Source organism: Henckelia pumila, chromosome 4 (assembly GCF_033568475.1).
Source record: "Henckelia pumila isolate YLH828 chromosome 4, ASM3356847v2, whole genome shotgun sequence".
In the NCBI taxonomy this organism is placed as follows: domain Eukaryota; kingdom Viridiplantae; phylum Streptophyta; class Magnoliopsida; order Lamiales; family Gesneriaceae; genus Henckelia; species Henckelia pumila.
Window position 1 is genome coordinate 224,869,363 of NC_133123.1, and position 72,089 is coordinate 224,941,451.

At 37.0% G+C, this 72,089-nt stretch overlaps 3 protein-coding genes and 1 pseudogene across 6 annotated transcripts; 3 read left to right on the forward strand and 1 right to left on the reverse strand.

The window, feature by feature from the left end:
• Positions 1 to 2,686: 2,686 nt before the first annotated feature.
• On the forward strand, positions 2,687 to 4,210 carry LOC140862821 (uncharacterized). Its single transcript, XM_073265862.1, has 2 exons — positions 2,687 to 3,077; positions 4,182 to 4,210. The coding sequence occupies exons 1-2, from the start codon at positions 2,687 to 2,689 to the stop codon at positions 4,208 to 4,210; spliced, it is 420 nt and encodes a 139-aa protein (XP_073121963.1).
• A 23,307-nt stretch (positions 4,211 to 27,517) lies between these two features.
• On the reverse strand, positions 27,518 to 28,254 carry LOC140865181 (RAF-like serine/threonine-protein kinase PRAF; annotated as a pseudogene).
• A 374-nt stretch (positions 28,255 to 28,628) lies between these two features.
• LOC140865180 (polyadenylation factor subunit 2-like) lies at positions 28,629 to 32,946 on the forward strand. 3 transcript variants are annotated; one of them, XM_073269730.1, is made up of 11 exons: positions 28,629 to 28,767; positions 29,335 to 29,394; positions 29,482 to 29,542; positions 29,993 to 30,096; positions 30,309 to 30,403; positions 31,349 to 31,497; positions 31,617 to 31,695; positions 31,823 to 31,882; positions 32,112 to 32,163; positions 32,427 to 32,492; positions 32,754 to 32,946. In XM_073269730.1, the coding sequence occupies exons 3-6, from the start codon at positions 29,512 to 29,514 to the stop codon at positions 31,371 to 31,373; spliced, it is 255 nt and encodes an 84-aa protein (XP_073125831.1). In that variant the 5' UTR covers positions 28,629 to 28,767; positions 29,335 to 29,394; positions 29,482 to 29,511; the 3' UTR covers positions 31,374 to 31,497; positions 31,617 to 31,695; positions 31,823 to 31,882; positions 32,112 to 32,163; positions 32,427 to 32,492; positions 32,754 to 32,946. The 3 variants fall into 3 exon arrangements, with proteins under 3 accessions (XP_073125831.1, XP_073125832.1, XP_073125833.1); XM_073269731.1 differs by lacking the exon at positions 32,754 to 32,946 and having other exon boundaries at positions 29,331 to 29,394; positions 32,427 to 32,735; XM_073269732.1 differs by lacking the exon at positions 32,754 to 32,946 and having other exon boundaries at positions 32,427 to 32,735.
• Positions 32,947 to 37,522: 4,576 nt separating this feature from the next.
• On the forward strand, positions 37,523 to 39,361 carry LOC140863583 (AT-hook motif nuclear-localized protein 15-like). 2 transcript variants are annotated; one of them, XM_073267112.1, is made up of 2 exons: positions 37,523 to 37,685; positions 37,918 to 39,361. In XM_073267112.1, the coding sequence occupies exon 2, from the start codon at positions 38,197 to 38,199 to the stop codon at positions 39,064 to 39,066; it is 870 nt and encodes a 289-aa protein (XP_073123213.1). In that variant the 5' UTR covers positions 37,523 to 37,685; positions 37,918 to 38,196; the 3' UTR covers positions 39,067 to 39,361. The 2 variants fall into 2 exon arrangements, with proteins under 2 accessions (XP_073123213.1, XP_073123214.1); XM_073267113.1 differs by having other exon boundaries at positions 37,523 to 37,672.
• Positions 39,362 to 72,089: the final 32,728 nt, after the last annotated feature.

Below are 72,089 nucleotides of genomic sequence, written 5' to 3' on the forward strand. Positions count from 1 at the left end.
ACTATTCACTATAAGCGGAGAACCGTATCTTTAAAAATTCAGAACGGAAAACACTTTGTGTTATGTGCTGCATCTAAGAGGAACACACCAGGTATTATATCAGCAGGAAAGGCTGGGAAATTATTGAGTAATGGGTGTACGGGTTTCCTAGCAAGCCTAACTTGTGATCAGGAGACGCAACGACCGAAACTTGAAGAGGTGGAAGTAGTGAAAGAGTTTCCAGAAGTCTTTCCCGATGATGTTGCGGGATTGCCTCTAGTCAGGGAAGTCGAATTTGGGATAAAATTGTTGTCTGGAACTAAGCCAGCTTTTAAGGCACCATACAGATTAGAACCGACTGAGATGAAAGAACTGAAGGATCATTTGCAAGAGTTGATGGATAAGGGGTTCATCAGACCGAATGTATCGCCATGGGGTGCACCGATGTTGTTTGTTAAGAAGAAAGATGGATCAATGAGGTTGTGCATTGACTACAGAGAATTGAATCGAGTTACAGTGAAGAACAGATATCCCTTGCCTAGAATAGACGACTTGTTCGACCAATTGCAAGGGGCAGTGTTGTTCTCAAAAATCGATTTACAGGTTACCACCAACTGAAGGTGAAGGATGAAGACGTGCAGAAGACAACATTCAGGACTCGCTATGGCCACTACGAGTTATTGGTAATGCCATTTGGGTTGACCAATGCACCAGCAGTGTTCATGGATTTGATGAACAAGGTGTTTCAACCTTTCTTAGATCAGTTTGTCATAGTCTTCATAGATGACATATTGATCTACTCTCGTTGTCTAGAGGAGCATCGTCATCACTTGTCTACAGTGTTGCAGATTTTGAAAGAGAAGCAGATTTATGCTAAATTCAATAAGTGTCAATTTTGGCTGGATCAGATTTCATTTTTTGGTCATATAGTTTCAGCTAAGGGAATTGAGGTGGATCCGTCTAAGGTAGAAAAAGTTTGGAATTAGGCTACCTCGAAGAATGCTACGGAGATACAGAGTTTCTTGGGTTTAGCAGGATACTACAGGAGATTTATTCAAGATTTATCCAAGATAGCTCTACCATTGACTTCTCTAACTCGGAAAGGTGTGAAGTTTGTGTGGTCAGAACAGTGTGAGAATAGCTTTGCAGAGTTTAAAGGAAGACTGATGTCAGCGTCAGTGCTAGCAATTCCAGAAGGCACGGGTCATTTTGTGGTTTATATCGATGCTTCTAAGAGTGTATTAGGGGCTGTTTTGATGCAGGATTATAAAGTAATAGCATATGCATCTCGACAGCTGAAGGTATATGAGAAGAACTACCCGACTCACGATCTTGAGTTGGCGGCAGTTGTATTTTCTTAGAAGCTGTGGAGAGACTACTTGTATGGCGAAAGGTGTCAGATTTTCACTGATCACAAAAGCCTAAAGTAATTCTTCACGCAGAAGGATTTTAATATGAGGCAGATATTATGGCTAAAATTGGTTAAGGACTACGACTGTGACATTAGCTACCATCCAGTTAAGGCTAATGTAGTCGCAGATGCACTGAGTCGCAAGTCTACGACATTGAACCAATTGACAGTTCAACAAGAGTTAATTGATGATTTTGAGTGGATGAGTTTGGAGGTATTCGAACCAATGGAGGTATGCACTCTATCAGCCTTAACAGTAGTACCTAGTTTGCATGATAGAATTCAAGCAGGCCAAGCTTCTGATGAACAATTGATGGCATGGAGAAATATAGATGAGGCTAAGGGTGGTGCACTGTATACCGTCAAGGATGGAATTGTTCATCACCGAGGTAGAATGTGGGTACCATCAGTAGACTCACTGAGAATTGAATTGATGAATGAAGCTCATACTGTTCCGTATTCCATTCATCCAGGAAGTGCGAAGATGTATAAGGACCTGCAATCCTTATATTGGTGGTCAGGTGTGAAGAAGGATATTGTAGGATTTGATAGTGAATGTTTGACTTGTCAACAGGTGAAGATTGAGCCCCAGAGGCCGGCAAGACTTCTGAAACTATTGCCAATACCCATATGGAAGTGGGAAGATGTTACGATGAATTTCGTGGTAGGATTGTCAATTTCACCGCGAAGGATGAACTCGACTTGGGTAATATTTGACAGGATGATGAAGTCAGCTCATTTTCTTCCAGTCAGGAATAACTTTTTGATGAATCAGTATGCAGAACTGTACATTCGAGAAATAGTCAGACTGCACGGGGTTCTAGTGAGAATAGTGTCTAACAGTGATCCTAAGTTCACCTCGAATTTTTGGGGAAGTTTACACCGAGTTTTGGGAACGAAGCTAGCTTTCAGCACAGCTTTCCACCCCCAGACAGATGGTCAGTCAGAACGAGTAATTTAGATACTCGAAGACATGTTGAGGGCCTGTATGATCGACTTTGGAGGTAATTGGTAATCGAAATTGCCTTTAGTGGAGTTTAATTATAACAATAGTTATCAAGCGACTATTGGCATGGCCCCATACGAGGCATTATATGGGAGAAGATGTAGGACTCCCCTGCATTGGGATGAAGTGGGAGAGAGAGATGTTTTGGGCCAGATATAGTGACTCAGACGGTAGATGTGATATCCAAGATCAGATATAGAATGTTGACAACACAAACTTGACAAAAGAGTTATTCCGATCAGCGGCGTAGAGATTTGGAGTTCCAAATAGGTGACCATGTTTTCTTGAAGATGTCACCATGGAAGGGTGTTATAAGGTTTGGTAAGAGAGGTAAATTGAGTCCAAGATACATAGGACTTTTTGAGATCCTAGAGAAAGTTGGGGCTCGAGCTTACCGAGTAGCTCTACCACCAAACGTGGAGGGCATACACAATGTCTTCCATATCTCTATGCTAAAGAAGTATGTGGTGAATCCTTCTCATGTTATTCGCCATGAGCCAGTAAAATGGACGCCAGACCTGTCCTACGAAGAGATGGCTGTTCAAATCTTGTACAGACAAGTTCGTAGGTTGAGGAACAGAGAGATCCCGATGGTGAAAGTCCTATGGCGCAATCAATTGGTTGAGAAAGCTACATGGAAAACCGAGCAGGATATGCGAGCACGCTATCCTGAACTATTTGGTAAGTCAAATTTCGAGAACGAAATTCTTTTAAAGAGGGTAGAGTTGTAAGGTCCAAAAGTCCACTAGCTTAATCACGATGAATTAATAAAATTATGTGAGTTATTGCATGATATTTAGAATATTTAATTGTTATGTTTAATTATGTGATTTATTTTAACGCCTGAAAGTTTATGGGATGTGATTTTATTTTTTTTTAAAGTTTTCAAGTTGGTATTAATTTTGGGTCGTAGGGACGAGTCTAGCCTTGGACCGAGTTAAGAAAATATTTTATATGCAATGTATTTTATTATTGAGAGAGTAAAATTTTAAAAGATTTTTAAGTGTAATTAATGGGCCGTATAGAGAGCCCATTAGTCACAAAACAATTAAGCGTTCATAATTTTATTCTGAATTCTCATTTTTGAACGCTCCATTCTCCTCTCAAAGTCTCTCTCGCTCAAACATTACGATTTCAAGGGTTAGTGTTCTTCATTGTCAAGGCTAGATCATCTCTCTGCCTAGGTTAATCCCAATCAAACGATTCAGGCAAGTTTTTACTGTTTTGAAACCCATTCAAGGCTATATCTATTTTGAAGTTGTAACCCTAAGTGGTTTATATGATGATCTATGCATGTTTTGTAAGATTCATGAGTATGATGTATAATCGTGATGCGTGATGCGTTCCTGATATCTTTGGTGTAATTTTATTGATGTTTTCATGGATCTAGAAGAAAGGTTTTAGAATGTTGGTGTGTGTAGGAGTTTTGATTCAAACTCTTGAATAGATGAATTGTTATGGATTCTTTTCTTGTTTTTGAAGTTTTGTGGAGTGCAATTTTATTTGAAAAAGTGTGGGTGTGTATTTTCATCAAAAAGGGTTGGAAAGAGCTTGTAATGGCCATGTTTTCGTCCAGTTCGCGCAGCATCGGATTGCCTAGAAAACCCAGGCAGCGCTTTGCGCCTAGGCGGTATTTTTTTGCCGCCTAGGCGGGAGCTGTGGCGCCTAGGCGGAAATTTCTTACCGCCTAGGCGAAAAATGTTCTGTCCAATTTTTTTATGCTTTCGCATTTGAAGTCCAAAATTAGGTTTTATGACATTTTAAGCTCTTTTATGTGTTTTTAAGACATTATATTGGAGAAAGTTTCGAAATGAATCGTTCGGGACGGACGGAACGAATCACGCGGACCGATTATACTATGTAATGCATGTTTATGTTTCAACCTTCATGGAAACTAATTTTTCATTGAAAATCATGAAATTTAGGAAGTATTTTATGCATGCATGATTATCACATTGGTTTATGCATGCACGACATTGTTTTATGAAAGTTCACAATTATGAAAGAAGGATGATTATGACTATGAAGTATGATACGATGAATGGTATGATGTATAGAAAATGTTTTGATGATTTATGCGTCTTCTGGTGATTGTATGGGATATGCACTTAGGGATGAGCTCCGGAGCAGCTATCCAAACATGGCTCACGGGATGGTTATACGTGGTATGCACTTGGGGATGAGCTCTCGAGCGGCTATCCAAAGAATGAAAGTTTACGGGCATAATGTCATATGCTTGTTGATCAACAGGAAACTATGAATGACTTATTATGACGGTTGCCACACTACTCATACTTTATCACCACAAATATTTTTATGTTATGGCTACATCAAAGTTATGTTTATTGCATGAAAGCTTAAGTTAATGTTTTCTCTTTTAAAGTTTAGAAAGATCCTTTTACGCATTTCCTTGCTGAGTCTTTAGACTCACTATACTTGAATGGTGCAGGTAATGATGATGTTGATGCCTTCATTGATGATTATGTGGACGGACATGAAGAAGAGGCAGATGTCGGTCCAGTGGATGATGCATGAGTGCGAATGCTATTGAATGAAAATTGTTTAAAACATTTTTAGTTGATGAGAGGAAAACAAGTTTTGAATTTTAAGTTTATGGACATGTTTGGCAAAGACTTTTAGATTCTATTTCATTATTTGTGCACTTTTAATACTCTCATTTTAATAAAAAAGATGATGCTTCCGCAAAAGTTTTTATTTTCCCCAAAATTTTAAGTATGTATGTTGAGTAACGCTCCGATGTGAAAATTGGGACGTTACAGTTCAGAAGCTTCGAATTCGCATGTCTTCCACGTGCCAAACTATCATGTTCTGAAACTCCAATCTCCATCTTCGGACGTTCCGATCTCATGCATGCGATTGCATGTCAATACACTAGCGACACGTCCCTAGTGCGCATGGCATAACTCTTCGGAAGTTCTGATCTCTGGTTCAAAAGTTCTAATCTTGCTTTTGAACTCCCTCCCTTGGTCCGATTACTTCGGATATTCCAATCTCTTATGGTTCGGACGTTCCGAACTACCCGATTCAACTTTTACTCTTGGACCATTTTCTGATTCTTGGAGTCGATTTCTTGGTCCGATTACTCGTATTAAAAACCCTTAATCAAATTTAATCATTTAAGCTCGTAAAATGGGATTCGGATTACTACAAAACTTCTCGCTGCATACATATATATTCTCAAAACTAGTGCTTTTATGCATACGGTGCATGCATTCTGTATAAAAAATTTATATATATTAAAACTAAAATTTTAGAAATGTTTTTTTAATAATAATTTTTATTATTTTTATAGTGATATTATTATGGTAAAATTCAAAAATATGGACAAAAAATTAAAATATAATATATTAAGATATGATAGTTGTGGGGACCTCGGGTTGCTAATCTCATCTTAGGGTAATTAATGATTAATTAATAATTAATCAAACAATAAAGGAATATTAAAACCAGGAGCTAAATTTTTTTTTTTTTTTTGAAAAACCATCACCTCGCTCGATCGGACAAACTCACCCGATCGAGCGAGCAAAAAATCCCATTCCTCGGGTGGAAAACCATTTTGGCCTCGTTCGATCGGATGAACTCGCCAGATCGAGCGAGCCCAAAAATGGTATTCTCGGGTTTCAATATTTCCAGGCCGAGCTCGATCGGTGAAGTTCACCCGATCGAACGGGCTCCATTTCCAGAAAATCTGCAGAACAGGTTTTTGCTGTCAAAACTTGGAACATGGCATGATTCATCTTCAAACATGGATTCTAAACATGTTATAAAATCTGGAAACATGCATACATACATGTATTAAGTCCCTAGCATCAAACCATGCGCTTATTACATCAAAATAGTCGTTCAAAAAGCGATAAAAGTCACAACGACATCAATACTTATACATAAACTTCAACCCAAAATAGTTCTATAATGTTTGATGCTTCTAAACATAAAAGTTCAGCTATAACCCAAGTCCACACTTGCTACATCTCTCTCCTAAGATGTCAATGATGTCTTTGACTAGCTTCTGCCCCCTTTGTTGCCATGCACACATACAAAACAAAGCAACATTCGGATAAACTCCGGTGAGAAATCATTCTCAGTATAATCGACATATATAAAACATTAAATAAATCATATCAACTCTATTCATAATCGACTCAACAATAGAGTAAATAACGCATATATTGAATAAGAATTGATTCATTTAACTTCGTTGCCATCAAGATTTGTAAACAATCTTGACATGGATATCCATCTAACATAGCCATTCTTGACTAGAAAATAAGGTCGCCTCCGACCTTGGCAATAGAATCAATTCCATACATATCATATCATAATCATATCGAATTCAAAGATCCATTACCTGAGATAGATCGACAATATCAAATAAAATAAAAGCGATAAACAAGTATGTGATTTTGGCGGGATAACTCGAGAAACTACATTCTCAAGTTTCAAATCCCTGACTCGCGATGTCGTCTTATACCTTCGTATTTTCTCGGTTTTGAACGCTTCATATCTGAAACATAACATCAAAACATTCATATCAAACTTTGTTCAAATCTATCATTTCAAATCAATTCAAAATCATCAATAGATCTTCAATAAAAATCACTTCAACCTCAACTTCTTCTTCTTCGGTTCGAATTCAAGTTCTTGAGTCGTTAGCCTTCAAAACTAGTCTGAAATTGAAGAATAAAAATTCTACAACATCAATAACACGTCAAAAAACATTTCGGCTCAATCATAAGCTATCAAAACGGTCTCAAAACACGAATCAACGGCGTAGCGACTGAAAATCGGTAACCAACGAAATATCAAAATCATTTCTAACCATTCAAAATCATCCGTACATAAAATATCAGCAATATCAACTCAATATCACTTCTAACAGCAGCTATAAACATCAAACATAAGCTGGAATTCATGATTAAGTACGATTAAACTCTTCGATCCGGTTTCGATATCGGAATGTATAAACGTCGAAGAACACATACATAACATCAATTTCTGATATCTACCAGATTTCAATCTTCAAAACATGCCGAAATAATTAGACACTTACACTAGATCGAAGCCCTTGTCGCAAGGATTCCAGAACTATTTTTGGAATCGAAATCGGACGATCGGATCAAACGTTACGGGATTTTGAAACTCGAAAATTCAAAGAAAATGAAGATCTCAGCTTGCTCTGTTCGATTTTTCTGAAATGAAATAAGAGAGTGCACGTATACATGCTGACAACTCAAATAATAATCGGATATGTATTGCATAAATTGCAATGTATTCCCTGAAAACTTCATAAATTTCAATTCAGTCCTCGGCCCTCTATTTAATTCAATTTCAATCCTAAATAATTTAAGAATATTAAAATTTAAATCGAAACTCTAAATATTTCCAAATTAAGTATACTCTGATTAAAATTAAATTAATTTCGGATCAAATCAAATAATCTCGGGCCTTACATTTCTCCCCCACTAAGGCATGAGTTCGTCCTCGAATTCATAAACAATATAGATATGCAGTCTCTATACTCATAAGAATAAAGAATAACTGAAAACTGAATAAGAACTCACATCAGTGGAATAGATAGGGAAATCTCTGCTTCATATCTTCTTCAACTTCCCACGTTGCCTCTTCAACTCCATGCCGATTCCACTGAATCTTCACCAATGGAATGGTCTTGTTTCGGAGTTGTTTTTCCTTCCTATCGAGTATCTGAGTTGGCTGTTCAAAGTAGCTAAGAGTTTCATCCAACTCAGCTTCATCAGGTTTCAAGTATGGCAGCTTCCAAACACTCATCTGCAATGTTCACTGGTATGGCGACCGCCGCATTTAGTACAGTAAACTTCAGACCTATGTCCAACTCTCGACTATTTGGATCCACTTGAACTAGAAGAACTACCACCTGGACATTTAAATTGTTTGCTTTTTCCTTTAAATAAATTTTTCTTACCACTACTGCTACCTCCAACATCAAATCGAGGTGGTGGTGGAATCTGTGGCTGCTCTTGCGGTTGTCTCACTAGCTGTGGCACAAACTGTGCTCTTCGTTGCCTCAATATACCTGCTTCAGCTCCTTTTGCACGATTCAGAGCATCGGCAAAGGTATTTGGTTGTCCAGCATTTACAAGAGTGAAGACATCTGGATTCAAGCCATTTATAAATTGATCGTCTTGAGCTTCATCACTGGCAGCAATATGTGGAGCAAACTTCAATAGGCTAGTGAACTTTGCAACATATTCTTCGATATTTAACTGTCTCTGTTGAAAACTTGAAACCTCTGCTCCTTTGTCCTTTCGATATGAAATAGGAAAGAACCGTTGATAGAAAGCAGTTCGAAATACAAACCAGGTAATAACAGTACCTTGATTTTCAAACGCTATCTTCGTCGCTATCCACCAACTTTTGGCAAGGCCATGTAGTTGATGAATCACCAGTCTCACACGACGATCATCTATATAATCGAGGGATTCAAATAACTGCTCGATATCCTCCAGCCAAATCTCACAATCAACGGAGTTCTCAATGCCTTGTAGTTTTGGTGGATTGAAGGACTGAAATCGTTTATGCAGTTTTTCCACAGGATTTGCATCACCACTCATCGTATCAACAGACGTACTACCCTGTCCGAGTTCAGTTGCTATCACTGGTACCCATGGCACTGTTTGTGCAGCATTAGTCTGCTTTGGCTGATTCATTGCCAATGTCTGTCTAGTGGTCGGTACTTGACGGGGAGGCATATATGATAATCAAACAGATTAGTGCACAATTCGTCAATATATCATATACACAATTATGTCTCAGTCCCTCCTCTGATTAGCACTTTCATGCGTCGTCAAGAGATCGAGTTCTGATTCATACTCAGTCACTTCATGCTTTATTCAGTTCAAGTATTCAACTAGCATGTAATTCTGCAAACTGTACGGCATACTCTTACCATTTAATCACATACTCATACGATAATAAAATCTGAAAAAAGTAAAACATATTCCATGCGAGCATGCAATGAGTAATTAAAGCAATCATAAGGACTCGATCTACCCCGCTCATCTATTCTCAGTCCAAGAAACTTAAGCTTTGATACCACTTGTTGTGGGGAGCTCGGGTTGCTAATCTCAACTTAGGGCAATTAATGATTAATTAACAATTAATCAAACAATAAAGTAATATTAAAACCAGGAGCTAAAAAAAATTTTTTTAAAAAATAACCATCACCTTGCTTGATCGGACAAACTCACACGATCGAGCGAGCTAAAAATCCCATTCCTCGTGTGGAAAACCATTTTGGCCTCGCTCGATCGGATGAACTCGCCCGATCGAGCGAGCCCAAAAATGGTATTCTCGGTTTTCAATATTTCCAGGCCGCGCTCGATCGGTGAAGTTCACCCGATCGAGCGGGCTCCATTTCCAGAAAATCTACAAAACAGGTTTTTGCTGTCAAAACTTGGAACATGGCATGATTCATCATCCATGGATTCTAAACATGTTATAAAATCTGGAAACATGCATACATACATTTATTTTGTCCCTAGCATCAAACCATGTGCTTATTACATCAAACTAGTCGTTCAAAAAGCAATAAAAGTCACAACGACATCAATACTTATACATAAACTTCAACCCAAAATAGTTGTATAATGTTTGATGCTTCTAAACATAAAAGTTCAGCTATAACCCGAGTCCACACTTGCTACATATTTCTCCCAAGCTGTCAATGACTTCTTTGACTAGCTCCTGCCCCCTCTGTTACCATGCACGCATACAAAACAAAGCAACAGCCGGATAAACTCCGGTGAGAAATCATTCTCAGTATAATCGACATATATAAAGCATTAAATAAATCATATCAACTCTTTTCATAATCGACTCAACAATAGAGTAAATAACGCATATATTGAATAAGAATTGATTCATTTAACGTCGTTGCCATCAAGATTCATAAACGATCTTGACATGGATATCCATCTAACGTAGTCATTCTTGACTAGAAAATAAGGTCGCCTTCGACCTTGGAAATAGAATCAATTCCATACATATCATATCATAATCATATCGAATTCAAAGATTTATTACCTGATATGGATCGACAACATCAAATAAAATAAAAGCGATAAACAAGTATGTGATTTTGGCGGGATAACTCGAGAAACTACATTCTCAAGTTTCAAATCCCTGACTCGCGATGTCGTCTTATACCTTCGTATTTTCTCGGTTTTGAACGCTTCAAATATGAAACATAACATCAAAACATTCATATCAAACTTCTTTCAAATCTATCATTTCAAATCAATTCAAAATCATCAATAGATCTTCAATAAAAATCACTTCAACCTCAACTTCTTCTTCTTCAGTTCGAATTCAAGTTCTTGAGTCGTTAGCCTTCAAAACTAGTCTGAAATTGAAGAATAAAAATTCTACAACATCAATAACACATCAAAGAACATTTCGGCTCAATCATAAGCTATCAAAACGGTCTCAAAACACGAATCAACGGCGTAGCAACTGAAAATCGGTAACCGACGAAATATCAAAACCATTTCTAACCATTCAAAATCATCCGGGCATAAATTATCAGCAAGATCAACTCAATATCACTTCTAACAGCAGCTATAAACATCGAACATAAGTTGGAATTCATGATTAAGTACGATTAAGATAAACTCTTCGATCCGGTTTCGATATCGGAATGTATAAATGTCGAAGAACACATACAAAACATCTGTAGTAGCTCGTAACCAATTAAAGAGATTAAGGAACTAATCGCATTTGCTAAACTCGAGTTCGCACGATCCGAAGTGGAGGATCGGAGGCTCCGAACGGGATCGGATGATCCGAAGGCGAGTTCGGACGCTCCGATCGTTCTGCCGACAGACGTCATAGATGACGTCATTGTGCTGACATAAGCAATGATGTATTTTTGGGTTCGGACGACCCGAAGTCAAGATCGGACGGTTCGATCGTGTTCGGAAGGCCCGAAGTGGAGTTCGGACGGCCCAAACTCCGTCTATAAATAGGAGGGCCGAGTTTCACTTTCAGTCGCACCATTCACCTCTTCTCTCTCGATTCCTTGGTCTTCTAGCTTAGATCTAGGGCATTCTAGGCGTCCCGTGGGGAATCCAGAAGTGGCTTAGCGATCTAGGCATCGCAGCGGAGCTGTGGTCTAGTTTTGAGGCAACGACAGCAAAGGGCTAACGATGGACGAATGTAGAGCTTTTGCTTCCTAAAAATGTATAGGAGTATGCAATAGCTTAGTTAAGGCTTTTAGAGCACTATAATGATATTAGTATCATTTGGCAGTGTAGTGCAGATTATAGGCGTGGACCTAGAGCTGATTAGCACTTGCCTAGTATTTGAGGTACGAAATTACTGTTCGAGATATCCTGACTGAGTATGCATGTATTATGTGACTGCATGATTTATATTCCATGATTATATGTTGCATACATTTGCATCTTGTACTATCTACTTTGATATGTCTGTTAGTAGGGTTCTACCCTATCCTGTTAGTGGATGGACTTCCATCGATTTGGGTCCGGCGTATCCACTAGTATTTCGGTATGTGAGCCACCTCCTTAAGCGACGGCACAGCGGGCTACATACCAGGGCCCGGTCTTTCTCCGTTATCTATTCTTGACCTCTAGTCAGTAAGCGGTTCACTTGCATTCATGTATACTCATACTCTCATGCTGAGCATTTTATGCTCACGTCTCGTACTCTATGTTTCTGGACACCCTATTCCATGCGGCAGATTTGCGATTGGATGAGGCGGGTGGATCCAAGAGGGGCTAGGCAGCGGTTGGCCAGCTGGAGCTTCGCCTAGGTTTTTATTCTGTTGTTATTGGGTTGATACAACGTTCGATCTTGTTGTATAACTATTTGGGTACTTACAGATTCCTTGCCTTGGGATTGTAGTATTTTATATTGTTTATGGTTTCCACAGTTTCATTCTTATTTTTGTTTAATTAAGTTAATTGCATGCCTAAGTTCTGTTTAGTAGGTGATCTCGGTAAGGTTCACTACATTTATGGTATCAGAGCATGCATAGTATTCTTGGGATTTAGATTCTCAATAAGATAACCGCGAGGTAAATTTTGTAGATGGCGGATCGCGATGATCAGAGTAGTCACGACAGTATTGGTGGACATTGGGTTGATGCCGACCGGGAGCATCGTCGGGTACGCCATCATCGTCGTCGTGATGAGGATCGTTTCAGTGTGCTTCGATTCTTACAGATGGGTCCTAAGACCTTGGTTGGAGGTGAGTCTTCGGAGGATGCGGAGAACTGGTTAGACCGCATGGAGATGACTTTTCAGACTTTCCACTGTACTGAGGAGCAGAAGATGGAGACACTTGGCTATCTTCTGGATGGGCGAGCCCGTAGGTGGTGGAGGTTTACTTCTTCACCCTTTGTTGGAGTGAGAGGAGTGGCACCTGGGACGAGTTCTGCACAGCTTTTCAGAAGCTGTATTTTCCTCCTGCACTCTGTCAGACGAATGCGGGTGAGTTACTGAGCTTACGGTAGGGAGCTATGTCTATCCACGAGTATCAGCAGAAGTTCTTTGATCTGTTTTCTTATTGCCCGGAGATTGCTGACAACTCCAAGATGAAGTACAATCTGTTCCTTCAGGGCCTTAACCCTAAGATCCATGACCGTGTGGCGGTCAGTGACAACATGTCCTACGAGGGTTTGGTGAGTCGTTGTCACCATGCGGAGGATAGCATCCGGCGGAACAAGTGTTTCTCTCAGCCGAGGCCTGCGAGTTCTTTGGGTCCCCGTGCTCAGTCTTTCAACAAGTCTGGATCTACTTCTTCTTCCTCTGGTTCTGGAGGTGTTGTACGCTTTGGGAAGAAGGACAAGTGCGACCATTGCGGGAATAACCATCCGTCAGACAAGTGCCGTAGAGCTTCTGGAGCTTGTTTCCGATGTGGAGAGTTTGGTCATCTCCGGAGAGATTGTCCACTGTCTGGGGGAGGCGGTTCTGGTTCTGGTTCAGGATCTGGTTCTCAGGCTACCGTTCAGCAGAGGTCACAGGGACAGGCTGCTGGGAGTTCTCATTTGAGGCCGCAGGCTTCCGGTCAAGTGTTTGCCTTGAGGCATGATCAGGCTGTGGAGGAGAATGAGAAGGTCATCGCAGGTACATTTTTGCTTTATGGTATACCTGCTCTTGTACTTATTGACACTGGTGCATCTCATTCCTTCATTTCTGCACGATTTGTTAAGAGGCATAAGTTACTATGCATTGCACTAGACGTAGTAGTTTCTATTTTTACTCCGACGGGTCAATCTGCTTTGGCTAAGCGTCTAGTGATGAGTTGCCCTTTAGAGTTCGAGGGTAACATTCTGTTATCGAATCTCATGGTTCTTGCGATGGACGATTTCGATTTCATTCTGGGGATAGACATGCTGACTACCTATCTAGATTCAGTGGACTGCTATCAGAGATTGGTACTCTTTCATCCGGATGGGAGTGATAGCTGGTTTTTCTATGGTAAGGGAGCGCGACCCCCGATGCCTTTGGTATCAGCTTTGAGAGCCTGTCGAGCTCTAGAGTCTGGCGGGGAAGGCTACCTTATCTATGCAATTGATTTGTCCGCTGAGAGCATTGGGATAGAGAGTATTCCTATTGTGGATGAATTTCCAGATGTATTTCCAGATGAGATTCCGGGTTTTCCCCATGTTAGGGAAGTAGAGTTTGGCATAGAGTTGATGCCGGGTACTTCGCCTATTTCTCGAGCACCGTATCATCTGGCTCCATCAGAGATGCGAGAGTTGAAGAATCAATTACAGGATCTTTTGGACAAGGGGTACATTCATCCTAGTATATCTCCTTGGGGAGCTCCTGTTCTGTTTGTAAAGAAGAAGGATGGGTCTATGCGGTTGTGCATTGACTATCGACAGCTGAATCGAGTTACTGTGAAGAACAAGTATCCTTTGCCTCGTATTGATGACTTGTTTGATCAGCTGCAGGGTACTTCAGTTTACTCCAAGATTGACTTGAGGTTTGGGTATCATCAGATGAGAGTCCGAGATCAAGACGTAGCCAAGACTGCATTCCGTACTCGCTATGGGCATTACGAGTTTCTAGTGATGCCATTTGGATTGACTAATGCGCCGGCTATATTTATGGATCTGATGAACCGCGTTTTCAGGGAGTATTTGGACAAGTTTGTCGTGGTATTCATTGACGACATCCTGGTGTATTCACGCAATGCGGACGAGCATGTTTCACACTTGCGATTAGTACTGCAGACTCTTTGGGATGAGCAGTTGTATGCCAAGTTGAGTAAGTGTGAGTTCTGGATGGATCGAGTGGTCTTTCTGGGCCATATCATATCCAGGGAGGGGATTTATGTTGATTCGAGCAAGATTGAGGCTGTGCTTAATTGGTCGCGTCCAACGACGGTTGCTGAGATCCGTAGTTTTCTGGGTCTAGAAGGGTATTATCGTCGTTTCATTCTAAACTTCTCTCAGCTAGCTCGACCGTTGACGCAGCTTACCCGCAAGGGTGTTGATTTCGCATGGTCCTCCGAGTGCGAGAAGAATTTTTGCGAGCTTCAACGGCGGTTGACTTCTGCGCCGGTGTTGGCATTACCGTCAGGATCTAGAGGGTATGTGGTGTACACCGATGCTTCTCTTCAAGGGTTAGGTTGTGTCCTGACTTAGAATGGGCATGTGATCGCATACGCTTCTAGACAGCTGAAGCTTCATGAGGACAATTATCCGGTTCATGATTTGGAGTTGGCAGCCATTGTATTCGCTTTGAAGATCTGGCGTCATTATCTGTATGGCGAGAAATTTGAGATCTTCACCGACCACAAGAGTCTCAAGTATTTGTTCACTCAGGCAGAGTTGAACATGAGACAGAGACGTTGGATGGACTTGCTTAAGGACTATGATTGAGAGATTAAGTACCATTCGGGAGCTGCTAATCTCAGTGTTGATGCCTTGAGTCACAAGGTGCGACTATCCGCAATTCAGACATAGTGCCTTGAGTCGCAAGGTGCGACTATCCGCACTTCAGACTTGTTCTATGTCTAGTGCGATCAGTGACTGTTGTTCTTTAGGGTATACCTTCAAGCACAAGAAAGGTATGCAGAGTATCCAGATGTTTTCAATAATATCTGAGCCATCTTTGTACTTGCGTATTCGGGATGCTCAGATGTCTGATTCAAAGACCCAGCATTTGGCTCGTCTAGTTAACGAGGGTAGTACGTCTGGATTTTACTATTAGTCAGATGACTTTCTGTGTTTGTCTGGTAGGCTTGTAATTCCGGAGGATGTAGAGTTGCGAGAGGAGATCTTGTCTCAGGCACATCGCACTAAGTTGAGTATTCATCCGGAGAGCAACAAGATGTACAAGGATCTACGTACTCGGTTTTGGTGGAAGGGAAAGAAACGCAGCGTGTATCAGTATGTTTCGAGATTTTTGGTGTGTCAGCAGGTCACGGCATAGCACCGACAACGTGGAGGTTTGCTTCACAGTCTGCCTATTCTTGAGTGGAAATGGGAGCTTATCATGATGGATTTTGTGACCCATTTGCCGATATCCTCAAGGAATTGTGATGTTATCTGGGTTGTGGTGGACCGACTCACCAAGTCAGCGCATTTCATTGCCTATAGCCGAGAGTACTCTGTGGATCGTATGGCTCGATTGTACATTTAGGAGATCGTTCGACTTCATGGAGTTCCTGTGAGAATTTTCAGCGATCGAGACCCCAGGTTTACTTCTAGGTTCTGGGGGAGTGTTCAGCGTGCGATGGGCACTACTCTCAGTTTGAGTACTGCCTATCATCCGGAGATCGATGGTCAGTCAGAGCGCACTACCCGTACTTTGGAGGATATGGTTCGAGCGTGCACTATGGACTTTGGTTCAGCCTGGCAGGATCATTTGCCATTGATTAAGTTTGCGTACAACAACAGCTATCATACTAGCATTGGGTTGGCTCCTTTTGAGGCGTTGTACGGACGACGTTGTCGTACTCCACTATTCTGGGAAGAAGTGGGGGAGAGACAGGCAAAGGTACCAGAGTTAATCCAGCAGGCAGCAGACATTGTTGATCAGATCAAAAAACGGATTAAGACTGCACAAGATCGTCAGGCCAGCTATGCTAATACAAAGCATAGGCCTTTGCAGTTTGATGTTGGGGAGAAAGTGTTTCTGAGGGTGTCACCTTTCCGCAGGATTCTCAGATTTGGCCTTAAGGACAAGTTGTCTCCCAGATTTATCGGTCCGTTTGAGATCTTGGAGAGCATTGGTGATTTGGCTTATCGGCTAGCTTTGCCACCATATCTATCCAGTATTCACGACGTGTTTTACGTATCTCTGTTACGACGGTATGTGGCAGATGAGTCTCATATTCTGCAGCCGTCTGAAGTTCAGGTGGATAAGGATTTGACCTATGTTGAGAGACCTATTCGTATCCTGGATCATAAGGATAAGGTCTTACGGAATAAAGTCATTCATCTAGTTTTAGTTCAGTGGCAGCGTCGAGGTACTGAAGAAGCTACTTGGGAGCTTGAGAGCAGGATGCGTGCAGAACATCCTGAGTTATTTTGATTTCATTTTCGAGTTGTATTCAGTTGTAAACTCTGTAAATGTTTGATTTGAATAAAGAATGTTTCAGCATGTTATTTTATATTCAGTACTTAAGATCTGATTTCGAGGACGAAATATCTTAAGTGGGGGAGAATGTAGTAGCCCGTAACCAATTAAAGAGATTAAGGAACTAATCGCATTTGCTAAACTCAAGTTCGTACGATCCGAAGTGGAGGATCGGAGGCTCCGAACAGGATCGGACGATCCGAAGGCGAGTTCGGATGCTCCGATCGTTCTGCCGACAGACGTCATGGATGACGTCATTGTGCTCACGTAAGAAATGGCATATTTTTGGGTTCGGACGACCCAAAGTCAAGATTGGATGGTCCGATCATGTTCGGAAGGCCCGAAGTGGAGTTCGGACGGCCCGAACTCCGTCTATAAATAGGAGGGCCGAGTTTCACTTTCAGCCGCACCATTCACCTCTTCTCTCTCGATTCCTTGGTCTTCTAACTTAGATCTAGGGCATTCTAGGCGTCCCGTGGGGAATCCAGAAGTGGCGTAGCGATCCAGGCGTTGCAGCAGAGTTGTGATCTAGTTTTGAGGCAACAACAGCAAAGGGCTAACGACGGACGAAGGTATAGCTTTTGCTTCCTAAAAATATTCAGGAGTATGCAATAGCTTAGTTAAGGCTTTTAGAGCACTATAATGATATTAGTATCATTTGGCAGTGTAGTGCGGATTATAGGCGTGGACCTAGAGCTGATTAGCACTTGCCTAGTATTTGAGGTACGAAAGTACTATTCGAGATATCCTGACTGAGTATGCATGTATTATGTGACTGCATGATTTATATGCCATGATTATATACTGCATACATTTGCATCTTGTAATATCTACTTTGAGATGTCTGTTAGTAGGGTTCTACCTTATCCTGTTAGTGGATGGACTTCCATCGATTTGGGTCCGGCGTATCCACTAATATTTCATTATGTGAGCCACCTCCTGAAGCAACGGCACAGCGTGCTACATACCAGGGCCCGGTCTGTCTCCGCTATCTATTCTTGACCTCTAGTCAGTAGGCGGTTCACTTGCATTCATGTATACTCATACTCTCGTGCTGAACGTTTTATGCTCACGTCTCGTACTCTGTGTTTCTGGACACCCTATTCCATGGGGCAGGTTTGCGATTGGATGAGGCGGGTGGATCCAAGGGGGCTAGGCAGTGGTTGCCCAGCTGGAGCTTCGCCTAGGTTTTTATTCTGTTGTTATTGAGTTGATACAGCGTTCGATCTGGTTGTATAACTATTTGGGTACTTACAGATTCCTTGCCTTGGGATTGTAGTATTTTATATTGTTTATGGTTTCCGCAGTTTTATTCTGACTTCTGTTTAATTAAGTTAATTGCATGCCTAAGTTCTGTTTAGCAGGTGATCTCGGTAAGGGTCACTACAACATCAATTTCTGATATCTACCAGATTTCGATCTTTAAAACATGCCGAAATAATTAGACACTTACACTAGATCGAAGCCCTCGTCGCAAGGATTCCAGAACTATTTTCGGAATCGAAATCGGACGATCGGATCAAACGTTACGGGATTTTAAAACTCGGAAATTCAAAGAAAATGAAGATCTCGGCTTGCTCTGTTCGATTTTTCTAAAATGAAATAAGAGAGTGCACATATACACGCTGACAACTCAAATAATAATCACATATTTATTGCATAAATTGTAATTTAATCCCTGAAAACTTCATAAATTGCAATTCAGTCATCGGCCCTCTATTTAATTCAATTTCAATCCTAAATAATTTAAGAATATTAGAAGTTAAATCGAAACTTTAAATATTCTTAAATTAAGTATACTCAAATTAAAATTAAATAAATTCCGGATCAAATCAAATAATCCCGGGACTTACAATAGTATTAGATAAGATACATATTTACTAAAATATGTTTTATTTTTTATTAAATAAAAATATAATGTTTTTTTGTAATTTGAGAGGACATATTTTCTGTTAGTTACTAATTAAGTTAGTTACTCTAAGTCTATCGACTTTAATAATATAGTACAAGTATAGAATTTTGGGGTTAAAATAAATTTTTTTTGTGAATTCGAGATATTAAATTGAAATTTAAAAATTCAAAATGAGTTATGGTCCTTTAATGACCGATAAAAATATCAAAATAAAAATAACTACAAGTTAAAAGGACTAAAAATGCAAAAATATACAAGTTACATAACTAAAAATAAAAATTCACTGAGCAAGACAAAAGGTAAAAAAAACATGCAAGTTACATGACGGAAAATAAAAATTCACTGTTAGCAGGACCGAAAGTGAAAAAAAACGCAAATAACAGGACCAAAAATATAGTTTTCACAGAGAAATATAAGAAAGAGATTTTTCCTTCGAACTTCCAAAAACAAAACTCATGTTCTTTATTTTCTGTCTGTTACATTTTTTGTTTCATTCAGTATCGTGGATCGTATTCCGTACTTATATTAAGTGGTCAACTGCACTCGGAATTAAGGTCGAGTTAAGTTCTTAGCCGCTAATCCATGTTTTCAAAATCATATCGGACCAGTTGGTTCGACCATAAATCGGTCACAAGTTTGGTCTGAAACACCCCAATAAACTGTTTTAACGATCAAATTCGGTGAAGAACCAGTCGGACCGATCAAGAATTTTTTATTTTTAAAATTTTAAATTTAATATTTTGTTATATATATATATATATATATACATGATTATTTAGAATTTGTGCTTCATTAAAATATTATTTTAGTAATACTAGATTTTTTTAATTAATTTATTTATTATTTAAAAAATATATACATATAATTGATATTTTTAAGGGCAAATTATTTTAAAATCCCCAAACCCAAACATTTCTTTCTCTTAACTCCCTACACTCAAATTTGTTTGTTTCAACTCCCTAGTGGTCCCCAATTTTGTCTTAAAAAGTGTTTAACATTAATCATTTGTACGTGACATTGTTTTACCTATCTAACCAGTTCAGGCAAAGCAAAACTATCGGTTACGCAAGGTTTCCAGCCGATATACTCTGGATTAGGGTCCAACATGCTTCCGTAAGATGAATTAAATTCAAATACCTCTTTGACCATAATGTCGTCGGGTCATACCTGCCGAGTTTTACAAAGTGCTCCTCACACTCCAACCACGCAGTCGCTACAGATGGTTTCTGCACAAGCTCCTTCAACGACACCCAGCACAGCCTTAATTCATTTTCTACCTTAAGGCGTATGATATATAAATTTAATTATAGAATATGAGCATAAAAGAACGAGAGGCTTCAGAAAAAATTATTCAGACATAATATTATTACATAAATCAACTCCTTTGAAGAGGAGAAGACAACTTGTTTAGCTACTCATAGTAGCCTTGTTCTTGAAATACATAAAAGAAAACTTAATACAATAAAGAGAGAAATATTACAACAATTTATTTGTAAGAAAACTGAAGGGAATGATCGATATATTCAGCTTCCTTGAACGCTTGTATTTATAGCTGAGGTTCCACTCGTTTCACCAAGAAACTTCAGGAAATCTTACAGTTGTTTTGTCTTGTCCTTCTCTGCCATTATTAATGGCATCTTTAGCTAGTGGATGAGTCACCCGTTATCCACTTTGTCCTGTTATTCCATTATTGATGGCATCGTTTGTTTGTGGAGGAGTCACATGTTGTCCTTTTTCTTTTGGCTCTATCCTCCTCACATGCCTTCTTTATTGTTGTCGGGGCATCTTTTGCTTTTGCAGTGGTCCCCTGAAAAACTTCATCTTTGGTGGTCCCTGTCCACCTTTGCTTGTGTTGGAAAATTCTTTTCGATCCGTTCGGGGTCTGAAGGTTTTTCCGAATTCTGGCTCCTTCTGATTTGGACACTCTGGGCAGATATTCTCTGATCATCTTCCGATATGAGCCATGTTACAAAATTTTCGGCGAGTTTCTTTACTCCCCGGCAGCTTGTTGTTCCACAAAAAGTTTCTCTTCTTTTCGAAGAGTTCTTCCGCAAAAGCCGTAGTTTTTCCTGTCATTGTGTTTAACAGAAATGATTCGTTCACATAATTTTGATAAAATTTGAACGAAAACTTGACATTGTCCATCTCGGTGAAACAAACCCAAATACCTCATGCCCTTCTGGTTGAAATTTCATTTTCTCCAAAAGTGGACACTAATGGTATTTCTTCAGATATAGGATCCTTGATGAATCTTTGATTATTCATGTCAGGTCTCCTTAGCTTGATGAAATGAAAGGGCTCGTGTGATCCTTTTCCTGTTGGTTCTAGAGCTGCACTAAAGAAGTATAATTCGAGCACATCTCCTCTGGATAAATGGTCGTTATTTCCCATGTTTCTTGTACTGCTTCCTGAATCCATTTTGGTATCTGTAATATCTCCTAGAAGCTTGGTGAAGTTGTATAAACTGAGGCTAAAGCCCCAAATTCATGCCATAGCTTTACATCCTTAGGGTTGACATTATTTTTTAGCCAAACCCTTGGATATATCCCTGCAACATCAACCCTGCAAGTGTTAGGGTTAATTTCACTTCTTGTACTTAATTTCTCCCACCTCTGTTGATAAACCTGAAATGGAGAAATGATAGCTGGGTTAGTATCAATCTTAGATTTGCCCTTGTCTGTGTTGGGCCTAAGATTGATCTCTTCTTCTTTTACCCCAGAGGCGGAGGGTTGACTTGATGATTTATCCTCATCAATTGTTGCTTCATCCAGATCATCAAAGGTTGATGATAGATTAGCACTTTTTTCTTGAGTTTCAGATTTCTCAACATCTTGTTTCACAACCGGTGGTTGTATTTCTTGTTCTTCTAAAACCAATGGTTTTAGCATACCTTGTTTATAAGAAACCAATGGTTTCTCTATAGCCTTCACAATTGGCCCTTGAATAGCAGCCCATAGTTGGGTTTGAGCTTGCATACATCCTGTAATTCGATTAGATACTTTGATCCGATCAGCTTGTTGTAACCTGTCGGCCATTTCAGCATTAATGGCTAACTGGTTGAACTCGTTTTGAAGAAACCCAAGGTGTTCCCTGAGATGCCTATGCATTTTCATGATGGAATCCACGTCACTGCCTTCCATCTCTTGTTAAGAAATTTGTAAGAATATTTTAATGAGATTTAATAATAACAATATCAAAAATATAATTTTGACATAATGCTTGCCATCTTAATAACCTAGCTTTCCCAGGTTTAGATTCAATCTTATTTCTTAGGAAAGCTTTTACCTGAGTGTTATCAACCTTCAGCGTGAATTTTTTAGCAATTAAAAATAATGGCCATTTTTCGAAAGCCCTTTTAACTGCATAAAATTCCTTCTCGTTGATATGCCATCTGATGGCCTCAGATTCGAAAAAAAAAACCGCTACAGTATCTGCATGGTATTTCTCCATCCGGGGTGATCTTGGTAAGGACTGCTGCCCACCATTCGTCAATGGAATCCGTAAATAACACCAGATCATCTTCATCTACGGGTATAGCCATTTTTGGAAGATTCTTACATATCTCCTTTAATTGGTTTACCTCTTTAGTATGGTCATCGGTCCATATAAACCTGACATCCTTTTTTAACAAAGGACTGAACACCTTTTTGTACATTGCTAGGTTGTTTATGAACATCCCTGCAAAATTAACTACTCCTAGAAAACTCTGTAGTTGTTTTACATCTTTGAGTTTATCTGAAAAAGTTTTTACCTTTTCCACAATATGGGGTTGTAGAATTATTCCAGTTTCATCAATCTCAATACCAAGGAATTCAATTTTCCTTGTTGCTATGACTGCTTTCTTTTCAGATAAAACAATCCTTCTTGTTACAAATTTTAGAGAAAATCTCTTAGTGTTTAACATGTTCGTCGATGTTTTTTGATGCTATAGGAATATCATCAATATAAACAAACATAAAGTTGAAATAATCTTTAAAAAGGTTATCCATATTTCTTTGAAATATTTGGGGTGCATTGGCCAATCCAATAGGCATAACTTCCCAAATATAGTGTCCTTGTGGAGTAAAGAATGCTGTAAATTTCTTACTGCCTTCTTCCATTCGAATCTGGTAAAATCCAGACTTACAATCAAATTTTGAGAACACTATAGCATTTCGTACACAGCTAATTAGGTTTTCTCTACTGGGTATGAAGTAACCATCAAAATCCAGGATTTTATTAATACCTTGGTAGTTAATAACTAACACGGGTTTCCCTCTTTTTATTTCACCATGATTTCTTACCAGAAAATCTGGGATGCTATATGGTGAAACTCCTTCTTTGATTAGACCAAGGTCCAAATTTTCCTTGATAATCATTCTCATATCCCTTTGATCTGTTATGTTCATCGGGATAGACTTATATCTGACGAATTCATACTCTTTGCCTTTCTATAGAGTAAGACTGGCTTTGAGTTGATTTCTATCCCACCATGCCAAAGGATGCTCGTTATAACTTTCTTTGAGCCTCTTTTTGACATCTTCAAGGGATACCTTATTTTCTAACTCTATATCTTTGTGATTTAGAGTTACCTTGAGAAGCTCCATATCCTCTGTTTGGAGTTCATGTTCTGTAGTTATTTTCAACATGGTTTTTTCAAACCTTCTTGGATCTTTCATTTTTGGGTAAAAAAGTTGTCCTTTATCACCACGCTGGCTGCGAAATATTATCGGCAATTATCGTAAAAAGCAACCTTGAGTTTTTGAACGATAATTTTATGATCACAAATTGTAGTGAACATAAGTCTTCTTGACTCATTGTCTTGTGTGTACTTCTTAAACATTTGTAAGAAGTTATTTCCTAACAGGATATCAGCTCCTGTATCATGGAAATAGATTGATGGTGTCTTTACCTTGTACCAAGGTGTTTGACCTGCTTCTCCCACAAGGATTTCTGCTTGTTTTATTCCTTTGCAAAGAATTAAAATTCTTTGAGAGAAATCTCGTCCAGCAATTTTTGGCAAGTCCTCTTCACATTCTTCAGGAAAGACTCCTATTTTTGCTGTACAAATTCCTCCTCCTGAGTCAATATAAGCTGCAAAGTATTCAGCCTTATATTGTTCGTATAACATACCAATTGGAATGTAGATGGAGAAAAGACTTGTTGTCATTTTACTTAAAGGGATTACTAAATGGTCCTGCCATTTTTAGTAAACTTCATTGTAACTCAGTAATCCGATTAAGACTATTTAGCCTTAATACTTCTAAGGCCTCAGTAGGTAGAGTATTGTTACTCTTTTCTACTTCTTCAATGCGTTCTAGTAAATCATGCTCATGATTTACTAATCTCAAAAGTTGCTTCTTCCTCTGTTTGTGAACAGAGTTCTCGAATTTGATTAAGGGATTGTCCCTTATCCAATTCTCTTGGTTCTCCATCTCGTAGAATTCTTATTGAATCCTCCAAGTCTTTTTTTTTGTCATGAACTCTATTCCCTTTTCAAAACGTTTTCATGGTTTATGATCCTCCAGGAACTCTAGACCAAGAATGAGCTGATCCACTTCTTTTCCTGGAATTCCCCAGATTTGAACTTCCAATTCTCCAATATTTATCACTCCTTGGTAAGTTCCTTTTTCCTATTGTTCTAAATAGTAAATCAAGTTACAAGGGAACTGGTTCTGATGACTTGGAATTTCGAATACTATTTTTACTTCTTTCCATCCTTCTGGAGATCTATGTTTTTCTATTATAGAAAACTCTTTTTCTTCTGGTGGAATTTCTTGAATAAGAGATTTGTCCCATCTCCTACTTGTCATTCGGTTTCCTTGGAAAGATAACCTTCGGGGTTTTATTTTAAGGTCACTATATAGAACCGGTCTATCTTGAATTTGAATGTCTGTTTCCTGAATTAAAGGAAACTCGATTCTTTTCGGGTATATTGCTTGAGAAACTTTTCCAAGATCTCTGGAATTTCAATGAACTCATTTCTAATAAATAATTCAAAATGATGAGTATTAGAAAGACTATATGAAATTTGATATGTAATAGAATATGGTCTATTACCTTCCTTCATTAGTCTTTTTTCCTTGAAGTTTTGATGCAACGTCAAGGCTCGACTAATGTCCCTGTCAGCTAAATTGTAGGCTATTCTTAGATAAATAACTCCTACAATATCTATGGGTGAATCTATTACTTCCTTAAAAGTTTCCTTAATCATTATTTGGATTGCTCCAATATGAATCCAAGACATCGTCCTTGCTATCTCACTTTTCAGTTTTTGCAATTCCTCTCTTATTTCTTCAAAAGGAATTAACTGTATCTCTATTTGATTACTTGTTAACTCCATAGGGATTGTCATTTTCCTTCTGGATACTTTATAAATCAAATGATGTCTTCTTTGTCTAAGCCCTAGGTTACCTAAGACTCTTTCTACTTGTCCTGCCGAAAATCCTTGGTACTTCTGTAACGTTGGATTTTATCTCATAATCTTTTGGACCATATTATGAGATATAGTGGTTTGACTAAAGAACCCAGCCAAACTCTCATTTGTTTCATGTCGAAACACTTCTTCTTTATTCTGATTCTGATTCTGATTCATCATCAGATTCTTCTTGGCTAAACAATATCTTTTCTTTGTATATGCTTTCATCTGAGGGGATATCCTCAAATTGATATACTTGGACTAGATCTTGAAAGAAGACCGCATCATCCATATCCGGCGTTGCTTCAAAGAGTTTAACTCCTTTTTTCTCGTTTTCTGGACAATTTGTAGATATATGTCATCTAGCTCCACATGTCCAGCAGTTGCAATTTTTGAAACTTTCACTTGCTCTTGTATGAGTTCTTCTGAAAGTTCTTCTAGATGGTGTTCTTCCCCTGCTTTGTGATGCGTTTGTTGCTGGGGATGTTCTTGTAGGTCCACTTCTTTTTCCCGATCTATAAGATCGAGTCTTTTGTTTGGACCAAAATTTTCTTGGTTTCCAAGAACTTCTTCGTCTTTTATTATAGGGATTATTTCTGAATTTCTTCCTTTTAAATCCCTGTGATCTATTTCCAATGATTGTTGGAAGATCATTTTCTCTACAACATAAAGGTGTACGTTTATCTATACCCCTTATTTTCTTGTAGTTCTTCTGTAATGCTGTCATGTGACACCATTCTGCCAATTTTCCTTTCAAAAAGGAGGCGCGTCTTGCCAATGTATCAAGATTGCCTGGAACATATTCTTTAATCAACATTTCTCTCCAGGGACTTGGCATTTTTGCGAAAAATAGCTGAATAGCTACATTTTTCTCGACTCCCGAATTTCATCTGTATTTAGTGAATAACATAATTTATTTATCAACTAAACAGATATCATGTAACTCGAGCCTATAAAGAGCTTGAGTATATCTTCTCTTTTTCTCTGTATCTTGATTATTGAAATAGTCTACCCCTATGAATTGTGCTTTAAATAGGGTGTCCATTCTTCCTCCAATCTCGCTGAGGGATTCTTCTGCTAAGATTGATTCCTTAGTTTCTGGAATAGTCATATCCCATTAGACTCATTTCTAGAAGTTTAATGAATTCTTCTTTATTGAGATCTAATGTCCCTACTGCTATTCTCATAGCTGACGTCCAATCATCTATAAGATCTTCTTTGTTTTTGAAGTCCAAAACATCAAGGTTTAACATAACCCCATAAGGATTTATCGGGTCTAAAACAGTTTTTCCATAAGGAGTTTGATGTAGTGGTATTTTACTCCTTCTTGATCTGGTTCCTGCTGGATGTGGATTTTCTCCAACATGGAACTCACTATGTGGTTCTTCTGTTTTAACCACATATCTTGGGGGGATTCCCTATGGGTTGTTTACCCTCAGGGAAATTCATTTTTAGATCTACTACTTTGAGATTCGAAAAAGAATCTGCAAGATCTTGTAGATCCTCGAGATTTAATCTTTCTAAAGTAGTCATCAGATAGTGTTTTTATAAGATTAATCAACATTTCATCAACAGTTAAAGGTTTTTGAACCATTTTGGTTTTACCTTTCTGATGTAACAAAGGTTCGGTACCAAACGAGAGTGGTAACCTTCCTCCTGTATTTCCTTTTCTAGAACCAGAAATGTGTTTAGATTTATGATTTTAGTTTGAAGATCATTTAGTGTTCCATGAATTTCTTTTTGTTTCTTAAGGATTTCTTCAATCTGCCGAGGTATTCACTACACCAAATTGTAGTATCAACAACACTTGAATGACAACGGTTTTTTTGAAAAATCGTTGTCGTTTGGTCTTTAACAATGGTTTTTACTAAAACCGTTGTTGTTGGCCCTTTTTTAATGAATAAAAACAACGGTTTTTTAAAAAAACCGTTGTCGTATATGTGTCAAAGACAACGGTTTTAAAAAATCGTTGTATATGAGCAGGTTTTTTTGGCCTACGACAACGGTTTTAATTAACTGTTGTCTATGAGCGGATTTTTTTATGGGGTTTTGGGGTTCTACGACAACGGTTGTTTTCAACCGTTGTCTTTTTCTATTATTTTTGTATTTTTAGACAACACTTTACTTAAACCATTGTCTTATCTTTTCTTTTTCTTTTTTTTAAAACACACATATAATATATATATATACACACACATTTACCAGCACAAACCCTAGCCCAACCTCAATCTGTCGCCCCTTCCACCCATCTTCTTGTTTCAATTCTTCTTCGCCTCCTTTCTCTCTTCCGCTCCATTATTTACGCCGCCGCCTTTCATCTAGACCCGGAATAACCGGATCCTCAACCTCCTGAACTCTCCCAACCATCGGCTGCTGTACGGAAGCGGGGTTCCCGTTTTCTTTCTCCAACCCAAACAAAAAATCAGCGTTGCCAGCCTGCGCCGACACCTGAGGCGCTGCGGCCGCATCCGCCGCCGCTGGCGTTGGAGGTGCCACAATCGGTGCACAATTTAACGCCTCTACAAACCTTTCCTTCTCAGACTTGACATCATCAGAGCCAAAACTCCTAACGGAAGAACTCAAACTCGAACCGTGGCTCGAGAAAACGAAAATCCTGAGCCTCGCCGGCTTCTGCGAAACCCTGTACAGGCGATTGTACTCATGCATCATGTGCTCCAAATCATCATCATTAGTCACCAAAATCAACGCGTCGAGATCTTCTCCGAGCAATTGATACTTGCGAGGATTTTGGTCTCACCTTCAACGTGGGGGCGGGGATGGATATATCCGCCGTAACTGCACATAAAATTGACTTTAGAAGGCAGATTAGCCTGAGAATCCTCCCACGGCATCGGATTCTCAAAATATATTTCTCTACAGCGCGGCGAGCAGTCGCCGGACTCGGCGTAGGAGGAGTTGTAGGAGTAGCCATCCATCGGCGCACGTTAGAGAGGGGAGAGGAAATGGGGAGCAGGAGTGCGCAGTGTAATGCGTGGGTTTTAGATATTAGATGACAACGCTGTTTGTTTTTGTAGAAAATAGAGAAAGGAGACATCACATCTAAACGATGTAAAAGAATTAAAATGATAAGTGATTTAAACGAGGAGAAGAGGAAAACAGGGGAGCTTGATATTTCAGAGCTAAACGAGCAGATTTTTGGTTTGGAGAAAAAGATGTGGAGCACATTTACCTCTACTTCTCTACATTGTCTTGTTAACATTATTTCCTTAATTGTAATATTTAGACAGGGAAAAACTCCTTTTGGATGATTTCTTTGATCAAAATTCAATAATTTTCATGCATTTTCTGTTTGACTAGCATGCTAACTTCATCCATGTTACATGTTGGCCAGTTTCTGTAGGACAGATTTGAAGTTTTGCTCCTGTTCTGATGACACAACTGTTAAAGTCTGGGATTTTGCTAAGTGTCAAGAGGAGCGATCATTATCTGGTAATGTCCATAAAGTGTTTATCAAGGACTGATTTTATTTCGACAATGTTTACTCTTGGATGTTGCAGTAGTTCTTTATTTCCCCATATTGGTTGCATGAAGAAATGGTTAAATCACTAAACGATAGGGTTCGACCCAAGATTAGAGAATAACTTCGTAAATTTTCTGTTACTGCCTATGCAAATCACCAGTTCTCAGCCATATGGTTCTGATTTTTTAAACTTACTATTTTGGATAAACCTCTGATTTTAAAATAGCCAGCATTTTATGTTATGATATCTCGTAATTACATCAAACAAGTCCTTAATCGCTTCAATTTTTCTTTCCATTACACGATGCCACTGGAAATTATTTAAATGTTTATTTTTAATCTCATACATGTAAAAGATCAGTTAATGGGTATCATCTTTCCCGGCAAAAGTTGTTGGTTCAAAATGGAAATTTACGCATGGTGGTCATGGTTGGGATATAAGTGCGATTACTGACATACTACAAATGTATCAGTTCTACAACCTAATTATCACATAAAGTAACCTATAATTTATCGTGTCATTTGAACTCAGCCAGGTCACGGTTGGGATGTAAAGTGTGTTGACTGGCATCCTAGCAAGTCATTATTGGTCTCAGGTGCGTGCTCTATTAGTTCTTGCATTTTGAAACTCTTCAGTATATGAGAAACTTATAATTAAACTACTGAAGTGGTGTACTTCATAGGTGGGAAGGACAATCTTGTCAAGCTATGGGATGCTAAGTCAGGGAGAGAACTCTGTTCATTGTAATCAACTGGCTATTGCACGTTCTTTCTTTAATCAAATTGCAGTTACATTTAATTCTCATAGTTATACAAAGTGTTGTTAACTCAATCATGCTTTTATTAAACTAGGTGGTCTTATATACTTCTGTAATTTGCAAAGAAGATCAAGGGAATTCCTTTGAGATGCTTGTTATAGTTTTATGGCTGGGAAACATGTAATTTCTTGAGATTAGCAGTGAAAACCATATAGAGGTTATTTCAGATGAAGGTTATTTATAATTTATAAGTATCTATTTGCAAATAAATTTTGATATCGCCCATGGTTTTTGAATTTTAATATTACTCTCTTCTCAGGAAAATAGAAAATTATATCATGTAATTTAATAGTCATGGTTATGTGTCTCTACTTTCAGCATTTGACTTTACTATATCAATACTTTTCATTTGTATCTACAACTATAACCTCTGCAGCTAGCTTGATGGGTTGCAGTACACGGAACCTATTGCAAGCTTGGTCAACTCGTAATATACAAACTGGAAAGGATAAGGCCTCCAAAAGGCTGACATTGCAACAAGTTCATGAAAAATTCTAATTTGTGTTTTCAGACGCTAATTAATCATGGACACTTACACATGATAAGATTCTCAAATATTTCTTGCTAATCCTTCAGGATATGAATCAATAGTAGTTGAAAAAATAAATTTGTTGTGTTATTTTCTTGGATGGATTCAAGATATTCAGTGCATGCACAGCTGAACTAAGCTACAGTCTCTTCTCATTACTTAGGCAATTGATTCTAGAGATGCACTGGCAAAATTCATCTTACTACAGGAGAAGGAATCCTTGATATTTGATTTGAAAGATGAGCTTGGTAAATCAAGGTATGAAGTTCTCACTCTCCTCCAATTTTTTTGGAAAAAGTATGTTTTTTTTATTTTTGACTTTTTCTTGTGATGTAGATTAGAACTTCTTCCTTGTTTGAGGTGCTATTTAACTTCTTCCTTGATACTTGATGAATGGTGAAAATATGGTTTTGTTTTTTTTTTGTTTTGTTTTGTTTCGTTTATTCTTCTTTGGTTTTCTGGCAGATGCTAAGGATTGTTTTCTATGGTGGATATTTATCCTTTCTTAGTTTGAATTTTGATACGGGCTTTGTCGAGTTTTGCTCTTCAGCATATATATATGTCGTTTCTGGGTGTGAATTTGGATATGGGTTTTGTTAAAATCTACTAGGTAATTACTTTGTATATACTTGTGAGACATTGAGTCCGAACCATGAGCAGAAGTGATCACATTTTTGTTAAAATTCTCTTTGTTTTCATTTTGAAAAGATGCGAGTTTTTTCATCCTTGTGATTTATCAGTTGAAAGGGGATTGTTGTTGACTGTGATGTTTGCTAACAGATTCATCAGAATTTATTTGATATACAATGGTAAATGATTCCAAAATAAGGAGTCTGAAGCCCAAATATTAATATATCAGGATTCAGGTGGAGTGTCTTTGGAATTTATATAGTCTTCCTAAATTGATTGTGTAGCCGTTATGAACCAAATTTCGTAACATTACCTACCCATAAGAAAACGATGCCCACACCAACTTCTCTAAGCAACTTCACTACAAGTCAAATAATGGTTGCTCCATCAATATGTGCATGTCATCATCCAATGGGAGAAAGGTTGGAGATTGGATTATGTTTATGGTTGGAAAAATCGGGAGACACATCAAACTCCTTACTTTCCTAGTCATAAAAATTGTCTTAAATATATATATGTTCTTCATTTTTTAACGGGATTATTTCAATGTGCTTTCATGTGACCCTTAAACAGTGATGGGGAAAGATTCCAAGTCTAAGGATTCATCAGGAAAGAACAAGGGAAAGCAAGCAACAGGGGGTAGTGATGATGCAGCATCAAAAGGCAAAGGGAAATTAAAGCTGGAAAATCAGATGTCTTAGGAACTTGTACTTACGTCGAAGGTCCTTACCAAGATCTTCTTGAAGAACCTGTACTTTGAAATGCAGTATTTTACAGAGCTAAATCCTTCTGCTCTCCGGTTATGTAGAATTAAAATATATTATGCTTATTTTCTTTACAGGTCAGTGATGAAGAAGTTGAGGCAATCCTCCCAACTGCAGCTTATGCCCTTGCCAAAATACATATGCATCTGGTACACAGTAAGTATCACAGAGGATCAATATAATCTTTAAATCATAAGCTTTGTATTTTTTCCTCCTGCTATAAAACTCGTGACACATTGTTTTTTTGTGTATGTTGTGAAATTTATTCTTTTTCTACCTTTAGATTTTGTTACACAGCACGAGGTGGTTTTTACTACGCCGAGAAAGACATTTGAAATTTCAAGTAAGCCACTCATCGGCCTCTGTATCTACACGAATTTATTACTCATCACATGCATCTGTGAAAAACTGTTTTAAACGCATTTTAAAGGGTCTTCAATCTGCATCCGCTAATAATCAGGATTTTAAGTTGCCATGTCTTAAAAAAACGTTATATTTCAAGAAATTACTCTTTTCGTCAGTGCTTCTTATTGGTACAGAATTTTAACTTCTTGATGTTTTGCTTTTTGTAGATGGTGGTGAAGATGTAGATGGTTTTGCATTGAAATTGTTTGTTTCCATCTGGTATGATATTTAAACATGTTGCGTTGACTAGATGTGTTTATCATGGAATGTAATTGTGCTCTTATGTTGAGTGAATTGGTAGAGACCTTTATGGATGTTGCACAACCTTAAAAGTGAAAAACCAGTGCATTTTGTAATGTTTTCAAAGTTGATTTTGCAAGTTAGAAAAAACCTCCAGAAATGTTTCAAGAATATTGGGTTTGAGCATGAATTTTGTGTACCTACGGGACTTTGTTTAAATTAAATTAAACTGATCATGGCAGATACAAAGAACTTGCCATCCGGATCGGGCAGTGTTTCCTTTTGAATGGTTTCATTTTCTTGGGAAGGTATCTTCAACGCCCCATAGATTTTTGTATTAGTTTTTGCGAGTGGGAAGGGTGGTTGAGGTCCTGGAATTGAATTCAATAGTGGTTGATTTTGTATGTCGTGGTTTATGTATTGTGAAACTCGTGGATACAATTTACAGTGTAGTTTGATTTTCATTTACAGTGTAGGAAGTGAAAACTAAAATTTACATTTATTCTATGTTTGTGCCATTTTTCGATAATTTTCATTTGCTGTTGTAATCTTGTTTTGAATTGTTGCAGGAGATAATAGTGGATAACTCGATCTATTGAAAGAGAGTTCCAAGTTAATTTATATAAATTAGTTCATAACTCGATCTATATATTTTTTAGTATAGATTGATTTAGAATTAGAATTTTGATTTGTAATATTGAAAATTTGTATATTAAATTTTAGTTTAGAAATTTTAAATTTTGTTTTATTTATAATATTGAAAATTTGTATATTAAAATTATTTTTTTTGTTTTTTATTTGAGCAACCACAACGGATAAAATCCGTTGTTTTTGTCATTTTAAAACTGTTGTAAATTTCGGTGTTGTTAAAAGTTTGATACGACAACGGATAAAAATCGTTGTCTTTTCAAGGATACGACTAGGGGTGACAAATTTTATATAAATTCCGATCCGTACCGATTCCCAACCCGATCCCGTCCTAAAATTTTTTCGACCCGAGTGGTCGAGATTTTTTCCGACCGGATTAATTTTGGGATCAGGATCGGGATAGGCTAATCTTTTCGACGGGATTTTCGACCCGATCCGAATATAAAATTAATATTTTTTTAATAATATTTTTTAATTAAAAAAATATTTTTTAAAAAAATTTTATGTTTTAATATTAATGTTTTTATAATTATATACCATATAATTTTTTTTATATTTATCTTTTTTAATATTAACATTGAGTTATAAATTTTTATTTTGTTTTTTTATTATTATGAATAATTATATGTTTTTTATTAATTAAGTAGTTGTTTTAGTTAATTTGTAATGTACTAAAAAAAATGTTTTAGTTTTTAATGGTTATATATAAAGAAATTTTAATTTATTTGTAATGTATTAAAAAAATTATTTCAATTTCTATCGGAACGAGAATCGGGTAAGGGGGTTACGGGACGGGTCCCGATCCGATTCCATCCCTAGATACGACAACGGATAAAAACCGTTGTTTTTTCAAGGCTACGACAATAGATAAAATCCGTTGTCTTTTTTGAAAGCTACGACAACGGATAAAGGGTATACTTTTGACAACACCCAAAAGTACAACGGTTTTGAGACCCATACGACAACGGATTTTATCCGTTGTCGTTTGCCATTTTTGTTGTAGTGATTTCATACAGCTGTTTGCTGTAATATTGTACCGTTTTTTGGAATTTCTCTAAGATCTCCGGAGAGCTTAGAAGAGTTTGGGGTAATTTCTAGAAATTGGGAGTTAGAAATCATATTTTTTAATCCCTTCAGATTTTTCAAAACCCAGATCCTGTTGTAAAGAATCTATTTTAACTAGATTCACTTGTTTATTAAATTTCATATAAATGAAATTCATCTTGTTCAAACATTCGTTTGAATTCATGTTTTGTTAAAATCTTCTCCAAAATAAAGAAAATATGATTTAACGAATAATATTATGTTTGAATAATTAACCTAAAGCTCTGATACCATTTTTGCGGATAATTCAAAGTGTCATAATTGAGCACAATCATTGCATAAATGAAGTACATAAATGCATAAATTGAGTACAAGAATTAAACATTTGATTTGACCATGTTTGGTGGTCCTAGGGAGTTTTAAGAAAGAATTTTTATTGTAGGAATTTATAAAAAATTTAGGTTTAGGTTTAGGGATTTATTTACAATTCACTCGCAATAATAAAGAAAAGATAAATAATAAATTTTTAAAATTAAAACGTGAGTAGCATACCCTTATCTTACTATAATAATATATATAGTAAAGGCCCATTAATTAAATAACATTTAATTAATTGGTAAATATTGAGTTAGAATTACGATTAGTACGCAACGTGTGCCTACTAATGATATTCATTTTGTGACATTTAATGTCTTTTTATTTACGAAAATGTCACTTATCTGTAAAATTAATGTATATAGTTTCGTTTTAGTGACTATTTGTTTATGAAAACGCTATATTTTTTAATTTCACAATTTTTTTTGTTTTATAAAAAAACAGAATGTACAAGAACGCAACACATGCACGAGAGTACTAAATTAAATTAAATATTAGCATAGGGTTCTTGTACAACGGTCTAGGTTCGACCCGATCTATATATAAAGTAGAAATTATTATTTTTAACATAAAATATAATATATTTTCATAGATATGTTATAATAAAAAATATATTTCATGAAATTATGCCGTAAGACGATATCGCAAAAGTTTTTATGCTAATATATTAACCTGATAAGACTTTATGAATACAGACAATAATATTTTCGTAAAAATTATATTTGAATTCAAAGGGTGGATCTAGTATATGTGGATCTAATCTATGAATAAATTAAATTTAAATATTTGGAAAATACAATCTCATGTTGATCTTTGATATATTTCCAATCAATATTGGGTGGTGCTGAGGTGTATAGTATGTTCTTTTGTTTGTTGGCATCGAAGCGCTGAATACATTTAATACATGAAAAGAATGGATGCATGTAACCACAAATTAAAACATCATAATATGCTACCAGACAAACAAATAATAATAATAATAAAAAAATGACTAGTCCCTGAAAATGAGTGGTCGGGGACTCCTCTGTCACCCTTTATCGAGCATTTTAATTTATTATATTATATATATGAATAATTAAATATATTCTTTTTTATATTATATTCGATTTACTTTCTTTATATATTATTATAATATACATATTCTAGATATATATAAAAATATGGTATCTTGGATATACGGATTGAAACTGAGTGTTTTTTTTAAAAAAAAAATGATCACTCAAATTTATAGCTTATCATGTATAGGTAAAAATAAATTCCAAAAAAAAAACGAATAAAGTATTTCAAATCCCTTTTTCTTTTTCAATGTATTTTTCTTTGCGTTTTGTCAAATATTTTTCTTTAGATCAAATCCTTTAATCCAATAATATTAATATTATTATTTTATAGTAGTTCTTTTGTGAGCGTCATAAATTTATTTTATGAGACTGATCGAACTGATTCATATATTTATTAAAAAAATAATATTTTTAACATAAAAATAATATTTTTCATGAGTCTGATAAAAAATACGTATAACAAAAATTTAGTAGTTAAAATAAAAGTCTTATTCGAACAATTTTTTTTTAAAAGGGAAGTAGTTGATGTGAAACATATCATATAGTATCTAGTGTTGATTATTTTGGCTGCCTAGTAATGGTCCAAGATGCTATTTTCCATTTTTGAAATAAAGTTGAATTCAATAGTCGATGAAACAGTGATTACACAACTCAGATTTTTTTTTATTTTTATTTTTTGAAACACGCACAACTCAGATTTTGAATTGAACAAGTCCCCAGTCCCCACCCAAAAATTAATAATTAATAATAATAATAATAATAATAATGAATACAAGTTGAGGTGGACATCGATTTTGTCCCGACAAGCACAAACTCAAACATTTGGCATTTTCTAATGCCACTTGGACACAATATTTGACTCTTGGCCAATCACTTCATTCTTTCCTCTTTTTTTCTTTACTTAATATAAAAAATTTGAATCCCCTTTTTTATAATATATATATATATATATATATAATTTTCCTCAAAATATATAATTAGATCAGTTGATGAATTCCAAGTTTAGGTTTTTAGATTGTAAGAGCCGCACACGAGAGTTATGGGCCTGAACATGGTTTCAATTAAAAATGAAATCGCTATTAAACTGTTTGGATATAGTGTGAGTATAGTTTTTTTTTTTTTTTTCCAATTTCGATTAGAACGTATTGAACTAAATTGAATTAATTGTTCAGTAATTATACCATAAAATAGTATTAATTTAGTTTTTATTCAATAAGAAATACAAATAAGGGGTAAATTTAAGGAAAAACTGCAATTTTGGTCCGTTATGTTTGTCACTTTGCAATTTTGGTTCTCTATGTTTTCATATTTCAGTTTTAGTCCTGTATGTTCTGATTTTGGCAATTTCAGTCATTTTTCTTCGAAAATGCTTACATGGAACATTACATGTCAGCTCCACATGAGCGCTTCAATGATGCCACATCAGCGCCACATTAGAAAGATGACTAAAATTGCCAAAAAAATAAAGACTAAAACTGAAACATGAAAACAGAGATGACCAAAATCGCAAAATGACAAAAGTACAGGATCAAAAATGCAATTTTTCCTAAATTTAATGTGTTTACATCAACTAGTTTTATAATTACATAATTTTAGGTGTAGTAAATTGTAAGAATTTTTTTTTTAAAAAAAAATCAGTAAATTATAAGACTTTAAAAATTGTTAATTAATTTACGGTTTCCGATTCCTTATTTGTAAGAACTTGAACTGAAGCATAAGTCCATAGTTCCGATCAATTCCATGCTTTCCGGGACCGTCGGACATATATATATATTTAATTATTGTATAAGTAAGAAACTTTTTCTCATGTATTTGTGTTTGTATTTTTTTATTATACAATTGACATGAAATAATTTTTCTTCAGAAGTTTCACAATAAAAAATTGAAATTAAATTAATTAATGTTGAAAGTCGAATGTTTCCTATTTTAAAATAAGCTTCAGAGTCTCCGCCAAATATATATATATTTTTAGTAATGGCTCATGTCATTATTTGATTCTTGCCAATAATAATAACGATTACGACGTTGCGAGAGACACGTAACCAAGAAATATAATTTTTTTAATAATTCTTCTTATTATTATATTATATATAAAAAACAGAGCTGTAATAAAGAAAATAAAATATTATATAAAAATTAGATTTCCTCTTTTATTATTATTATTAACTCCCACCAGTAAACTTCTGCAGATTTCCATTATTATTCAACTCCCTTATCGTACAAGCTCGGCCTAGTTTCTTAAAAGGAGAGGAAAAAATAATGAGAAAAGCTTCAACAAAATACTGAGAAGAAACCCCAGTACAAAGGACGAACCTGACCCCCAAACCCTAGCTAGCCCCGTACCAGCTGAATCTAATGTCCAGGTACGAATTAAAGGTAAAGTCCCCTCTTCCATTTTTGGCGTATCTTTTATGCTCTAGTGGGCTGTTTTTAGTTCATATTTAGCAGGTGTCATATGTTCGAGCTTTCTTGGAAGTATAAATTGTGCTAGATAAATGAATGGGTTTCTTTGCAGCTATTTGAGCTTTGGATCTCCATTTTTGTTGTCTTTTCGAAGTGGGTTTCTTGAATTTTCCACTTTTTTTTTTTTTTTTTTTTTTTGTGACAGATATATGAAATCTTGTTGCAGTGGATGAATCAGTGTTTTCTCTATTCTTTTGAGGTAAGAAATTGAGGTTGTGCTGCAGAGTATAAACGCACAAGTGCAAGAAATTGTAACTGAAGTTAGGGAGCTGGTTGATGCATTGAAGAACGTAATTTGTTTGTTTGTTTGTAGAGCGAATTAATTAAATAGGGTGGGTGAAGCAAGAAAGAAGGGTACTCTTAATTAGTTGTTAATTGTGTTGTTTTCTTGGAAAAATTAAAATTAAAGAGCGAGCTAGGGATTATGGCTCATAGATGGTGGGCAGGAAATGTGGGGATGAATCAAGCTCAATCGCTTCACTTGGAAGAAAACGCGGCTTTGAACACTGCAAATGCATCAAATAGTAGTGGAAGCAACCCTAATCAAAACCCTGATGATGGAGATAATCAAGAAAATGAGGATGATCTTAACCCGGCTGGAGATATTGATATCTCCGAACCGTCGTCCAGCTCAGGCCGTCGGCCCAGAGGACGACCTCCGGGTTCCAAGAATAAGCCCAAGCCTCCTATTGTTATAACCAAGGAGAGTGCCAACAGCCTCCGTAGCCATGTCTTGGAAATTAGCAGTGGCAGTGATATCTCCGAGAGCATTGCAACCTTTGCGCAGCGGCGCCATTGTGGGGTTTCGGTTTTGAGTGGTAGTGGGATTGTTACGAATGTGACATTGCGCCAGCCAGCCGCTCCAAGTGGTATGATTTCTCTTCATGGAAGGTTCGAGATATTATCGTTGTCGGGGGCGTTCTTACCAGCACCATCGCCGCCGGGTGCTACGGGGTTGACGGTCTACTTGGCTGGCGGTCAGGGGCAGGTGGTCGGGGGTACGGTGGTCGGTGCATTGACAGCTTCGGGGCCGGTGATGGTCATAGCAGCTACATTTTCGAATGCGACATATGAGAGGTTGCCTCTGGAAGATGAGATCAGTACCAATGAAGGAATGGAAATACAGACATCAGGAACTAATACTGGATTAATTCGTGCACCGGTGGCCGATCCCCCGACGACATCGGCTGCATCGGTGCCTTTATATAATTTACCTCCTAATTTACTACCCAATGGACAAATGCCGCCGCCTGATGTCTTTTGGGCTACTCCGCCACGCCCTCCCCCTTATTGAGCGAGGCACGACAAAATTAAAATGCCTAATTGGACCGTGCTTTCGAGTATGTAACCTCCCTCCCTCTATGGAAGTACTTCTTGTAAGCTAGGATCATGAAGCGAGGTTAAAATTTATTGGCTCTTTCGTATTATTTGTAAATGAATTCGGCCTCTAGAGGTTATCTTCTGCTCTGTCTAGTACTTGTTTAATTTTCCAATGAACCGATGCACCAAGAACCATGACATTGTTCTTTGAATAAGTGATCATATTTCAAATTTGGTCAGAAATTTGAGTTCATTTGTTGAATTCAAGATGTTATCCTCGATATGAAATTCGTGCCGAATAGTTTTTTTTATTTATTTTTGTTTTATCCATTCTGTATGTTGTGATTTGATACTAATAATTAGCAAAATTAAAGAGACTAGCTACTAGCTAGCAGAAACAACACTGTTCTTAGTGGCTTTGTATGTTGCCTTGAGCATATAAGGATTCATATGTATTCTCTTGTAATATGTCATTTCAATGAATCAAATTGGTTAAAAAGTAACCCATTTGTGAGCTTTATGTGTCATCGAATTATTGTGGTTCATTTGTGCATGGATGAATGTTCTCAAATCACAGTGCTGCTTGATTTCTATTGGATTTGAAAGCTTTGATTTAGATGGTGTCATTTGTCCTTCTTGAATTTGTAAATTTGACTCTTTTTAGGTAGTGTTGAATAGAAATATATTCGATTATGATTGCTCTCAAGATTTTGTTCTTTAGAGAAGATAACGGTATCTTTTGTCGTCGAAGTCATGTGTGTGCGCTAGGGACAGGTTTTTCTCTTGTAATTTGAAGCTTATTATTGATGATTTTGCAAAAACTTCTTGATGTTATAAATTGTATGCTCGGTTTAATTTGTTCGTGGGATCGAAGTAATTTTGGTTAGACTTATATATATATATTTGTTTTCACAATTTTGTTCATTTATGTCTTCAATTATAGTTTATAAAATCAATTTTATTCATTCGTCCGGCATGATGTTGACAAAAGACCAATATAAATATAAACAAATAAAGTACCACACCAACTTTCCCGTGGCAAAAAAAAAAAAGGTTTGTGTTAATAGTTTGTAAACTTTTGCCCTTAAAAAGGTGATTGATTATCTCAAAAATAAGAGAGGTAAGAGAGGGAGGATTTTAAGTATTAGCCCATCATGGCAACTTGAAAATAATTATGGAATGATTGGGCGTAAAGCGTCTGTAGGTGGCTTTTTAAGTCCGCCGTCAAATCCCAGGGCTCAACCCTGGACAGGCGGTGGAAACTACCAAGCTGGAGTACGGTAGGGGCAGAGGGAATTTCCGGTGGAGCGGTGAAATGCGTAGAGATCGGAAAGAACACCAACAAGTAATAATGAGCTGGTGTAGCAGCTGTGATAACACTTATATTCGATCTGCAGGTTCCTGAATGCTTTGAGAACTTGATGATCTCAGATTCTTGAATGCGCGTCTCTGGGTTGATGTACATCATCGATTATTTATAGAGGATTTGTCCAACGTTCTAAAATATATCCGGTGAGAATTTGATCCTCTAACGTCCGACAGGCGACAACTCTGCAGAATTCGCCACATGTCCTTGTACCCTTTTCAAAGATAGTGGGTCAATTTGAATTTGTCGAGTACGGAATTTAACGTCTTTATCCCAACAACTTGTTTTTGTTTTATCTTCAACAACTTAGATTGAGTAGAAAATTTTCAGATGACTTGTTTTGGTCTAGCTTCTTTAAGTGATCTGGTCTGATCATCTCCCGAACTGATTTGAGCATATATTGGTGTTGGAAATTTATTTAAATTAAAATTTTTGAATGAAAATTATGGATGATCATGAATGTGTGAGTGTCTTTTAGCTCTCCACATTCATGAATTAATTTGAGACTTTTGGCTCTCCACATTCTTGAGTTAATTGAAAGATTAATTGAGTTAATTAATGTTATGACCCTTGGTGTGTTTTTTTAAGCTTATAAATAATGTGCTCATTTTCTCAATCCACACACACAATATTCGAGATCTCACTCAAGAATTCTTTTGCATTTTCATATTGTTAACTTTTCATTTGGCCTCCGTTAACTTTTGGTGCTAAAGTGAATGTACGATTCAAGTTCGCCGGAATAGTGAATTTGTGCTTAGTTTGCTATTTGTTTTTCCGTTGTATCCTGGGAAACAAACGTCTGTACGTGTCGATACTCAAGCATCTTATGAAAGCGACAAATTCGTTTTAAGGAAACTGTACTTGTTACAGGCCTCAGTTTGCTTTACAGTTTTCTTATTATTTCTCATTTGTTTTATTGTTTTCTTACTGTTTAATCAGTTGTTTATTACTGTTCAGTATCTAAGCACTCATAATATTGTTGTATTGTACTACCATCATTACTTATTCTTAATATATTGTTTCTATTCAATTCACGTATAGCATTTTGGCTAACAAACTTAAAACAGACTTTGTACTCATTACGTGAATTGTTTCAGAAATGGCTTCTACTTCAAGTAAGACTACTACTGTTGCCCTTCTTGTCACGGTTCCAAATCGTGTCATTTCTCCTGTTGCCCACATGGTGTTGCCGTTTCTGTTCCAAACAATCAAAGAGAAAAGCTCGAGAAGTTCACTGTTGCGGACTTCAAGAGGTGGCAGCAAAAAATGTTGTTCTAATTGATGACGCGAACCTGGCCAGATTCCTCTTGGAGGATGCTCCTAAGCTCAAGGACGATGAGGGAGATGTTGAATCCGTCAGTGCTTTGGAGGCATGGAATCATTCTGATTTCCTATGCCGAAATTATGTACTGAACGGATTGGCAGATTTGCTCTACAATTTGTACTGCGAAAATAAAACGGCCAAAGAGCTCTGGGAATCCCTTGACAGAAAGTAAAAAACTGAGGATGCGGGGGCCAAGAAGTTTCTTGTAGGCCGTTTTCTGGATTTTAAGATGGTGGATTCCAAGCCGGTAATCAGCCAAGTTCAAGAGATCCAAGTGATCTTCACGAGATTCACGCTGAGACGATGACGTTGAGTGAATTCTTCCAAGTGACTGCCATTGTTGAGAAGCTACCACAAGTATGGAAGGATTTCAAGAACTACTTGAAACACAAGCGCAAGGAGATGAATGTTGAAGAACTCATTGTTCGACTTCGTACAAAAGAAGAGAACAGGAGCTCTGAAAGACGATTGTTTTCTCCAGTTGCTGCTAAAGCAGATGTTGTCGAGCATGGTCAAAGCTTGAAAAAGAAAATTTTCTATCTTTCCAAAAAAAGGATGAAAATGGGACCGAAAGAAGGCATTTCGAAGAAAATGTTCTCCGAAAAATGCTACAACTGTGATGGTACTGGTCACAAGGCCTTTGAGTGCAAGAAGACAAAAAAAAAACCAAGAGGTGAACATGGTGGAGAACATATCTCATGAGGTGTCAAATATGAACCTCTGCGCTGTCATTTCTGAAGTGAATGTAGTTGGATCAAATCCAATGGAGTGATGGATCGACACTGGTGCCACTCTCCATGTTTGCTCTGACAAAGAGATGTTTGCAAATCTTGAGAAATCCGAGAACGGAAAAATGTTGTTCATGGGAAATTCTGCAACTTCTGAAATCAAGGGACAAGGAAAAGTGGTTTTGAAGATGACCTCTGGAAAAAAGCTGACTTTGAACAATGTGTTGTATGTGCCAAACATCCGTAAGAACTTGGTGTCTGGGTCGTTGCTTAACAAGCATGGTTTTCACATTGTGTTTGAGTCATATAAAGTTGTTTTGTCTAAAACTGAAATGTTTGTTGGAAAAAGCTATGTGAGCAATGGTTTGTTCAAACTCAATGTAATGACTATTAAGCCCGTGATCAATAAAATGAAATCTTCTGATTACTTACTTGAGTCTTTCAATTTGTGGCATGGTAGACTAGGCATGTTAATTATGATACAATTCGTAGACTAATTAACTTGAAAAGTATTCCTACATTCCAAATCGATAAACAACACAAATGCGAAACTTGTGTTGAGGCAAAACTAACAAGATCATAATTTCAAACAGCTGAAAGAAAAAGTGAACCCCTTGATTTGATTCACTCTGATCTATGTAATTTAAAAGGAGTACAAAAACGCGGTGGAAACAAATACTTCATTACTTTTATTGACGATAACACAAAATATTTTTATGTGTATCTTCTTAAAAGTAAAGATGAAGCTTGAAAAGTTTGTCCACTACAAAAGTGAAGTTGAAAACCAACTTAGCAAGAAAATTAAGGTGTTAAGAAGTGATCGTGGAGGTGAGTATGAATCACCATTTGCTGAGTTTTGTGCTCAACATGGTATCAGACACGAAAGAACCGCACCTTACTCTCCTCAGCAAAATGGTGTTGTAGAGTGAAGGAATCGCACTTTGAAAGAAATGATAAAAACATTGTTATTGAGTTCTGGTTTACCACAGAACATAATGGGGGAAGTTGTTTTAACAGCTAATTATCTTTTAAATAAGGTACCATGAAAGAAGCAAGATAAAAGTCCATATGAATTATGGAAAGGAAGAACACCTTCCTACCAATATTTGCGAGTGTGGGAGTTTCTTGCCAAGGTAGTTGTACCTACTCCGAAAAAGGTAAAGATTGGACCAAAAACTGTTGATTGCATTTTTATTGGATATGCACACAACAGTAGCGCTTATCGATTCCTTGTGTATGAATCTCAAATTCCTGGCATTCATAAGAATACGATAATGGAATCAAAAAATGCTTCGTTCTTTGAACATGTGCTCCCTTGCAAATCTAAGGAAGAACCAAGTTCGTCCAAAAGATCTCACGAGACAATGGAACAAGAGGTTAACCACGAGGTTGAACCTAAATGTAGCAAGAGATCTAGGACTGAAAAATCCTTTGGTTCAGATTTCATCACTTTCATGATAGAAAGTGAACAACAAAGCATCAAAGAAGCTGTGAATTCATCTGAAGGACCTCAATTTAAAGAGACTATAAATTCCGAAATAGAATCCATTTTGAAAAATCATACGTGGAAACTAGTGGACCTTCCTTCGGGAAGCAAACCACTTTGTTATAAATGGATTTTTAAACGAAAAAGAAAATCAGATGGAACAATAGATAAATATAAAATTAGATTGGTAATCAATGGTTACCGTCAACGTGAAGGGCTTGATTACTTTGACACTTATTCTCCAGTAACGAGAATAACTTCCATTCAAGTGATACTTGCAATTGTCGCATTGCGGAATCTTGAAGTACACCAAATGAATGTAAAGACTGCCTTTCTAAATGGAGATTTAGAATAGAATTTTACATGGAACAACCTGAGGAATTTTCTGCACCTGACAAGAAAATAAGGTTTGTAAATTGGTGAAGTTTTTGTATGGTTTAAAGCAAGCACCAAAACAATGGCAAAAAAATTTGACAAATCCATGCTAGAAAGTGGATTTAAATTCAATGAGTGTGACAAATGTGTATACGTAAAGAACACGGAAAGTGACTATGTCATTTTATGTCCTTACATAGATGACATGTTTATCATCAGAAGCAATGATAAGATGATGAAATCCAGTAATAAATTTTTGAACTCAAAATTCGACATGAAAGATTTAGGATTAGCCGATGTCATCCTTGGAATTAAAATTCATATAACATCTGAAGGGATGACTCTAAATCAGTCACATTATGTGGACAAAATACTTGAGAAGTTCAATAAGGATGACTCTGCATTGGCTAGAACTCCTATAGATACAAGTCAACATCTATCGAAGAATCAGAGTGAGAGTATCTCCCAATTAGAATACTCTCGAGTCATTGGAAGTCTGATGTACTTAATTTGTGTTACACGACCAGACATAGCCTATGCAGTAAGCAAATTGAGTAGATTCACGAGTAATCCATAAGCTGAACACTGGAAAACAATTATCATATTGCTAAGGTATTTAAGTTACACTCGTGATCATGAGCTGCACTATACTAGATATCCCGCTGTTATTGAAGGATATAGAGATGCAAACTAGATATCTAATATGAAAGACTCAAAATTTACAAGTGAATTCGTATTCACTTTAGGAGGTGCAGAAATTGCGTGAAAATCTTCTAAACAAAGTGTAATAGCCAGATCCACGATGGAATCTGATTTCATAGCACTAGACAAGTGTGCTGAAGAAGCTGAATGAATGCCTCTATTCTTAGAAGATGTTCCTGAATGGGTGAAACCTGTACCGACTATTTGCATTCATTGTGATCCAATATGCGATCGGAAGGGCACAAAACACGATGTATAATGATAAGTCTAGACATATACGTCGTATACATAATACCATTAGACAACTACTCTCAACTGGAGTTATCTCTATTGACTATGTAAATTCAAATGATAATATAGTGAATCCGTTAACCAAAGGGTTAGCAGAGAGTTAGTTGAAAAATCTTCAAAATGAATGAGACTGAATCCTGTGGAATAAATTGGTGCGAAGAAAAACCCAACCTACGCTGATTGGAGATCCCCAAGAACTAGGTTCAATGGGACAACCTAATCGCACTGGTTTGGTAGATCACTGTGGGGGTTATCCCCAGTCCATTCCTATTGCAAACAATGAATGTTGAGGATAATCATATGACTTTTAATGATTTTGATGGAATTCAACATAGAATCACCTATGTGAGAGCGAAGTGGGGCTTCTTCGAAAGAATTGCAAGACTCAATTTTAGACCCTCTTACAGAACCAGGCGTGCGTTCATTGCCAAAAAGAACATAATCATGAGAACTGAATTGTATTAGGAAGATATCATGTGTGAAGTATATCATAATTTACACAAACGGATGTATGGTTCAAAGACATCGCGTCTACTGTCAACCAGTGAATTACTATGCATTCACAAGGGAAGGTTCAAAGGGTAACACCTACCTATCATATGTAGGATTCAACTGTAGAGCTTTATCACCAAAAGTTGTATAAAATTTCATTAATGTGGGGGATTGTTGAAAATTTATTTAAATTAAAATTTCTGAATGAAAATTATGGATGATCATGAATGTGAGAATGTCTTTTGGCTCTCCACATTCTTGAATTAATTTGATACTTTTGGCTCTCCACATTTTTGAATTAATTGAAAGATTAGTTGAGTTAATTAATCTTATGACTCTTGGTGTGCTTTTTTTTGAAGATTATAAATAGTGTGCTCATTTTCTCAATCCACACACATAATATTCAAGATCTCACTCAAGAATTCTTTTGCATTTTCATATTGTTAGCTTTTCATTTGTCCTCCGTTAAGTTTTGATGATAATTGTAAGATTCAAGTTCGTCGGAGTAGTGAATTTGTACTTAGTTTGTTACTGGTTTTTCCGTTGTATCCTGGAAAACAAACGTCTGTATGTGTTGATCCTCAAACATCTTGTGGGGACGACGAATCTGTTTTAAAAAAACTATCGGTTTGCTTTATAGTTTTCTTATTATTTCTCATTTGCTTTACTGTTTCCTTGCTGCTTAGTCAGTTGTTTATTACTGTTCGGTATGTAAGCACTCGTTATACTGTTATATTGTACTACAATCATTACTTGTTCTTAATATATCATTTCTGTTCAATTCACGTTTAACATTTTGACTAACAACCGGATGATTGTGTTGTTCACACCGTCAGACTGAATTTGTATACTTGGTTGATCTGATATAAGTGTAATAACCAAAATTAAAATATTACTTTTATCACATGACAAAAAATGGTTAGCATTCGGGAAAAGAAAATTAAAGCCCCCATTTTATTGGCCCCGTTTTACCTTTATATATTTTTAAAATTCAACTACTATATTAATTAATTTAATTTCGTATGAAACTTTCGTGCCGCACTGCCGTTTAGTCTTTATTAGGGAAAAATTATACTTTTTAGGGGAGTAATTTGTATGTTTTTCTTTTTAAATTTGGTTTCGGTCAATTCATGATTTTATTTATTAATTTGTATTTTTTTTCTAAGAAAAAGTGTAGTCATTTTCCAGCTGAATACGAACATGGAAGCGAGGGATAGAGGTTGCAGTACAAAAATGTAATTTTTATCGTTTTAATTGAAGTATTGATTTTCTGTTTTGATTTATTTAACTTGAAAATTGTTCCATTTTCGATTTTTGTGAGCATTGACCAGATTCATCACAATAGATTAATTTCGGGATAATTCTATCATTCTTCTTATTATTATTCTTCTTAAAAAATGAATTTAATATTCTTTACATATCAAATATCCATTTTAAATTTACCGCAAATGCTATATATATATAAATATATTTTTTAAAAAAAGTGAATTTGGTGGCTAAGTTCAAACCGGTTATAGTTAATTTTTGAGAGAAATTTGCTAAAATCTTTGTATTCTGATTCCGAAATGTTCGACTTAAGATTAGGTGACGCTTTAGCCGTCGGATTTGAAATTTATTTGAAATTTTGATTTCATATTACTTCGACTTGGAAGGATTTAGAATTTATCGAATTCATTGAATAAAACAAGTTGATGGAAGATCGAATTTGCAATTTTTTGGTACAATTTATTGACTTGAATATAAAATTGAAATCATGATTCAAAGTCCTGTTCAACGATTGATTTTATGGCCCATCCACGTGTATATAATATTGATGGAATTTAGACGGTCTAATTAATTATTTGTCTTGTGAGATGACACGATGAAAGATATTTAAGAGATGATGAAAGATTAAACAAAGATATATAATCAATTAATGTCTTATCTCCAATAAAATTAATTGTATATCATATGTATTTTAAATCACTGCAATTAGAATATCATGTTTAAAAAATTATTCCATCTTGAACAAAATTTAATTTTCCAACTTCTCATTTCAATATCACCCCAATTTTCTTCGTTGTGCTTTTTTAAAGAGTTAGGACCAATTTTTTAGCCTGTACACTCTCATGATCATTATGTCGTTATTATATAACACATATTAATGAGTTGTGAATTTGGAGTTATTTTAGGTGTAAGTATTCAAAATCCACCCTTACAAATAACACATGAAATATGAAGATTTGTTTTAACTCATATAATATTCGTATTAAATCTGAACAATTATTATAAGTATGTGTTCAAGCATGATTCTCGAAATTTGTATGTTTGAAGCACGGAAATTATATTTATGAAACCACCTATGATGATTAAAATATAATGGACTGATATTTAAATTCGCATAATGTTTAGGGCATAATTTTGATATATGTTTATTCCTTAAAATCATAATATTTATATTATTATAATTGTTATGTTTGGGGATTTTTGTGAAAAAGATGTTTAAAGTATATATATCACTCGCTCATCTGTTCTTAGATAAGAATGAGGAACAATAATAGGACCCAGATAATTTTTTTTTTTTTTTGAACAATATAGGAGGACCCAGATTTTTTTTTTTTTTTTTTTTTTTAGGAGAGAAGGACCCAGATTTGGAATGGTGAAGAATGAACCTTTAAATAATTTTTTTTTTGTTTTTTGTTTTTTTGTGTATTAAATGCAGACCGTAATAAAATTTTGATGTGAATCCGCATTGGACCACACCATCCAGTATAAAGTATGAGTTATCCACTCATAGGTGGGGCCCAGCATGAATCTGGAATGCTCTTCTCATAACCACGACTTTAACTTATCAAGTATGTCTGAAAAACGAGAAATTATGTCCAAGTTCAAAATTTTAAATTCAGTTTTTTTTTGGAAGCAAATTTTAAATTCAGTTTTATAATGATGCTTTAATTTATATAATTAATTAGAATAATTATTTAAGTACGTTATTTTTATATTTAAATTTCTGATTTTTTATTATAATTTTCGGATATTCTCCCTTCCGTTCTCTTTACTTTATTCTAATTCGAATTTTTTAACCTTTTATTTTTCGAGAGATAATTTTTTAACCTTGTAAGCACAAAATAAAAGTTTGTAAGATTTAGAGAGTTTGTAACCTCCAACACAAGGATTATAGATTTTTTCTTAACAAATTTGTGAAGCAAAAAAATACATAATCACTTATTTTCAGTTGTTGCAAACACTATATTAGACTAAATTTGATGCGGGCGAAATAAATATCTTCATAATCAGCAAGTAGATTGGAAAGTCGTACGTTCTCCTGATCTCCTGCTTCCTCGGTCACCTGTAGAGGGGAATGATCTCCTGGTCTTCTACTTCTTTGGTCACCTGAAGAATTCGTACGATCTTCTTTTGGACTGTCACCTAATTCACGAACACACATTAGAGGCGTCGGGTAGTCACCCGGAGATAACTCTCTGATGCTCAAGGCAGCAACCACTTCCACACAAAACAGGAGAGCAGAGATCTTTTGTAAGACAAAGAGTCACTTACTTGAAATTGAGAGTTTGATTGGTATTTATAGACAAATTTGAGTTAAATTATACATTAACCCCTCCAAGGCCTCAAAATTGGAAATTAACTCTGCTAAGGTGTAAAAATGCGAATTTAACCCTTCAAGACTCCAAAATTAAGAATTAGTTCTTTAAAAATGCGATTCTCGCAAATTGACCCACTTAATTTATTTATATATTTTAAGTATATTTATTACATTTGGATTTTCTAAAAAAATTTTATGCTTAAAATACAAAGTGTTGATTAAACTTGAAAATTTCTTAAAGTTAGATTTTATTTTATGTTACGTAGTTACGCTTAAATTATAATTTTTTATACTTACAATTTTAAATGTTGTTAGAATTAAACGCTTATCATTAGGTCAAAAGCTATAGTCAAGACAACTTTATTTCCTTAAACATGTGGAAGTACAGATGGAACGGGTCAACTGAAGTTAGTAAACTGGTCCATCTAGTTAAAGTTGAGAAAATACAAGACGACGACTTCTTTTCGTATGAAATTTTTTGAATCATTCTACCATTGCATTCTCATTTATAAATAGGGGCCAAGATCAGTTGAGAAATCCCCTAGCTAGGAAAATAATTCTGCTATCTTAAGAAAAATTAAAGTTATTTTCGAAGAATTCAAGCACACATAGAGTTCTTATCAGATCATTAAGGATCATTTTTTGCAAAGAGATTGAGTTGTAAATACTTTGTTGCAATTCAGTCGAAGTGTTGTAATTTATCAGTCGAGGACTCATTTATATTGTTGAAGTCTAAGAATTTCAGTTTTGGCGGTCTTTAAGTCCAAAATTGAAGCGGGATATTGCAAGGAGTTGTAACAGCTAAAGTTTTTTAGCAATCTTGGAGATTCGGGATAGGCAGTGGGGTAAGTCCTAGTCTTGGAGTGGGATGTTGCAGTGGTGTAATACTCAAAGTCTTGTAATGGATCCTTTCATCAGTGGAAGAAGGGATGACGTAGGAGCAGTTGAGTCTGAAAAAGTTGATGCCCCGCTAGCCAAGCTGTGGCTAAGGGCTTTGAGAGTCTCTTATTGTAAACAATATTTGTTTAATATAATTTACATTCATTAATGACATTTTCTTTATAATGTTATATTGTGATATACTATTGTTGTTTTGATAAAGACCTTGAATATACTATAGTGTAAGTGAGATAAGATAGTGAATAAAGAGAGATCACTATCATGAAACACATCTTATAGTCACTGTATATTTTAAACAGTTCCTAGTCAATTGAGCCGTCCACAAATAAGAATAAGGATCTGAAAGAGTGGGTGCCCAGTGAGCCAACTTGTGGCTATGGGCTTTGATGACTCTTTGTATAAACAATCTTTTGTTTAATATAATTTACATTTTTTAATGGCAATGACTTTATCTTTCTTCATATTGTTATATTATGATATACTATTGTTGTTTTGATAAAGACCTTGAATATACTATAGTGTATGTAAGATGTGGTAGAACATGGGGATGTCTATCATGAAATACATCTTATAGTCACTGTATATTCTAAACTGTTCCTAGTCGATTGAGCCGTCCGATAATAAGGATAAGGATCGCTCGAGTTTGAGACTAGCATTTGCGATGCGGAGTACCACGTTTCATTGGTAGGAAACATGGAGATGTTCGAAGCATGCAAATGGATATTCATAGGATGAATAATCGAACTACCCTATCCGGACTTTCCAAGTGGTTATCACTTATCGAGTGGATTAAGTCCGCGGTTTTGGTTGTACACCATTAGTCCTTACTACTTGAAACATCATGGAGACTCTATATGCTAGTACTGTGCTTTGACTCGTTTACCGACTCTATGGGCGGTCATCAGGTGTCGGGATTGGGTACAGTTACAACACATATAGGAGTCGATGCATTGTTGTCAAGGATTCACCACATACTTGCGAGTGTGGATATCCTATGCGATCTGAGGAGATATTAGTGTGACGAATCTCTGGCCAGAGTACTTGATGTGATTTAAGAAATGGTTTCTTAGTAGCACATGCGATGTCACTAATTTGATCTTCAAGATGTATTGCATAGTTATCGAATCTTGAGCGACTCTCGATATACCAATGGTTGTTGATTCGATCGGGATATTTGGATGAAGGGACCGTACTGTACGCTAACCAAAATCTACTGGTTCTTGTAGGCACTATCAGTGATACCTAGGGAATCATGGGGCGATGTTGCTAGGCGCTTTACCATGATTCGTTGGGCAAGTCGGAAATCGTTGTTCCGAGTCACAAGGAGTTGTGAGCCCACGGCTAGCTGTATCCCTGAACCATTGAGGGTCACACAGTGTAATGGAGTTTTAATCCCCGTTGAGATAGTTAAATTTAAAGAGTTAAATTTAATGAATAAAGAAGTTGGACTTCTTAAATAAGAGTAAGGGAGTAGGATTTCCTAAAATGACATAGGGATGTACATTTTTGGAAACCACTGAATTCGGATTCAGGAAAATTTATCTTGACTTTAAAATGTGCAGAAATGGTTTCTGTGCACATTGGTAAAATCGGTTTATCAATCGGAGTCACGATGAATTTTATATTAATTTCTGAACGTGCGGGCTTTGCTTGTCGGGCCTCAACTTATGACTAATGGGCCCTAAGCTGTTAGTGGCCTGCATTATAAATAAGTTATTGCAGTACAGAAATTACACACAACTGGTCATAATTGAGACAGGATTTTTCGAAAAAAACCCTAGCCTCTCCTCTCAATTCGGCCGCCCCCCCTCCCTTCTCTGCGTGAGAAATTCCGGTCTGTGATTTTGAATTGCAGTCTGGAATAGCGAATCAAATTCGTTTATTCTCTTCGTAGAAAATTTCTGATAGATTTTCTAGTGCAATCTATCAGAGGGATTAAACCTCTATTCGTGGACCTGATTGAAGAAGTTCATCGGTTCCAGGGAGAGACAACAAGAGCAGAGAAATCTGTTGGAGTCCAATAATCTCGATTCGAGATTGAAGGTAAAATTTAATAATTGTTATTTAAATTTTACACACACTTATAATTTAATCGTTGAACGGTTGATACCCACAATATGGAATTGTTCCATAATAAAATTTTTAAACTTCCGCTGCACCGGGTATCAATCGTGATTGATCTGAACGCCAGTTTTCCAACAGTGGTATCAGAGCCAGGTTGCTCAGATCAAACGATTAAATTAATCGATTGTACAAAAATTTTTGAGTCTCGGTTTTTGAAACAAAATAAATATTTTTAAATAAAAAAAAAAAAAAATTTCGGGGCAAAACCCGGGCAGCGATTGGATCGCTGCCCGGTGGGGCAGCAATTGTTGCTGCCCCGGGCGGCGCACGGCGTCGCCCAGGGGCGGTGCTCAGCGCCGCCAGGGCAGCGCTGGGCGCTGCCCAGGGCGGCGCACGGCGCCGCCCATGGGCGACGCTCGGCACCGCCCGGGCAGCAACTGTTGCTGCCCTAAAGGGGCAGCCGGGCTGCCCCGGCCCGCGCCCACGGGTGCGGGCCGGCCCGGGAGTGTCCCGGGCTGCCCGCGGGAAAAATTAAATTTTTATTTAAAATTAATTTTAATGTGTTAAAATTTTATTTTTGGTCCGGTCAAAAATTGTTTTTGATTGGTTCACGAGATTTCGGATCGAATTGTTCGAGTCCGTAAACTTTAAAATTGATTTTTGGATAAATTTGAATTTTTGGAAAATTTTAATATTTTATCCTTAAATTGAATTTTGAAATCAATTATTTTTGGTACAATTGATGATAAGATTTGATCTTATGAATATATTGAGTAAAATATGATTTTATCCATAAAATTGGATTTTGTAGATAAAATATGATTTTATTTGATAAAGAGATAAAATATGATTTTATATGTAAAATGAGATTTTATATATAAAATATGATTTTATCCTGTTTAAATTTGAATTGCCACTGCATGTTATCCAATAAATTAATTTTGAATTAAATGTTATTGGATAAGGATGATCGATTGCCATGACCAATTTTGTAGGTGTATGTTAGGAATTTACATTTGTTTTTATTGTTGTTGGTTTTATTAATGGGCCTGGTTTATGGCCCAGTATGAATGTCATATGTAATAAAAGTGGGCTTGGTTTATGGCCCGTTCCCACCCCCTAAAAATGTATCCCCTACTTGTCATTGTTATTTATTGTAAATACATTAGATTTAGTGGGAGATCAAGATTTGAAGATGGTGGGCCCAGCAGACAATAAAGACAGAAGAAATGTAAATTGGAAGCACATGTAATAGGATTGCATTGCATACTGCATATTACCTAGGATTGGACTAAGACTCGTGATTGGCAACCACGGGTCAATTAGAAATGGAATCGATCATCCTATATAATATATGATATTATGATTGTATGCATGTTTTAGACATAATTGCGTGAATCCGGCAAGCATGCAATAATTTGAAATTGATGAGACAAATTTTTATAATTAAAAATCCCTCATTTTAAATATGATTTAAAATTGATATCAAGATAAATAAAGGAAATTTAAATTTGTTTAAATATTCCTACCTTCCATCAACGGTCAATGTATGAGATGCTACCCGCGGATACGGTCCGGCTCATATTATTGGAGGGGCCCGTTCGTCGGAAAGCTGTACATTGGATCGACAAATGTTGTAAGTTGGGTGGAACTCCCATGGGATCGGCTCATATTATTGGGGGATCCACATGGCGACCGTCCATCACAACTTAATATTGATGGGTCATCTTGACATGTCACTTTAAACGGCGTCATATTATTGGGCCCTTATTGGACATGAGGTAAACACATGGGGGTTGCTTTGGAAGCAATTGGGCTCTAACTTTTGAGAATTATGGTTGGCTGATATTATTCGGGACCATAAGTTTGTCAATTGGACTCCATGTTCTCACTAAGGAAAAAGTTTCCCGTTTTCACTAGAGGGTAGTGAAATCGTTAAAATAGTGGGAGTGAGATTCATAAAATTAAATTCGCCTATTTTATGTCTTAGTAAATTGCTTAAACAATCATTGATATATGTCTGTTTTTCTTTTCAGTATTTCATACGATGAATTCGCGTAATCCTTTATTCTCGATCCTCGAACAAAACAAGTTAACTGGCGCAAACTATACGGAATGGTTCCGGAAGTTGAAGATTGTCTTGACTTCGGAGAAGATGCTCTACGTGTTAGAGAAATCACCTCCGAAGGAAGCACCAGCTGACGTAAGTCCGGAGGAATTGGCCAAACTTGATGCATGGTGGGACCATGACATCAAGACCAAATGCTATATGCAAGCCTCGATGTCTGATGAACTCCAGAGGCGATTTGAGGACACCGTGAATGCTGCTGACATTCACGCTCAACTCAAGGAACTTTTTGGGGCTCAATCGAGGGCTGAAAGGTTCGCTACTGTTAAGGAGCTGATGACGTGTCGCATGCGTGAAGGGACTTCGGTCCGTGATCATGGGGTACGAGTGATTTGGCTCATACAAAAGTTAGCGACCCTTGATTTGGTGTTGGAGCATGAACTCAACGTGGATTTACTGCTTCTGTCTCTTCCTTCTTCGTTTGACGGATTTGTGGTAAATTTTAATATGAACAAGATAGAGGCCACCCTTGAAGAAATGATCAATATGCTTGTGACATATGAATCCACACTTAAGAAGGATAAGCCAGCTTTCTTGGTGGGCTCCTCATCTTCTGCTAAGAAGGGGCCAAGTATGAAGGGCAAGAAATGTTCTGCCCCACCCAAGAAAGTCGAGCCCGAGAAGAAGCACAAGACAAAGGCTTCAAAAATGGAAAAATCCAAGGATGTTTGCCATTACTGCAAGAAGCCGGGTCATTGGAAGCGCAACTGCAAGGAATATCTAGAGCAGTTGGGAACTGCAAAGGGTATGTTCTATATTGAAATAAACATTTCACTTAATACTACTTCTTGGGTATTGGATACCGGATGTGGATCTCACATTTGCAATGATTTGCAGGTGATGACAAGAAGTCGCAGGCTTAGAATGGGTGAGACCCAGCTGAGGCTCGGGAATGGTTCCAGAGTTGAAGCTACGGCCATTGGAGATGTTTGTTTAACTTTGCAGAATGGTTTTAAGTTATTATTAAGAGATGTTTTATTTGTTTCGGATTTAATTAAAAACATTATTTCTGTTTCTATGCTAGATAGAGATGGTTATTCTTGCAATTTTGTGAATGGGATTTGCAATATTTACAAGAATGAATGTTTGATTGGAAATGGACAACTTGAAAACGATCTATACAACTTAAAACTAAAAGACGTTCCAATAAATTATATTGATAAACCGGCGACAACAAACAAAAGAAAAATCGATAGTCAAAACCCGGCAAACCTTTGGCACGCTAGACTAGGTCATATTTCCTCAAGGAGGATGAACAAGCTAGTGGGAGAGGGCATGTTTGATATGTCTGATATTAACTCTCTACCTACTTGTGAATCCTGTCTAAAAGGGAAAATGACTAAATCTCCTTTTAAGGGGAAACCTGAGCGTAGTCAAAATCTGTTGGATTTGATCCATACAGATGTTTGTGGTCCATTTAGAGTTGGGACTCAACATGGCCACACCTACTTCATTACCTTTACTGATGATTATTCAAGGTATGAGTATTTATATTTAATGAAATATAAGTCTGAAGCATTTGAAAAGTTCAAAGAATTCAAGGCTGAAGTAGAAAACAAGCTAGGTAAAAGTATTAAAGCACTTCGATCGGATCGAGGTGGAGAATACTTGAGTACCGAGTTTTTGGACTATCTGAAAGAGAATGGGATTCTCTCTCAGTGGACTCCTCCTATGACACCACAGCTGAATGGTGTATCGGAGCGTCGTAATCGAACTTTGTTGGACATGGTTTGATCCATGATGAGCTTCACTGAGCTTCCACCTTCGTTTTGGGGCTATGCGCTTGAAACGGCGGTATTGTTGTTGAACAACGTCCACACTAAAGCAGTGGACAAAACACCATACGAGTTATGGAATGGCAAAGCTCCTAAGTATTCGTACTTGAGGATTTGGGGATGTCCTGCTTACGTGAAGCGGACAGTGGGAGATAAGTTGGATAGTCGATCCAGCTTATGTTATTTTGTAGGGTATCCGAAGAATTCAATCGGATATTATTTCTATTATCCTGCTGAAACAAAGGTGTTTGTTTCTAGGAATGCCACCTTCTTGGAGAAGGAGTTCTTATTGGATAAGAAAGGCCAGATGATGAACTCGAAGAGGTTCGAGAAGAACCCAAAATACAAAATAACGATCCTACGCCTCAGGAACCATTACTGGACACGCCTGAACCTAGAAGATCCGAGAGGACTTCTAGACCTCCTGTTCAATATGGTCTTCTTCTTGAAGGGGATCAAGATGAACCCGACATTGGATGTGATCCAAGAAACTTCAAGGAAGCAATTTCTGATGCGGATTCAAATTTATGGCTTGAAGCTATGCAGTCTGAATTGGATTCAATGCATACAAACCAAGTTTGGTCTTTAGTAGATCCTCCTGATGGAATTGTTCCAATAGGGTGCAAATGGATCTACAAGAGAAAGCTTGGGCCTGATGGTAAGGTATTGACCTACAAGGCGCGATTGGTGGCGAAAGGTTACACTCAAAGACAAGGAGTTGACTATGATGAAACTTTTTCACCAGTTGCAATGTTCAAGTCCATAAGAATCCTTATTGCCATAGCTGCATGGTATGACTATGAGATATGGCAAATGGATGTGAAGACTGCTTTTCTTAATGGAGACATTAAGGAAGAAATCTATATGAAGCAGCCAGAGGGGTTCACAGCCATGGGAAGCGAGCATAAGGTATGCAAGCTTCAGAGATCAATTTATGGTCTAAAACAAGCATCAAGAAGTTGGAACCAGAAATTTGATGAAACAATAAAATATTTTGGTTTCATCAAGAACCCGGAGGAACCGTGCGTGTACAAGAAAGTAGTTAAGGATGCTGTGACATTCTTAGTACTTTATGTTGATGACATCCTACTCATTGGGAATGATGTAGGGATGTTGCAGTCAACAAAGATATGGTTATCAGGTAGATTCTCGATGAAGGATTTGGGTGAGGCATCCTACATTCTTGGGATACAGATCTATAGAGATAGATCTAAGAGAATGATAGGACTCACTCAATCAACCTACATCGACACCATATTGAAACGGTTTTCAATGGATGGGTCCAAGAGAGGACATCTACCCATGTGTCATGGAGTTTCTTTATCCAAGTCTATGTGTCCCAAGACTGATGCAGAGATAGAGAATATGACACATGTACCATATGCGTCAGCTATAGGTAGTATCATGTATGGGATGATATCTACCAGACCGGATGTAGCATTTGCTCTGAGTGTCACGAGCAGATATCAGGCTAATCCTGGTCAAATGCATTGGAAAGCCGTGAAGGACATTCTTAAGTACTTACGAAGGACTAAGAATATGTTCATGGTATATGGAGGACGAAATCTGAAATTGGAAGGCTATACCGACTCTAGCTTCCAAAGTGACGTGGATGACTCGAAGTCAACCTCTGGATTTGTGTTCATGCTCAATGGCGGTGCTGTCTCTTGGAAGAGTTCCAAGCAGGACACCACAGCGGATTCCACCACTGAGGCTGAATACATTGCAGCATCAGCTGCTGCTAAAGAGGCCGTTTGGATGAGGAAGTTCGTCCAAGAGTTGGGCGTCATTCCTGAATTTGTTGGTCCAGTCCCGGTGTACTGTGACAACACGGGTGCCGTTGCTCAAGCAAAGGAACCAAGGTCTCATCAAAGATCCAAACACGTACTGAGGAAATACCACATCATCCGGGAGATTGTGGAAAGAGGAGACATCACTGTCGAACGAGTGGCCTCTGCAGACAATATCGCTGATCCGCTTACTAAGCCCTTGCCAGGACCATTGTTTGACAAACATCGCGAAGCAATGGGTCTACGTAGTATGACTAGTTGGCTATAGGGCAAGTGGGAGATTGAAAGAGTGGGTGCCCAGTGAGCCAACTTGTGGCTATGGGCTTTGATGACTCTTTGTATAAACAATCTTTTGTTTAATATAATTTATATTTTTTAATGGCAATGACTTTATCTTTCTTCATATTGTTATATTATGATATACTATTGTTGTTTTGATAAAGACCTTGAATATACTATAGTGTATGTAAGATGTGGTAGAACATGGGGATGTCTATCATGAAATACATCTTATAGTCACTGTATATTCTAAACTGTTCCTAGTCGATTGAGCCGTCCGATAATAAGGATAAGGATCGCTCGAGTTTGAGACTAGCATTTGCGATGCGGAGTACCACGTTTCATTGGTAGGGAACATGGAGATGTTCGAAGCATGCAAATGGATATTCATAGGATGAATAATCGAACTACCCTATCCGGACTTTCCAAGTGGTTATCACTTATCGAGTGGATTAAGTCCGCGGTTTTGGTTGTACACCATTAGTCCTTACTACTTGAAACATCATGGAGACTCTATATGCTAGTACTGTGCTTTGACTCGTTTACCGACTCTATGGGGGTCATCAGGTGTCGGGATTGGGTACAGTTACAACACATATAGGAGTCGATGCATTGTTGTCAAGGATTCACCACATACTTGCGAGTGTGGATATCCTATGCGATCTGAGGAGATATTAGTGTGACGAATCTCTGGCCAGAGTACTTGATGTGATTTAAGAAATGGTTTCTTAGTAGCACATGCGATGTCACTAATTTGATCTTCAAGATGTATTGCATAGTTATCGAATCTTGAGCGACTCTCGATATACCAATGGTTGTTGATTCGATCGGGATATTTGGATGAAGGGACCGTACTGTACGCTAACCAAAATCTACTGGTTCTTGTAGGCACTATCAGTGATACCTAGGGAATCATGGGGCGATGTTGCTAGGCGCTTTACCATGATTCGTTGGGCAAGTCGGAAATCGTTGTTTCGAGTCACAAGGAGTTGTGAGCCCACGGCTAGCTGTATCCCTGAACCATTGAGGGTCACACAGTGTAATGGAGTTTTAATCCCTGTTGAGATAGTTAAATTTAAAGAGTTAAATTTAATGAATAAAGAAGTTGGACTTCTTAAATAAGAGTAAGGGAGTAGGATTTCCTAAAATGACATAGGGATGTACATTTTTGGAAACCACTGAATTCGGATTCAGGAAAATTTATCTTGACTTTAAAATGTGCAGAAATGGTTTCTGTGCACATTGGTAAAATCGGTTTATCAATCGGAGTCACGATGAATTTTATATTAATTTCTGAACGTGCGGGCTTTGCTTGTCGGGCCTCAACTTATGACTAATGGGCCCTAAGCTGTTAGTGGCCTGCATTATAAATAAGTTATTGCAGTACAGAAATTACACACAACTGGTCATAATTGAGACAGGATTTTTCGAAAAAAACCCTAGCCTCTCCTCTCAATTCGGCCGCCCCCCCTCCCTTCTCTGCGTGAGAAATTCCGGTCTGTGATTTTGAATTGCAGTATGGAATAGCGAATCAAATTCGTTTATTCTCTTCGTAGAAAACTTCTGATAGATTTTCTAGTGCAATCTATCAGAGGGATTAAACCTCTATTCGTGGACCTGATTGAAGAAGTTCATCGGTTCCAGGGAGAGACAACAAGAGCAGAGAAATCTGTTGGAGTCCAATAATCTCGATTCGAGATTGAAGGTAAAATTTAATAATTGTTATTTAAATTTTACACACACTTATAATTTAATCGTTGAACGGTTGATACCCACAATATGGAATTGTTCCATAATAAAATTTTTAAACTTTCGCTGCACCGGGTATCAATCGTGATTGATCTGAACGCCAGTTTTCCAACAGGATCGCTCGAGATCGAGACTAGCATTTGCAATGCCAAGTACCACGTTTCATTGGTATGGAACATAGAGATGTTCAAAGCATGCAAATGGATATTCATATGATGAATGATCGAACTACCCTATTCGGACTTTCCAAGTGGTTATTATTAATTAAGTGGATAAGTTCGCGGTTTTGGTTGTACACCATTAGTCCTTACTACTTGAAACATCATGGAGACTCTATATGCTAGTACTATACTTTGACTCATTTACCGACTCTATGAGGGTCATCAGGTGTCGGGATTGGGTACAGTTACGATACATATAGGAGTCGATGCTTTGTTGTCAAGGATTCACCACACGCTTGCGAGTGTGGATATCCTATGCGATCTGAGGAGATATTAGTGTGACAAATCTCTGGCCAGAGTACTCAATGTGATTTAGGTTACTTGGTTTCCTAGTAGCACATGCGATGTCACTATTTGATCTTCAAGATGCATTGCATAGTTATCGAATCTCGAACGACTCTCGATGTACCAATGGTTGTTTATTCGATCGGGATATTTGGATGAAGGGACTGTATGTACGCTAACCAAAATCTACTGGTTCTTGCAGGCACTATCAGTGATACCTAGGAAATCATGGGGCGATGTTGCTAGGTGCCCTTACCATGATTCGATGGGTAAGTCGGAAATTTTTGTTCCGGGTCACAAGGAGTTGTGAGCCCACGGCTAGCTGTATCCCTGAACCATTGAGGGTCACACAAGTAATGGATTACTAATCCCCGTTGAGATAGTTAAATTTAAAGAGTTGAATTTAGCGAAAGAGAAGTTGGACTTCTTAACTAAAGGGAGTGGAATTTCCTAAAATGACATAGGGATGGACATTTTTGGAAATCACTGAATTCGGATTCAGAAAAATTATCTTGAATTTAAAAGGTGCAGAAATGGTTTCTGTGCACATTGGTAAAATCAGTTTATCAATTGGAGTCATGATGAATTTTATATTAATTTCTAGAATAACAGGCTTTGCTTGTTGGGCTTAAGTTATGGATTATGGGTCCTAAGGAGTTAGTGTCCTAATAGACATATAACTTAATTCAGTCTAAAAATTATCTATAAATATAAGGAGCAATTTTCGAAAATCTAATGTTTTATTCTAAGTTGTATTTTCGAAAATTACACAAAAATAAAATAAGGATTTTTCGAAAATCCTGTCTCCTTTTTGAGAGAATTCAGTATGTGATTTTTATGAAAAATTACATTTTGAATTGACAGATCAAATCTGTTTAATCTCTTCGATAAAAATCTGATTGATTTCTAGTGCAATCAATCAGAGGGTTTTAGTTTTCTGTTCGTGGACCTAATTCAGGAGTTGATCGAGCAAGTCATCAGTTCCTTGGATTTACAATAAGAGCAGATTTAATCTGTTGGAGTCCATAATCAAGCCATAGCTTGAAGAGGTAAAATATTAATTGTTATTATTATTTTACTTTCATAATTTAATCGTTAGGATTTGATACCCATGATATGGAATCGTTTCATATAAAATTTTTAAACTTTCGCTGCACCGGGTATCAGATCTATGATCTGAAAACGTGTTCCAACAGTGGTATCAGAGCCAGGTTGCTCTCAGATCAAACGATTAAAATTAATCGATTGTACAAAATTTTTAGCCTCGGTTTTTGAAACAAAAAAAAATTTTAAATTAAAATTTTTTGAAGGGAAACACATCGCTGCCCGGGGCAGCGATCGTCGCCGCCCAAGGGCAGCGACGAGCTGCCCAGCTCCACGTGGGCAGCCCTGTCCCACGTGGAGGCGAGGCTGCCCGGGAACGTCCTGGGCAGCCCTGAAAATTAAAATTTGATTTTTAATTAGAATTTTAATTTTTTAAAATTTTAGTTTTTGGTCCGATCGAAAATTGTTTTTGATTGGTCCACGAGGCATCGGGTCAAATTGTTTGAGTCCGAAAATTTTAAAATTGATTTTGGATAAATTTGAATTTTTGGAAAATTTATAAATTTTATCCGTTAAATTAAATTTTATAAAATTAATTATTTTGGTACAATTGATGATAAGATATGATCTTATGTATATATTAGATAAAATTTAATTTTATCTTTTAATTATGTTGCCATTGCATGTTATCCAATGATTTAATTATTGAATTAAATATTGGATAAAGGATGATCGATTGCAATGACCAATTTTGTAGGTGTATGTTAGAAAATTTACATTTGGTTTTTTTTATTGTTGTTGGGTTTTATAAATGGGCTTGGTTTATGGCCCAATTTGATTTGTCATTTGTAATAAAAAGTGGGCCTGGTTTATGGCTCATTTCCACCCTTAAATATGTATCCCCTACTTGTCATCGAAATTTATTGTAAATTTATTAGACTTAGTGAGAGATAAAGATTTGAAGACAAAGGTGGGCCCAGCAGACAATAAAGACCGAAGAAATGTAAATTGGAAGCTCAATGTAATAGGATTGCATTGCATACTTGCATTTCACCTAAGATTGGACTTAGACTCGTGATTGGCAACCACGGATCGATTAGTTTTGGGGTCGATCATCCTAAATATAATATATGATATTATTGTTGTATGCATGTTTAAACTAAATTGCATGAATCCCGCAAGCATACAAATATGATAAGATGAGACAATTTTTCAAAATTAAAAAAATCCCTCATTTTAAATATGATTTAAAATTGATATCAAGATAAACAAAAGAGAATTTAAATATTGTTTAAATATTCCTACCTTCCATCAATGATCAATGTATGAGATGCTACCCGCGGGCATGGTCCGACTCATATTATTGGGGGGGCCCGTTCGTCGGAAAGCTGTACATTGGATCGACACATGTTGTAAGTTGGGTGGAACTCCCATGAGATTGACTCATATTATTGGGGATCCACATGACGACCGTCTATCACAACATAATATTGATGGGTCATCTTGACATGTCACAATAAACGACGTCATATTATTGGGCTCTTATTGGACATGAAGTAAAAACATGGGGTTGCTTTGGAAGCAATTGGGCTCTACCCTTTGAAAATTATGATTGGCTGATATTATTCGGGACTATGATTTGTCAATTGAACTCCATGTTCCCACTAAGGAAATCGGTTTCTCGTTTTCACTAGAGGGTAGTGAAATCGTTAAAATAGTGGGAGTGAAATTCATAAATTAAATCTCGCCATATTTTATGTCTTAGTAAATTAATTAAGCAATCACTGATTATTGTCTGTTTCTTTTCAGTATTTCATTACAATGAATTCGTGCAATCCACTATTCTCAATTCTCGAACAAAACAAACTGACTGGCGCAAACTATACGGAATGGTTTCGTAAGTTAAAAATTGTTCTAAGTTCGGAAAAGGTTTTCTACGTGTTAGAAAAGCCTCCTCCGAAAGAAGCCCCGGCTGATGTGAGTCCGGAAGAATTGGCCAAACTTGACAAATGGTGGGACCATGATATCAAGGCCAAATGTTACATGCAGGCTTCGATGTCTGATGAACTTCAGAGGCGATTTGAGAATGCAGTGAATGCTGTTGACATTCACGATAATCTCAAGGAACTTTTTGGAGCTCAGTCAAGATCGGAGAGGTATGCCACCAACAAAGAGCTCATGACATGCCGCATGCAAGATGGGACTTCGGTCTGTGAGCATGTACACATGATTGGGCTCATTAAAAAGTTGGTAACACTCGATTTGACATTGGAGCATGAACTAAACGCGGACTTGTTACTTCTTTCTCTTCCTTCGTCGTTTGACGGCTTTGTGATGAACTTCAATATGAACAAGATAGAGGCCACCCTTGAAGAAATGGTCAATATGCTTGTGACTTATGAGGCCACATTAAAAAAGGATAAACCGGTACTCTTGGTTGGTTCCTCTTCTAACTCTAAGAAGGGGCCAAGTGGAAAGGGTAAGAAACGTTCTGTCCCACCCAAGAAAATTGTACCAAAGAAGAAGAGCAAAATAAAGGCTTCAAACGTGAACGGATCTGAAGACGTTTGCCATCACTGCAAGAAACCCGGTCATTGGAAACGTAACTGCAAAGTATATCTCGAGCAGTTGTGAACTGCAAAGGGTATGTTTTACATTGAAATAAATATTTCACTTAATACTACTTCTTGGGTATTGGATACCGGATGTGGATCTCACATTTGCAATTATTTGCAGGTGATGACAAGAAGTCGTAAGTTTAGGATGGGTGAGACCCAGCTAAGGCTCGGAAATGGTTCTAGAGTTGAAGCCAGCTGTGGGAGACGTTTATTTAGTTTTGCATAACAATTTTAAGTTATTTTTGAGAAATGTTTTATTTGTGCCAGATTTGGTTAAAAACATTATTTCTGTTTCTATGCTTGATAGAGATGGTTTTTCTTGCAATTTTGTGAATGAGATTTGCAATATTTACCAGAATGAATGTTTGATTGGATGTGGACAACTTAAAAACGATCTATATAACTTAAAATTAAAAGACGTACCAATTAATTATGTTGATAAACCGGCAATAACAAATAAAAGGAAAAATGATAGTCAAAACCCGGCAAATCTTTGGCATGCTAGGCTAGGTCATATTTTCTCAAGGAGGATGAACAAGATAGTGGGAGAGGGCATGTTTGATATGTCTGATATTAACTCTCTACCTACTTGTGAGTCCTGCCTAAAAGGAAAAATGACCAAATCTCCTTTAAAAGGAAAACCTGAGTGTAGTCAAAATCTATTGGATTTGATCCATACAGATGTTTGTGGTCCATTTAGTATTGGTACTAAATTTGGTCACACCTACTTCATTACCTTTACTAATGATTATTCTAGGTATGGGTATTTATATTTGATGAAATATAAGTCTGAAGTATTTGAAAAGTTTAAAGAATTCAGGGCTGAAGTAGAAACAAACTAGGTAAGAGTATTAAAGCACTTCGATCGGATCGAGGTGGAGAATATTTAAGTACCGAGTTTTTGGACTATCTAAAAAAGAATGGGATTCTCTCTCAGTGGACTCCTCCTATGACACCTCAGCTCAATGGTGTTTAGGAGCGTCGCAATCGAACTTTGTTGGACATGATTCGATCCATGATGAGCTTCACTAAGCTTCCACCTTCGTTTTGGGGCTATGCGCTTGAAACGACAGTATTGTTGTTGAACAATGTCCACACTAAAGCAGTGGATAAAGCTCCATACGAGTTATGGAATGGCAAAGCTCCTAAGTATTCATACTTAAGGATTTGGGGATGTCCTGCTTACGTGAAGCGGACAGTGGGAGATAAGTTGGATAGTCGATCCACCTTATGTTATTTTGTAGGGTATCCGAAGAATTCAATCGGATATTATTTCTATCATCCTACTGAAACAAAAGTGTTTGTTTCGAGAAATGCCACCTTCATGGAGAAGGAGTTCTTACTTGATAAGAAAGGCAAGATGATGGAACTTGAAGAAATTCGAGAAGAACCCGAGATACAAAATAACGATCCCACACCTCAGGAACCATTAAACGACACGCCTCTTTCTAGAAGATCCGAGAGGACTTCTAGACCTCCTATTCGATATGGTCTACTTCTTGAAGGGGATAAAAATGAACCCGACATTGGATGTGATCCAAGAAACTTCAAGGAAGCAATTTCTAATGCGGATTCGAATTTATGGCTTGAAGCTATGCAGTCGGAAATAGACTCGATGCATACAAACCAAGTTTGGTCTTTAGTAGATCCTCCCGATGGAATTGTTCCAATAGGGTGTAAATGGATCTACAAGAGAAAACTTGGGCCTGATGGTAAGGTACTGACCTACAAGGCACGATTGGTTGCAAAAGGTTATACTCAAAGACAAGGAGTTGAATATGATGAAACCTTTTCACCAGTCGCAATGTTCAAGTTCATAAGAATCCTTATTGCCATAGCAGCTTGGTATGACTACGAGATATGGCAAATGGATGTGAAGACTGCATTTCTCAATGAAAACATTAAGAAAGAGATCTATATGATGCAGCCAGAGGGATTCACATCCATGGGAAGCGAGCATAAGGTATGCAAGCTTCAGAGATCAATTTATGGTCTCAAATAGGCATCAAGAAGTTGGAACCAGAAATTTGATGAAACAATAAAGGATTTTAGTTTCATCAAGAAACCCGGAGGAACCATGCGTGTACAAGAAAGTAGTTAAGGATGCTGTGACATTCTTAGTACTTTATGTTGATGACATCCTACTCATTGGGAATGATGTAGGGATGTTGCAGTCAACAAAGATATGGTTATCAGGTAGATTCTCGATGAAGGATTTGGGTGAGGCGTCCTATATTCTAGGAATACATATTTATAGAGATAGATCTAAGAGAATGATAGGACTCACTCAAACAACCTACATCGACACCATATTGAAAAGATTTTCTATGGATGAGTCCAAGAGAGGACATCTACCTATGTGTCATGGAGTTTCTCTATCCAAGTCTATGTCTCCCAAGACTGACGAAGAGATAGATAAAATGACACACATATCATATGCATCAGCCATAGGTAGTATTATGTATGAGATGATATCTACCAGACCGGATGTAGCCTTTGCTCTGAGTGTCACGAGCAGATATCAGGCCAATCCCGGTCAAATGCATTGGAAAGCTGTGAAGGATATTCTAAAGTACTTGAGAAGGACTAAGAATATATTCATGGTTTATGGAGGAAGAGAATTGAAATTTGAAGGCTATACCGACTCTAGCTTCCAAAGTGACGTGGATGACTTGAAGTCAACCTCTGGATTTGTATTCATGCTCAATGGCGGTGCTGTATCTTGAAAGAGTTTCAAGCAGGACACCACAGCGGATTCCACCACTGAGGCAGAATACATTGCAGCATCAGCTGCTGCTAAAGAGGCCGTTTGGATGAGGAATTTCGTCCAAGAGTAGGGCGTAATTCCTGAAGCTGTTGGTCCAGTCCCGGTGTACTGTGACAACACTGGTGTCGTTGCTCAGGCAAAGGAACCAAGGTCTCATCAAAGATCCAAACACATACTAAGGAAATACCACATCATCCGAGAGATCGTGGAAAGAGGAGACATCACTGTCGAGAGAGTGGCCTCTGCAGACAATATCGCTGATCCACTTAATAAGCCCTTGCCAGGACCATTGTTTGACAAACATCGCGAAGCAATGAGACTACGTAGTATGACTAGTTGGCTATAGGGCAAGTGGGAGATTGAAAGAATTGATGCCCCGCTAGCCAAGTTGTGGCTAAGGGCTTTGAGAGTCTCTTATTGTAAACAATCTTTGTTTAATATAATTTACATTCATTAATGACATTTTCTTTATCTTTCTTCATAATGTTATATTGTGATATACTATTGTTGTTTTGATAAAGACCTTGAATATACTATAGTGTAAGTGAGATGAGATAGTGAATAAAGTGAGATCACTATCATAAAACACATCTTATAGTCACTGTATATTCTAAACAATTCCTAGTCAATTGAGCCGTCCGCAAATAAGGATAAGGATCGCTCGAGATCGAGACTAGCATTTGCGATGCCATGTACCACGTTTCATTGGTATGGAACATAAAGATGTTCAAAGCATGCAAATAGATATTCATATGATGAATGATCGAACTACCCTATTCGGACTTTCCAAGTGGTTATTATTAATTGAATGGATAAGTCCGCGGTTTTGGTTGTACACCATTAGTCCTTACTACTTGAAACATCATGGAGACTCTATATGTTAGTACTATAATTTGACACGTTTACCGACTCTATGAGGGTCATCAGGTGTCAGGATTGGGTACAGTTACGACACATATAGGAGTCGATTCATTGTTGTCAAGGATTCACCACACGCTTGCGAGTGTGGATATCCTATGCGATCTGAGGAGATATTGGCCAGAGTACTCGATGTGATTTAGGTTACTTGGTTTCCTAGTAGCACATGCGATGTCACTATTTGATCTTCAAGATGCATTGCATAGTTATCGAATCTCGAACGACTCTCGATGTACCAATGGTTGTTGATTCGATCGGGATATTTGGATGAAGGGACTGTATGTACGCTAACCAAAATCTACTGGTTCTTGCAGGCACTATCAGTGATACCTAGGGAATCATGGGGCGATGTTGCTAGGCGCTCTTATCATGATTCGATGGGTAAGTCAGAAATTATTGTTCTGAGTCACAAAGAGTTGTGAGCCCACGACTAGCTGTATTCCTGAACCATTGATGGTCACACAAGTAATGGATTACTAATCCCCATTGAGATAGTTAAATTTAAAGAGTTGAATTTAGCGAAAGAGAAGTTGGACTTCTTAACTAAAGGGAGTGGAATTTCCTAAAATGACATAGGGATGGGCATTTTTGGAAATCACTGAATTCGGATTCAGAAAAATTATCTTGAATTTAAAAGGTGCAAAAATGGTTTCTGTGCAAATTGGTAAAATCGGTTTATCAATTCGAGTCATGATGAATTCTATATTAATTTCTAGAATAACAGGCTTTGCTTGTTGGGCTTAAGTTATGGATTATGGGCCCTAAGGAGTTAGTGTCCTAATAGACATATAACTTAATCCAGTCTAGAAATTATCTATAAATATAAGGTGCAATTTTCGAAAATCTCATGTTTTATTCTAAGTTGTATTTTCGAAAATTACACAAAAATAAAATAAGGATTTTTCGAAAATCCTGTCTCTTTTTTGAGAGAATTCAGTCTGTGATTTTTATGAAAAATTACATTCTGAATTGACAGATCAAATCTGTTTAATCTCTTCGATAAACATCTGATTGATTTCTTGTGCAATCAATCAGAGGGTTTTAGTTTTCTGTTCGTGGACCTAATTCAGGAGTTGATCGAGCAAGTCATCAGTTCCTGGGATTTACAACAAGAGCAGATTTAATCTGTTGGAGTCCATAATCAAGCCATAGCTTGAAGAGGTAAAATATTAATTGTTATTATTATTTTACTTGCATAATTTAATCGTTAGGATTTGATACACATGATATGGAATCGTTCCATATAAAATTTTTAAACTTCCGCTGCATCGGGTATCAGATCTATGATCTGAAAACGTGTTCCAACAGAGTCTCCAAACATCCAGAAACAAATCTGTGTTCTTTAATTTCAGTTGAGCATTTCCATTCAGTTTATTTAGCCATTGATACATGTTCTAATCTATAAGTTGACCAATTTCCGCACAAAGGATTTGTTGGTGAACTGACATCAACATCCGAGAAAGATAGCGCTCGGTTTCCAACCCAAATAAACTCAGTTTAGCAGACCAGTTCCAGTCGAGCAACCCCAAGAACCGATCCTAACAATTGGTATCAGAACGAGTTCTTTTCTCGCTTCTGAACATACATGAAATGGCCTAAACCGATCTCCCAATGTTCTCTATAGAATATTTTGAAGAGTGGATATTGAGAACACAAGTCCATCTTGCAGCGCTTAATGAAGATATGTGGCAGGTGTTGACTGAAGTTTCAATTATCATTGAGAAACCAAGGAGCCAATGGACCAGTGAAGACAAGATGTTAGCCAATGGCGATAATATTTCCAAGAACATATTGTACTATATTTTGGACAACTACACTTTCAAGAAGATCAAGAATTTTCCAACTGACAAGAGCATTTGGCAGAATTTGATTGAGTTAGGATAAGAAAATGAAGAAACTGAGCAGAGCAGGAGCCAACTGACCGAATCAAGTGATGAATTCTGCTGCTCAGATAGTCCACCAAGCCAAAGTAATGATGAACAAATCATGTGCCTAATGACCAATGATGATCAAGCATCCATAAGTTTTAGTGATGAATAAGAGATCATCTACCAGCAGAATAGAACTGATGCAAAACTAAGGTATTTGATTTCAACTTTAATAATTTTACTAGTGAAGAGCTAATTGATTCATTACATGAAATGGATAAATCAAAGGCTTTCTTTGTCATTTAAGGAAGTCAAAACTAGGGAAAGTGATCTTCCAGATTCCTCGACTGAACCCAACTGGGTATAGTCAGTTGACAAGATAAATCTAGAGGCAGAGATTTCTAAGATAAAAACTGAGAATGACAGGATACAAGTTAAAAATCAGCAGTTATAATCAAATAATCTAAAGCTGAATGAACTCTTCAATAATTGGAATAAGTCTTCAGTCACCTTGACTGAAATGGAAGAACTGCAGATACCAGCTGGAGAAAAAAATGGGTTGGGTTTTAAAGAAGCCGAGAACATTTCTGAGGTTGGTACTCGACCAAAATTGGTTATGTTCAGAGAGAAATACATTCATTTTGTTAAGTCCAGTTTGGTACATGAACAAAGTAACATTGCCACACAAAATTATAAACAAGTTGAATTTAATAACAATAGCAGAAATTTTGGCATCAGATATGTGCCAGAGTGCTCCAGTATGAGGCAAGACTTGGAAGACCATTCGAGCTAAGTATGACTCAATGAATGACAAGAATAATTGAATATCTCACTGATAAGTGCATTTTTTATGTATTATTTTATAATATTTTTATGTTTATTTTTTGTGTTATTATGTGTTTTATTGCATTTGTGTGTATTTCACTTTCTGGATTAATTTTGTAGGAAAATAGATTTTTGAAGAGTGAATTACGGAGCAGCTTTGTTCAAAAAATCAAATTTAATTTTAGAATGATCCAAATCCGATCTCCACCTTTCAGAATAAATTTCAAGATGTTTTAAAGCTGCTGTCCAAATTTCAGGTCGATCTGACGGCTAGAACTCAATATATGAATTTTTCAAATTTGTTGCTCGGAGCAGGTTGAAAGTTGCGCTGTTGGTGAATGTTGTTGCGCGATTGCACTTGAGTTTGGCGCTAGGAAGAGTGCAAACACGCTTGTGGTTAGCGCTAAGAATCAAGATGGAGTAAAGAACAAAGCAGCACTGTTGGTGTTTGGAAGTAGCGCAATCGCGCTTGCAAGATGGAAGTTGGCGCATCAAATTGCGCTATCGCACATGCTTTAGAAAATCACTAGCGCGCGCGAGCGCAACACAAGATTACAGTAGATTTGAGGGCAATAGCACGCGCGATCAAGCCTATATTGCGCGTGCGCGCGAGATAAGGAAAAGTTCTGGTTTGTAAGCCTGCGCGCGCGCGAGGTCTTTGTCAGGCGCGCGCGCGTGTCGCGGAGTCAAAAAAATCGAGAATTCTTTGTTGCATAAGGAAATTAATTATTATGGGATCCGGACACTATAAATAGGATTTTGTATGATATTTTGAGGGTTCTGAATTTTGTTCCAGAATTTCAGACGTAGAGAAACGCAAGGCGGCAGGCTTGGGAGAATTCATTTATTTTCTTTTATTTTCCTTTGTCAATTCATGATTTAAACTTGGTTTTGAATTATGAATTGTGAGTAGTTTTTCTTTTTCGATCAAGGCCACGTGATTGGGCCAGACAATTTATGTATAAACTTGATTTTTTTTATTTGAGATTTTCAGACTTGATTTTATTTTATTGATTGTTGAATTCATATTTGTCTTGTGAATTTCCTGGTCAGTTATTTGCTTGCATGTTAATTGATTCCAATTCGACAGAGGAGGTTTCGATTTTGATCACTTCGATAATCAACATAGTGTAAAACAGACTAGAAATAGAATTCGGTTTCATTATGCAGTTTAGGTGTTTACTGAATTTTCACAGTTCATCATACATTCAAATTTTATTAGAATTACGAAAGATTAGTTCATCAATATTTGAATAGGTTTGATTGTTTTAGAAATATTCTTTTGAACAAATTAGGAAAATTCCCGTGAATTAAGATTAAGTCTGATGTCGTAGATTGACTGCTTGTTACATGAATTGTCTGGTACCTACGTGAGTCATTAATCGAACTTTTCCCATATTTGAATTAAATCTAAATTTT

What these genes read in the sequence shown, in the direction of transcription:
- LOC140862821 (XM_073265862.1), top strand. Translation starts at nt 2,687, where the DNA reads ATGTCACCATGGAAGGGTGTTATAAGGTTTGGTAAGAGAGGTAAATTG. An exon ending in ACGCTATCCTGAACTATTTG is followed by an intron (nt 3,078 to 4,181) that starts GTAAGTCAAATT and finishes TGTGTTTTTAAG; the next exon opens with ACATTATATTGGAGAAAGTT.
- LOC140865180 (XM_073269730.1), top strand. Translation starts at nt 29,512, where the DNA reads ATGCTAAGTCAGGGAGAGAACTCTGTTCATT. An exon ending in GGGAGAGAACTCTGTTCATT is followed by an intron (nt 29,543 to 29,992) that starts GTAATCAACTGG and finishes TAACCTCTGCAG; the next exon opens with CTAGCTTGATGGGTTGCAGT. An exon ending in AAAGGCTGACATTGCAACAA is followed by an intron (nt 30,097 to 30,308) that starts GTTCATGAAAAA and finishes CTCATTACTTAG; the next exon opens with GCAATTGATTCTAGAGATGC.
- LOC140863583 (XM_073267112.1), top strand. Translation starts at nt 38,197, where the DNA reads ATGGCTCATAGATGGTGGGCAGGAAATGTGGGGATGAATCAAGCTCAA.